At 38.1% G+C, this 72,089-nt stretch overlaps 3 protein-coding genes across 4 annotated transcripts; 1 reads left to right on the top strand and 2 right to left on the bottom strand.

The window, feature by feature from the left end:
* Positions 1 to 24,931: 24,931 nt before the first annotated feature.
* Positions 24,932 to 64,104, top strand: LOC122645768 (cyclin-dependent kinase F-4). 2 transcript variants are annotated; one of them, XM_043839126.1, is made up of 17 exons: positions 24,932 to 25,067; positions 25,152 to 25,230; positions 25,329 to 25,397; positions 25,479 to 25,568; positions 25,702 to 25,840; positions 29,759 to 29,861; positions 29,942 to 29,994; positions 30,103 to 30,169; positions 30,678 to 30,786; positions 33,860 to 33,925; positions 34,102 to 34,170; positions 34,323 to 34,386; positions 34,523 to 34,636; positions 35,991 to 36,022; positions 36,121 to 36,199; positions 37,153 to 37,382; positions 64,084 to 64,104. In XM_043839126.1, exons 1-16 carry the CDS (start codon positions 25,060 to 25,062, stop codon positions 37,362 to 37,364), a joined length of 1,353 nt encoding a protein of 450 aa, XP_043695061.1. In that variant the 5' UTR covers positions 24,932 to 25,059; the 3' UTR covers positions 37,365 to 37,382; positions 64,084 to 64,104. The 2 variants fall into 2 exon arrangements, with proteins under 2 accessions (XP_043695061.1, XP_043695060.1); XM_043839125.1 differs by having other exon boundaries at positions 35,988 to 36,022.
* Positions 42,604 to 43,259, bottom strand: LOC122644711. The gene has a single exon (XM_043838104.1). It carries the CDS (start codon positions 43,219 to 43,221, stop codon positions 42,604 to 42,606), a length of 618 nt encoding a protein of 205 aa, XP_043694039.1. The 5' UTR covers positions 43,222 to 43,259.
* LOC122644710 lies at positions 53,062 to 53,726 on the bottom strand. Its single transcript, XM_043838103.1, has one exon. The coding sequence runs from the start codon at positions 53,689 to 53,691 to the stop codon at positions 53,062 to 53,064; it is 630 nt and encodes a 209-aa protein (XP_043694038.1). The 5' UTR covers positions 53,692 to 53,726.
* Positions 64,105 to 72,089: the final 7,985 nt, after the last annotated feature.

The following is a 72,089-nucleotide window of genomic DNA, read 5'->3' as shown; positions in this document are numbered from 1 at the left end:
CCTATGCCGGTCGAAACCACCAAGACCACCCAGTTGTAGACCCCGATAATCATTACTACTCCTGACCTGGCCTGGCCTCCTTCCCCCACAGGCAACAGGTGCTCTGACTACCCAACACATAAATCCCTGTTGGTAAGGGTCATAGCATAGGGGAACAAAAATCCTAACCACAAATATACTATATGCAAGTCCTATCGCCCCGAGAGGTATTGCGGGTGCATCAACGTTACATTCCATTTAGTACCCAGGTACGAGCACGGCACGACGGATACAAAGTAGGATGACAATCAATGAATTTCATAAATATTTTAGGGGTTCCGGTACCGATACTCCCGGCACCGTAACCCAATACAATAAAGAAGCAATTCACATATCCACGTTCAAATCAGTTCATACTCAAGATAAATAATGCAAGGATGCAATATGCTTATTTATCATATAGTGCCATGATAATGAATAGCAATCCCAAATAATCACCCAAAACCCACTCACATAATTCGGGTATCGTCTGATGTGGTTGACATGGATCTCCTCGATACACGTTCTTTTCAATGAGTTGGGTGGCCTAAAGATGCGAGAGTAAGTGTTAAAAGATGTGTAGAGGGGTCCTATGCTATGTCCCCAAAGTTAAAGTTGGGTTTCAAACAAGACAGCACAGACGGACTCACGGACGAAAGCAACAGAGTGAGTCCGTCCCTGGCTCCGTTCAGGCCAAAGGGTCAAGATAAGAGGAACGGATTTACGGACGGAACCTCCTTATGAATCCGTTCGATTCCTGAGACATTCTCAAGAAGGAATGGAACTACGGACGGAACCAATGCTGTGAATTCGTTCCTGGCTCCGCTCGGCTAGTCACCAAAAATGTATTAGACGGATTTACGGATGGAACCACAATGCTGGATCCGTTCGTGCATCCGTTGAGGTTCTTTCTAAGATTTTTAAGGATTTATCACACCATCTTGGAACCTGGGGTTCACATGGCCCTCATGGTTATGGAGGGGAGCCATAGGCCTTCCTAGGGTCACTAGAACCTAGTCCCACTGCATGGGTCTAAGGTCCAACAAGGATCTAACTCCTTTGGTCCAATATAGGGTTCAGGGTTTGGAAAACCATAGAACAACAACAATGACTGTAATTAGGTGAGTGGAATTAACATTGAGGCTAGGACTTCACTAATGGTACCCAATTAAGGGCTAAGCTCCACCTTGAGTCTAAAATGGAACCCTAGGTCAACTCTCCCTCAGTAAAACTCATCTAAACCTAAGAATAAAGAAGAGAAGGGGGAGATGAAATAAGATGGACACATGTCTAGGTGAGTGGAGCTCAAACCCCAGCTTCAACCAGCCTTGAAGATCCACCTTCCACTCTCTCCTCCTTCTCTTTTTCTTCTTTTCTTCTATCCTTGTCCGGACAACAAGAGGAGAGGAGGTAGGACAGTAAGACCCCTCTTGCATCCCCTTCCTTTTTCTTCTTTCCCCTCCCATTCCTCTTCCTTTCTTCTTCTCCTCCACGGTTTGGCTTAGAGGGGGAGAAATGGGAAACTTAGAGCTGAGCCCTCCCTTTATAAGAGAAATGGGCCTTAGGACTTGTTTGCCTAGGTCCCCCAAGACTAAGAATCCCTTTAATTTAAGTTGGGCCTTAGGGCCTATTTGGCTAAAGTTCTAAGCCCCCATTAGGTCCAATTAGTTAGGACATGTTTGGCTTAACTTAAGGTCCTAAAAGTGTATTTTAGTCTAGGGCTTGTTTGGCTCAATCCATTAAAAGAGAACCCTTAGTTATTTTAGTTAAGTCTTGTGGACCCACTTTCATGGCCCATAAACCAAGAGAAGGTAAGGGTGGGGGGTCCATCGTATCCGAGGACTTAGTCATTGTGTTCGAAACACAGGGACGTGGGTCCTACATGAAAATACAACAAAAAGGCAAGAAACAGCACAGACGAATCCACAAATGGAACCAGTCTTGTGAGTCCATTCGTGACTCCGTTGCTGTTGTAAGGGCCCAAAATCATAAGGGAAGTTGCAGGGCCTTGACCCACACTTCCAGGACTCCGAAGGGGATACATCTACCAAAATTTAGGGTTTAAGGTTTACCCATTGTGTGGTCTAATAGCCCATCAAGGCGTGAATACAATTCCTTGTGTTCGAGCCTTCCCCCTTGATTGTTACAGTCCAAGATCACAGGTGTTGACCATTGGCATCATGGCATCACCCATCAGTAAAAGTTTAATTTGACCCGAGATATTAAGGTGTATTTTGAGTACAGGTATAACAATCATCATCACCAGAAACGTAAACAGAGCAAAGGTCATGGAACAATTTGGAACAAAGAATTTGCCTCTATCATTAAGGACTAAACATAATAGATAAAATTATAGGCAAGTCATATAGCAAAGATTACAATATCAATAATCATATTCCAGATTTGAGCATCAAACATCTAGAAATTAATACAGGACGACATGCATCTTAGTTCTAGGAATAGATCACAGAAACAAGATATCAGGAAGGAGATCATAAAAGCATTCAAGGAGACAGATCATACATATTAGCTTCAAGAACATAATAGATCAATCATGATAGAACTCGACATCATAGTAAAACAAACAATTTCAGGAGACAAAGCCTAATCAAAGATCGATCACAGAAGCTAGTTATTAAACTGGACTAAATTCACTAAATCGGCAGAGATATTTTCATAGCTTCGTGAAGGAAAGAAAGAGAGATCCAAGGTAGAAGACCTTACCTGAGGCTGATCAAAATTGTAGAGGCCCAAGCGATTCCAGCGACTGTTGCTCTCGGCTTTCAACGTAAGAACACAAGACTCGACCACAGGGGATGGGGGATTTTATTATTACAAACCCAAGAACACAAAAAAAATTACAGATGATTCCAAAAGGAAAAGCAAAGAACGAATCAGACACACAAAAAATACAAAATTCGAGTGAAGTAGAGGCGACTGATGTTGGCGATTCAGATCCTCCGATCATCCAATGTAGCCACGTCGAGTTGCTCTAGCGATTAAACTTCCATCACCTTCCTTCTCTGGTTCTTGAAATCTCTCCCTAATCTTCGATCTTCTCTCACTCTCTCTCTGTCTCTCTGATTCCTGAAATCTCAAGATCCCAAAAACCTAATCGATTCTCTCTTTTCTCTCCTTCGTTTTTCTCACTCCAAAACAAAAACCTTGATCGATTTCCTTTTTCTTCCCCCCAAAATAGAAGACGAACAACCTTTTTATAAGGCTTAAACTGCGCCTTGTGCACCGCTAACCGCCCTTCTAGATCTTCTTCTTCGTTTTTCTCTCCTCCTCTTCTCCTCTTCTTCATTTTTGTCCTTTTCTCCTAATACGATCTGGATTATATCTTCTTTTTTCTAAACTACCCTCCATCTTTCCTCTTTATCCCTCTTTTACCCTTAGACCCTTTAACTTCTAATTTCTAAACCAAACCGAATAGGTTTGATTTAGGATTTTGGGTTTGGATTGATGAAGCCCTTTCCTTGGTTCAAATTGGCTCTTCGTTTTATTGCCTTGAGCTGGTTTGATGGACTAACCAAGTTGATTTGAGGTTTTGATCAGGTTTTTGTCTGTGGGTCTGAAGTTTTTTGGTCTGGGGCTTGATCAAGGATTCATGACGAGGTTTAAAAGACGACTTGATAAATGATCGAAATGCCCTGCTACTTTGGAAATCCCTATGACCAAAATGGGGGTGTCTACACATTCAACATCTGAAAATTTAAGTTAAATTATACATGAAATTTGTATTTGTGTCATCCTTTGACATATAGCCATTTCATTTGCAATCTTTCTCCTAATGATGCCCATCTCTTTTGCACTGTCTCGTTAACTCATATTTGCATACCTCATATTGTATTCTTCATGAGATGGATTTAGATGGTCCACAACTTCTGCATCATCTCCCCAAAGTTTTACAAAATCTTCATCTCTATTTGCTCATCCTTAATGGAATTATATAGTCCATAGCAAGCAATAATAATGTGACTTTGGACTTCGATAGAAAAATTAGGCGTTTGTCGTAAAATCTATTTTTCAACACTCCAAACCTACGCTCTATGACATTCCTAAGTGATGAATGTCTGTAATTGAACAACTCTTTTACTATTTTTACATTTCTTTCAGATCCTCTATAATCAGTTAGATGATATCTTTCACCTCTGAATGGTGTCATATGGTCAAATTGATTTACGTATCCTGAGTCCACCACATAGTACTTACATACATACACATCAATGTAGCCCTTTAAGATTTGAAAAACTATTTATCATGTAATTTTTATCATTTTAAAACTTCAAGATAAGTAAAGTTTTACCTTGTGGTGGATGCGAGAATTGTAAACTCTCATCTCTTCTTGCGTTCAAAGATGCGACAGTCATTGGCACTATCTTCCCACCCAACATACACAAATGTGAATTTCATATTGAAAGACCAAGTACACATCATATTCTGTGTGGTAGTACCTTTTCTTTATCTGTATCCAGATTGATCTTCTTTAAGGACTATAGCACTAATGTGACTTCCATTAATTGCATCGATACAATCCTATAAAAATAGGAAGATATTTGATATTGGATGACAAAGGATATTAAATTTATCAAATAAAAAATTATGATATCCTAAAAATTATCTTAAAGAATGGTACCACTTTGGGTTGGACATGTTTTATCGGGGATTGTAGGGAAAGAAAGTGGCTTGATTCTTTCTTTCACTAATTTACGAATAGCCACCAATACTATCTTGAAGAATTGGCTAATCGTCTCTCCAAAATGCTGAAATTTTTCCTGAATGTCATTACTCATCTCCTTTGCAACTGCTAACATAAACATTGCAATTTTGTCATAAACTCTAACATAACGACTATGCTCTCAACCACCCTTGATGTACCATTAATGCGCAGAGGTTCAAGAAAATATGTCGTTCTACCCTGAATTCCTAAAAACATCTGTCTGCATGTCCGTAGAGTACTTCATTAACAAGTAATGGTCCTAGGTGACAATAATCTCTACATGATTCCCTAGTGTAGAGTAATGACTGTAAAATTGGTATCTTTACAATAACAAATAATTCAACTTCGTCGTTGGATGAATTAGTTGACATGACACTGCAACAATATAAAATGAAACAATCATTACATAACCATAGTTTGCAATTGTTCAACATACATTAATCCACACCATTTTGCATTCAAATTAAAAATAAATTGTTTCCAAACCATGCACGAAAGTAAAATTGTTCAACATCCCAAATTAACAATTAAACATAACCAAAGTAAGGACAAGACCATAATCATCCAAACCAAAGCTTTTCAAGACTAAATAACTAATTTAGAATCTCAAGTAGCCAACTCCTTCTTTCCGGAACAATGATAACAAAAGATTTTCTCCATGTTGGATCATCTCAAATGCATTTCAGAGCATTTATATACACCTCCTTTGAAATGCCATCAATAGTATCCAACAAACATTGACATGTTTCTATAATAGAGTCAAAAGTCACTGGAGGATTGTGATCTGCAGTGCAGGCAGATGTACTTGAAGCCTTTTGTATCTTTCAGTTGCAAATTGTAGATATTGACTTTGAGACATCTTAAAGCCGTCTCAGGCTCAAGCCTCAGGATCGGACTTCTCTTTATGTACTCCACATGGTCTATAATGGTCATCTCTGTTCTTGTCATTTATCAGTTCTCTTAATCAATTCTCTCGTATGTTCTCGTACTATTCTCTTATTAATACTAGGGTTTTTAACAAATGCCCCCTGAAAGTGCCCATTTGTCCAAATGCCCCCTTACAACTTTTCTAATTGCAAATGCTCTCCTAATTTCAAAATATTGTAGCATTTTGGTCCAGTCCGTTAATTTGGGATGTTAAATGTTAATTTTAGGGAATCTAATAACCAAAATGCCCCTTTGATTAAAACCCATCAAAATTAAAGAATATAATGACCAAATTGTCCTCATCTTCCCCAAATGGTTTAGGGTTTGAAACTGAAAATTTTTCCCCAAATTGTTTAGGGTTTGAATCCATCTGGAAATTTCAGCAAAATAAGGACAGCTCCAGGCTCAGATACACTTCCACTTGACTGCCGAGGAATTACAGATGGGCTTTTAGAATTTGAATGTCTAACTGAAAGCATTTTCTCACCATTCACTTACGTGTCTCTCTGTTTATAGCAATCTTATAACCACCCAAACACTTCTATCGTTCGTTATAAGAGAAAATATATATAAGTAAAGGAGAGAATAAACAAACCCTTAAACCCTTCAATTCGTTGTTGTGTGCTGGTTTTAATTATCTTCTTAATTAGAAAGTACTTAATTGCTTAATTTTCTTGTTGGGAAGCCATGGAATCTTATAAGTTCTTGTTTTTCTTGATTCTCTTCTCTTCATGGGTTTTATTGGGCTTCTCTCAAGCCATTGGTGGTGATGCTTCGTCTTGCATTATTAAGCTCATCCCATGCCAGGCTTCTTTGAAGGATCCATTGTCTCGTTGCGGCCATGTTGTATTCCATTGAAGGCAATTGTCACTGATGATCCAATATGCCTCTGTGGTCTCTATAACAACCCAATGATTCTAAATTTTCTAAACATTACATAGGCGGATCTTTTGAAGCTTCCAAATGGATGTGGCATCAAAGTTGACATGATTGTGTGCAACAAAGGTAATTAATTAGATCTTCCCTTTTAATTTTGGGTTCAGTTTTCTAAGATTTTAGTACTGGGCTTAATCTTCTCTTTATGTTGGAACTATGGAGTGTGATTTATTTAAATATGTTTGGTGGAAATTGTAGATTTTAAGGTTAAGGAATATGAAAATTCTTGTTTCTTTTGCTACAGTACCAGCCAGTTCACCTGTTGCTTCACCAATTAGTGCAGCAAATTCTACTGGTGAGGTTCTAAAGCTTTCTTTTGCTCCATAATTTTTATCAAGAAGAGAGAGAGAGAGGGAGAGAAAGAACTATATGTCACACCCCCATTCCCGATGTAAGATATTTTGCCACATAGGGGTATGACTGGGACAATTACACATCATCCCAACACCTACCAGGATCGCAGATACAGTGTCCCGAGCCACAGTCTACCCTGTCATCACATTAAAATGACAGAAAGGAACGTACAAAAGGAATAAATCGTTCTAATTACAGAGTTAACGGAAGCAAAATTAAATTAAATCATGTGAAATTATAGAGCATTGGTTCTCTAATGATAACACATAATACAATATCAATGTTCGTAACCATTCGAACTCTCCTTACAAATAACATACAGTTTATACATGGATGTGGAATAAATACAGGAATTAAATAAATAAACAATTACCTCAAAGGCACAAAATCTTGGGTGTACGTCTCCATCCAAGTCACGGTCATCAGCTCCACTTGATTCGCATCCAACGGTGGTCGTCAAGAGGCTATCTGCATATGAACTAAAAATGGTTATACTACGGGGTTAGCTACACTAGCTAGTGAGGGAGCAAAGGGGAATGCGCACACATCACACAATCATTATCAAACAGAATGATGCATGCTAATGTTAGATTCAATTTTCCACCTAGGACACAATTCTATTGGTCAAGTATATGCTACTGTGATAGCTAGGGAGACATTGAGGGTTACTTATCCTATCGCCCCAATGAATCCTCAACTATCACCTGGGGACCTGCGCCGATAGAAGCCATCATGACCACCCAGTGGCAAACCTCGATAGCCATCACTACCCCTGCTCTGGCCTCTCCCACTTCCACATACCGCAGGTGCTCAGACTATCCAACACATAAACCCCTGTTGGCAAGGGTCGTAGCATAAGGGAACAAGCATGCTAGCCGTAGATATACTATATGCAAGGTCCTATCGTCCTGAGAGGTATTCCGGGTGCATCAACGTCCCATTCTATCTAGTACCCGGGTACCAACACGGCACGACACATACAAATCAGGATGCAATACAGTAGTTTTCATAGTTCAAGTAAATTAAATAAATTGGGTGTCCAGTACCAGCACACCCGACACCGTAGCCCGATACAATGGTGAACATTATACTACCACATTCTCAACAGTTCACATTTGAATAATATGCAATGCGCACAATGCTTATATTTATATAATAACATGCTTAAGATTAACAATTAAATAATATTCAAACCCAACAAAGTCACTCAGAACCCACTCACCTAACACAGGCGTCGCCATGTGTGGTTGACATGAATCTCACCTGGGCTTCCCGCTTCCCATCGAGTTGGGTAGCCTAGGAATACAAAAATAATCATTAAAGCATGCATAGAAGGATCCCACACTGAGCCCATAAGGTTAAAATCAGATTTCAACCAAGACAGCACGAGCGGACTCACGGGCGGTCTCAACAGAGGTGAATCCGCCCCTGACTCCTTTCAGGCAAAAAGGTGAAAATGGAGCGAGTGGACCCATGAGCGGATCTTCTTAGTTGAATCCGGTAGTTGATCCGTTTGACACCAGGGACAACCATAAAAGGGAGCGGATCCACGGGCGGATGTGCATCTTGGGTCCACCCCTGTATCCATTCGTTTTCCTGAGACAAGACCCGAGAGCATCAGGTCCTAGGCAGAGGCAAACAGAGTGAATTCATGCCTTCGTCCGCTCAGGCCAAATACACAGGGTTTATACTGGACGGACTGACGGGCAGTACCACAATAGATGGGTACGGTCGTTCATCCGTCGATAATCTCTTTTGCGATTTGCAGGAGTTTCAGCTCCAGCTTGGAGCTTGGAGCTCCATAGCATCTCAGGAACAAGGGAGGGGTGTCTAAGCATCCCTAGGGTCACTAGATCCTAGGCTTAAGCTCATGGATCCAAGATCCACAAGATTGGATCTCAATTTGGTCCACAGAGATGGGTTTTAAGGTTCAAAACCCAAGTTCTCTAACAATGACTGCAACAGTAGCACCAAGGGGGTTAAACCAAACCTAGGTCAGCTCCATTAGATCTCCATCTAAGGACCGAGCTCTACCTTGAGTCCCAATGGAACTCTAGGTCACCCAAGCTCAAGGAGAAACATCAAAATAAGAGAAATGGAGAGAGAGATATCAAATTTGGAGTCTTACCTTGGTAAGGAGCTCCATTGGGGAGGCAAGATCAAAGGCTAGGTGAGCCCCCTTTCTCTTCTCCCTTCCTTTCCATCTCTTCTCCCTCACCTTCTTCTTCCATCTTGGTCCGGTCAGCAAGAGGAGGAGATGTGGGGCAACCAGCCATTTTGACATAGCTCCCATCTTCTTCCCTTCCCCTCTCATTTCTCTTCCACTCCTACTTCTTCCCTCTTTCTTCCTCCTTCTCCTTCTCTTGTCTCTTCTCCTCCACGGTTTTGGGGAGGGAAAGAAATTAGAGAAATAAAAGGGTCCTTTTAGTTTTAAGGGGGGTAGAAGGGACTTTAGGGAGTGTTTGGTTAGGGTCTTTAGGTTTTAAAATGGGTTTTGGGCTAGGCATTAGGTCATGTTTGGCTCAAGCCATAGACCATTAGTCCACCTAATAGGTTAGGGTCTGTTTAGGGTTCACCCTAAGTCCATTGGACTCAATTGTCCACTAGGGCCTGTTTGGTTTTAGATTAAGTCATTAAAACCCATTATTCACCTAAGTTAAGCTTTGTAGGCCCTACCTAACCAATATCTGGTAGGGGTAGGGGTCCACCTGGTCCAATAGTTCAATTAAGGTGTCCGGGACATGGGGATGTGGGTCCCATAGGAAAATAATCCAAAAAGGCTGATGACAGCATGAGCGGATTATCGATGGGATTCACCAGCAGTGGTTCCGATCGTAATTTCAGTGCTGCTGTCATGGTCCAAACTTCAAGGAAATTGGCGGGGCTTTGGCCCACACTTCCAAAACTTCGAGGGGGTTCTTTCTATGGTATTTTTAGCTCAAGGTCATCAATGTTGACTATAGCCCTAAGGCAATTCCCATTGGGTAAGGTCTGGATCCCCAGGGTACAAGGGGATATTTGGGGTGCGGGTGTAACATCCCCCTAACCTTATTAAAATTTTATCTTCAAGATTTGAGGCAACTCGGGTCTCAAGGGCAAAGGTTTGTTGAACAATAATACCTCCAATTACCCCTTACTGGAGTTAAGTCAAGGTCGGGTCAAAATAAGGTAGTGTTTAGTTGACACAACAGGTCAGGTCCTTTAATTCTCTTCCCCACATGGTCACATTTCCATAGGGGTGTGATCCACAATAACCCGAGCTCGCTTTGAACCTTTAGAGCCGGTAGTCACAATACACCAGTAGGTCAAAGGGGTATCTCCTGGTCTGGAAAAGTCTAGGGAACTTTCTGTCCCAGGCGGTTTAGTCTAGGGTATAGGGCACCATTCCGACTCTCACGACTTTGGTCACTCCTGGGTTACAGAACTCAACCTGTCCAGTCCTCATTATAGGATTCACACTCTGAATGCTCCCACTTCTGGTTATCTCATTACCTCACCCAACTTTAGAATGATTTGGAATATTGATGGAATCTCCTATTGTTCACTCCCAGTACGGAGGGAACGCATTTGGTGACCTATTACTCCATTCATACCTGTCGTTGGAGAAGGTCTTGTTATGTCCTTCAGTTTCAGCTTTCAAAATCTTTAAACCCATATCACGGTGACTATACAGGGAAAAGTCCTTTATGGTTCTCTTTCGAGAGCCAAACAACCACCTATAGTAGGTATAAGTCAACTCATGCTAATTAATCTACCCAGTCATTAATGAATTCATTAACCATTTCCCTGTGGTCAATATGACCAAGGGTCAGGGCCCAGCTAGGCGATCACAATAAAACCTAGGTAAGGCCATACCTGTAGCACCAGAGAATCACTCTAGTTTATACAAGTCCAAGGTTCTAAGGGACATACCTATATATATATATATATATATATATCAAACCAATTCATAGGCAAAATTTTAAGAATTACATTCATATCCCTACGGATATATCTGTCACCTAAGTTAATCACAAGAACAAGAAGTCCTTGAGTATGGTTTGCTAAGTCTTTTGGAGATTCAATTCACGGTGTAGGACTTCCTTTATGAGTCTAAACATGGTTTGGAAGAACCAGGTAAAGTACAAATAGAGTCGTTACTAACTCATGTGTCATGAATGGCCTTCAATAAACATAGTCTCTGTGGCTTATTTCCATGAACCATTCCAGGCCAGCCCATTACTTTCCTTACTTAATGTCTACCCATAGGGTTAGGCTTCCTATTCATAAGGTCTGAGTCCATAAGTTCATAGGGTATAGAGGTCTTTCTTTCCAAAAGTAACTCTCCTCCCTTTTAGGTAAGAGGGGAGTCACAACAGTCATCAATGCATGCCATTCCTCATTGGTTGGCATGGCCGGGTATAAGTCCTAATATCTTTCAGTTCAAGGTATTGATTAGACTTAGGTGGTTCCCACCATTGGGTCACACAACAAGGGTGTCCAAACTAGGTTAACTGCATCAATTCATCACACAATGGGTTGGCCAAAAGGTCTCAACAGTCTAGGGTCATAATCCTAAAAGAACAGCGAGCAGACTCATGAGCGGAATTAGTGTTGTAGGTTTATTCATGTTTCCCTCGTAAAACAGGGAGAGCGGACTAACGGGCGGATGCGAAAGGTGAATCCGTTCGTTCGTCCTTTCTCAGAAGACCAAAAATCCAAGAGAATATGAATCGATCGGATCTACGGGCGGACTCATGGCGATGGATTCGTTCATTGATCTGTTCAGTTATAAGGACGCGACTTTTCAAATTTTAGGTGGGACGGATTGGCGAGCGGAGTCATGATAACTGATTCCGTTTGTTCGTCTGTTCGAGAAATCTCAGCAAAAACAGAACCGTGAGTTTCAAAACTCACTTTGGCTCCAAAGAAAACACAACCGGAGGGAGAGGGTGAAAGGCTCTACAACATCCTAGAGGAGATTCTTTGCAACTTCAAGCCTCCAAGATCACTTCCTACTTATTTAAGGTAAAATTCCTCTTCTCCATCTTCCTTTCAATTCTCTATTCTTTTCATTGAGAGATTTTGCTTGTGTCTCTTCATCTTCTCCTTTATTTCTCCTTCGATTTGAGATAACTCACTCCATGTATGATCATATCTTGACTTTGCTTGCACTCTCATGGCCACATATACCATATTCATGCCAAAACTGATTTAGACTTGAGTCCTTTGGTTGGGAATCATGCTCTAACTACTAATGCCACTATAGGAACGGCTTTCTACTTGGTTAATGTAATCCTTTGAGCATTTTAGAGATTGTTTAACTTGTTTAGTTGGTTATCTTGGATTGGTTCTACGCTTGGATGAATAAACTCTTCAATTCCTTCATGCTTGAGAAATCCTTCTCAAGTTCATACTTAATCCATTACATGTACCTATGCTTCACCAAATCATTGCCTTGTTAAGCCATCAAGCACATTCCTTTACACATTGCATAGTAGTAGATAAAGTTCTTGGATAGTCCATTCTTTTAATGTATCCCCAAATGCGTTTTATGTCCTTGAGATTACTTGCATAATTCTTAGTATTCATTTTCTTTTCTCAACAATTGATTCTTGCCTCAATTGGTGTATTCCACTCCAAAACTTATGTTCATTGCTCGCTTCAGTCTCATCCTTCACATAATAGTGACTACATGTGGAACTTTATTTACATCACATTCTTGTCTCTTCTCCTTTTTCTCCAAACTCATCCCCATTAATTCTCATGTTCCCATTATACATCATTATTTTTATATCACATTTATATGCACTCTTCCTTTGATTTTCCCATCATGCATAGTCCCCCAGTCAAATCATTTGCACTTCAAATGGAGCATTTCACCTTTGTAAGTTCATTTGCCAATCATATGCACCGTTATTCCAATTTAACTTACAATCTTGCAATTCTGCTTGGTGTTGTCTCGTATGTGCAGGTGACGACATGGCTCCAAAAAGAAAGAGAGACACTGCCATCGTGCCTGTCATTCCTATCACGCACCGAGCCCCTCAATTGACCAATGAAGGGGCCAAGGGACGCTCCTGGGAATGTCTTTTCAGCAGAAGACTACTTGTGGAAAGGGATATAATCATGGAGGAAGTGATGGCGTATCAGGTGGAGACTAGATTCGAGAAGTTGGAGTGGTCCAACATGCTAGTTCTGCCTGAGTTCTACTATCCCGCCCTGATTAGATAATTCTACTCAAAATTACTGCTATCAGAGGGAGATGATGGTGATCTCAGATTGTTTACAGTAGTAAAGGGGGTCTCTATCAGTTTTACCATTGAAGAATTAGGAATCATTCTGGATGTTTCGGCAGAAGGGAGAAAGGTGTACTACTCTTCTGACGGCCGCCCAGACTAAAGCGTGCCACCAGAAGAGAGTAAGAAGTTGTTCCAAGTGCTTACCAACAACAGGTACAAGAAGAATAAGGGTCTCTCCAAGTTTCCTCTTTGCCAGCGAGTCCTTACTTTCATTGCCAAAACAAATCTGGTTCCCTCTAAGGCAAGTAGCACACACCCTTCTCTGATGTCTGCGGTAGTGGCTCACTCCCTATATACTGGCCAACCTGTTTGTCTTCCTTACATAATCATTAAGCACATGGCTCACACTGTTATGGATTCCATTCGAAGGCACGCATGGTCCTATAGTCAACTACTCACTTGGGTTTTCCTCTGCTTAGAGGTCGACCTTGATCAGGAACCCAGGAAGTCAAGCACTAGGGAGCTTATCGGATTTGACACCCTGCGAGAAATGAACCTGCACCCTATTTATGATAGCGCAGGATGATCGATTCAGCAGGGTAAAAGAAAAGGAATCAATGGTGATGAGGAAGACGATAGTGAAGCAGATTCCGAGCTCAAGAGTCCTAACCCAACTGCAGCAGGTACCTCAAAAGTCACGGGAAAAGGTGATGACTTATCAATGGCCATCAAGCGACTGGGTGTGCGAGTGGCAAATAGCTTCAATAGGATCGAAAAGCAACTAAATGCCTAGGCTTGGCGTATGTCGGATTTGGGGCGAGGAATAGACGACATCAATTTATTCCTTGGTCGTGGTAAAGCCAGTGCCAGTGGCTAGTTCCGATCTTCTTCAAAATTCTCAGAGTTATCTTATCGGCTCTTTAATCTCTTGTCCTCAATGGATACTTTGTGGAACTATTTCATTTACTCTTTTCCTTCAGCTTCTTGCATCTCTTTTTCCTTTCTTTTGATCAGACCTTGTGAACAATCTGAAAATCTTCAAAATGAATATAGATGAAAGTAGATCTTGCGTAACTGCCATCAGGTATCTTAGGTTGAACAGGTGAAATCTGGTGTTTTAGGTTGGGAGAGGGCCTAGTCATGCCCAAACAGGGAATGATAAAATCATGGTTGGATTCGAAAATCTAAGTTGAGCAGAATAGAATCATAGGTGTCAAATGGTGAAGAACACTAGTTGCCTTTAGGAAAATTAAATTCTTTAGAATAGTTGCATTTAGCATTTATATATTTACATATACAAGTTATTCCCTATTTTAGATCATTGTAGATTATTATGGTTGGTTAAATTAATATAACACTGAGCATAAATTATAATATATATATATAATCGTCCAGTATCTATTTAAGACTCAGCCAAGTAAATACACCATAGTAGCTTGACAGCCTATGTTTTCAAATTCTAAGTCCCATGTTATCTATTATCATCTAGATTCTTGTTTCCACACCAATCATTCTTCTTCCTATGTCTGCACACAACCATTTATATTCTTAAGATTTTTAATTAGAACCTATTTGTGGAGAGTAAATCAAGAGGTTACACTGGACTGTGGTTGGTGCAGAGCATTACGCTCTGATACCACTCTGTCACGCCCCCATTCCCGATGTAAGATATTTTGCCATATAGGGGTATGACTGGGACAATTACATATCGTCCCAACACCTACCAGGATCGCAGATACAGTGTCCCGAGCCACGGTTCACCCTGTCATCACATTAAAATGACAAAAAGGAACGTACAAAAGGAATAAACCGTTCCAATTACAGAGTTAGCGAAAGCGAAATTAAATTAAATCATGTGAAATTATAGACAATCGGTTCTCTAATGATAACACATAATACAATATCAATGTTCGTAACCATTCGAATTTTCCCTATAAATAACATACAGTTTATACATGGATGTGGAATAAATACAGGAATTAAATAAAAAAATAATTGCCTCAAAGGCACAAATTCTTGGGTGAACGTCTACATCCAAGTCACGGTCATCAGCTCCACTTGATTTGCATCCAACGATGGTCGTCAAGAGGCTATCTGCATATGAACTAAAAGTGGTTGTACAATGGGGTTAGCTACACTAGCAAGTGAGGGAGCAAAGGAGAATGCGCACACATCACACAATCATTATCAAACAAAATGATGCATGCTAATGTTAGATTCAATTTTTCCCCTAGGACACAATTCTATTGGTCAAGTATATGCTACTATGATAGCTAGGGAGACATTGATGGTCACTTATCCTATCGCCCCAATGAATCCTCAACTATCACCTAGGGACCTGCGCAGGTAGAAGCCATCATGACCACCCAGTGGCAAACCCCGATAGCCATCACTACCCCTGCCCTGGCCTCTCCCACCTCCACAAACCGCAGGTGCTCAGACTATCCAACACATAAACCCCTGTTGGCAAGGGTCGTAGCATAAGAGAACAAGCATCCTAGCCGTAGATATACTATATGCAGGGTCCTATTGTCCCGAGAGGTATTCCAGGTGCATCAACGTCCCATTCCATCTAGTACCCGAATACCAGCACGACACGGCACATACAGATTAGGATGCAATACAATAGTTTTCATAGTTCAAATAAATTAAATAAATTGGGTGTCCAGTACTGGCACACCCGGCACCGTAGTCCGATATAATGATGAACATTATACTATTACATTCTCAACAGTTCACATTTGAATAATATGCAATGCGCACAATGCTTATATTTATATAATAGCATGCTTAAGATTAACAGTTATATAATATTCAAACCCAACAAAGTCACCCAGAACCCACTCACCTAACACAGGCGTCGCCATGTGTGGGTGACATGAATCTCACCTGGGCTTCCCGCTTCCCATCGAGTTGGGTAGCCTAAGAATACAAAAACAATCATTAAAGCATGCATAAAAGGGTCCCACACTGGGCCCATAAGGTTAAAATCAGATTTCAACTAAGAAAGCACGAGCGGACTCACGGGCGATCTCAACAGAGGTGAATTCGCCCCTGACTCCGTTCAGGCCAAAAGGTGAAAACGGAGCGAGCGGACCCACGAGCAGATCTTCTTAGTTGAATATGATCGTTGATCTGTTCGACACTAGGGACAACCATAAAAGGGAGCGGATCCACAGGCGGATGTGCATCTTGGGTCCACCCCTGTATCCGTTCGATTTCCTGAGACCAGACCTGAGAGCAATAAGTCCCGAGCAAAGGCAAACAAAGTGAATCCGTACCTTCGTCCGCTCAGGCCAAATACACAGGGTTTATACTGGGCAGACTGACGGGCAGTACCACGATAGATGGGTCCGATAGTTCATCTGTCGATAATCTCTTTCGAGATTTGTAGGAGTTTCAGCTCCAGCTTGGAGCTTGCAGCTCCATAGCATCTCAGGAACAGAGGAGGGGTGTCTAAGCATCCATAAGGTCACTATATCGGGGCTTAAGCTCATGGATCTAAGATGCACAAGATTGGGTCTCAATTTGGTCCACAGAGATGGGTTTCAAGGTTCAAAACCCAAGTTCTCCAACAATGGCTGCAATAGCAGCACCAAGGGGGTTAAACCAAACCTAGGTCAGCTCCATTAGAGCTCCATCTAAGGTCCGAGCTCTACCTTGAGTCCCAATGGAACTATAGGTCACCCAAGCTCAAGGAGAAACATCAAAACAAGATAAATGGGGAGAGAGATATCAACTTTGGAGTCTTACCTTGGTGAGGCGCTCCATTGGGGAGGCAAGATCAAAGGCTAGGTGAGCCCCCTTTCTCTTCTCCCTTCCTTTCCATCTCTTCTCCTTCACCTTCTTCTTCCATCTTGGTTCGGTCAGCAAGAGGAGGAGATGTGGGGCAGCCAACCATTTTGGCATAGCTCTCTCATTCCTCTTCCACTCCTTCTTCTTCTCTCTTTCTTCCTCCTTCTTCTCCTTCTCTGGTCTCTTCTCCTCCACGGTTTTGGGGAGGGGAAGAAATTAGAGAAATAAAAGGGTCCTTTTAGTTTTAAGGGGGGTAGAAGGGACTTTAGGGAGTGTTTGGTTAGGGTCTTTAGGATGTAGTTGGGTCTTTAGATTTTAAAATGGGTTTTGGGCTAGGCATTAGGTCATGTTTGGCTCAAGCCATAAACCATTAGGTCCACCTAATAAGTTAGGGTCTGTTTGGGGTTAGCCCTAAGTCCATTGGACTCAATTATCCACTAGGGCCTGTTTGATTTTAGGTTAAGTCATTAAAACCCATTATTCACCTAAGTTAGGCTTTGTGGGCCCCACCTAACCAATATCTGGTAGGGTTAGGGGTCCACCTGGTCCAATAGTTCAATTAAGGTGTCCGGGACACGGGGATGTGGGTCTCACAGGAAAATAATCCAAAAAGGCTAATGACAGCACGAGCGGATTATCGATCGGATTCACCAGTAGTGATTTCGATCGTAACTCATGTGTTGCTGTCATGGCCCAAACTTCAAGGAAATTGGCGGGGCTTTAGCCCACACTTCCAAAACTTCGAGGGGGTTCTTTCTATGGTATTTCCAACTCAAGGTCATCAGTGTTGATCATAGCCCTAAGGCAATTCCCATTAGGTAAAGTCTGGATTGCCCTGGGGTACAAGGGGATATTTGGGGTGCGGGTGTAACACTATAACTATAAATTTTTAAGTTTTTATTGAATCTTATTAACTATATGTTATATTTTTCAGTTCAACAACAAAAGCTCAGCAGATGGGATCTCACCTTTCGGTGGACTTGGTTTCATTATTGTATTTGTAGTTTTAATCTTGTCAGCATTCCATCTCTCTCTGTGTGTCTCCCTCTGCCTCTGCTTCTTTCTCTGTTTTTCTCCCTACAAACTCTTTCTTTCCAGATGGGTTCAAACCCTAACTGATTTGGGGGAAAAAAATTTAGTTCCAAACCCTAAACCATTTGGGGAAGATGAAGACAATTTAGTTATTTTTTCTTTAATTTTGATGGGTTTTAATCAGCGGGGCATTTTGGTCATTAGATTCTTTAAAACTAACATTTAACATCCCAAATTAATGGACTGGACCAAAATGCTACAATGTTTTGAAATTAGGGGGCATTTGCAATTAGAAAAGTTGTAAGGGGGCATTTGGACAAATGGACATTTTCAGGGGGCATTTATTAGAAACCCTTAATACTAATATACAATTCAATACAATCATGCTCTATTAAACATTCATAACATTCTCTATAGCTTTCAAACAATTAATAAGTAAACCAATACATTCATGATTCATATTAATAAACATAGATTTAAGCATTTCTCTATCATAAAATCTATCATATAGTACTATAATATTATTATTTCATAGCACACATCATACATACATTGCATTTAATATTTAACCATCAATTGAGTTAGATTACTCACAATAGTAACATTCTTAAATCGTTTGATCAAAGTCCAACTTCCAAAGTTCCTACATGAGAAACAAGACCATATTTTAAACCCATTATTTTTGTGCAAAGACTGACCAAAGGGGGCAACAATACCATACTTTATTTTTCCTTAAAATCCCAAAATCTCAAAAACCACAAATTTTGGTCTCTGGATGATTACATCAGTCGATCGCCTCATCGAAGCAGTCGACCGGTATCTGGAAATTTTCTGCTGACAAGAGCAGAACAATTAAGGGAGGTTGGTCCAAACATGGGGTTTTCGTTCCCAATCCTCCAAACACAAAATGCATCATGTACAACCATCATAAAATTTTACCAAAAAAAAAACCCATCATAAAATACATCCTAATTATTTTAGAATACTTAATCAACTCATGCATTCAAATATTAAGAAACCAAATCACATTTACCTTGTTCTTCCAACAAAACCTCAAAATCTTAGTGTTCAATTTTTCAATCTCAACCAAATCGTTGAATCTTTTCAATCCAAGTTAGGTTCTAATAGAGAACAACACAAAGAACACAAACCAAACATCTATTACAAGAATTAAGGCATTGATGCAAAATCAATCAATTCCATCAATTATTACATTGTTTTTCACCAAAAAATGGTAATTCTCTTCCAATATCTTACATTCCATGAATTTCCTTCTTAAAGCCCTTAAAATCTAGGATAGATAATACAATCCATGCTTCAACAAACCATTATTTCATCAAATTACATAACCAGTCCAAAACCAAACGAATTTCATGACTTTTACCTCAAACTCAAACTCGTCCTTGAGTGAATTGGTCTTGTCTATATCTATTAAACTCTAATCATCTTCTTGAGTTATAAAACATCAAACCCCTCTCAAGATTAAGGATTTTCTACCAGTTGAATGCTCTTTAAGTTCTACTTCTACTCTAAACTCTTTCTCTTCTTCTTCTTTTGGTGCAAATAATATTTACTCTTCAAAACAATGCCCTTATAAGCCCTAATGACAAAATTAATATTACCTTAAATCTTCAACGATCTTCCTAATTTAACTTCACTAAAATCCTTCTCCATGATTCCATTTTGAGAGATAGAATCACTTGCATGATTACTAAGCTTTTATATTTTCAATCTTACCCTTGGTCAAACATTTAATTGCAAAATAACATTGTTCACTTAAAATGAACTAAAACAACCAGAGGTGAATCAACCATTGGTTAAACCATCTCTTCTACGTGAACCAAAAGACTTATATGACTAGATCAAATTAAACCTCTTAATTATAAAAGGGGTATAAAATACTTAAATTATACAATACTCTTAAAATATGCTTATTAATCAATAAAATAATATTAAACATAAATAACATACCATGACCAACAAATCTCAAAATCAAATAATACATCATTTAAACCTAATAAAATAATAATAAAAGCTATCGATTAAATAATGCCTTAAGCTTACAAAATACACTCGATCAACTCAGGTTCCGCAAAACACAAGATACCTGCCAGTACCACATAAATACTAATAAATTAATAGGGATGAAGTGCAGGGCATCACAAAAGTACATAAATATTCTCATTTTTTGCTGTTTTGCTTCAGTAAACCATTTAATTGAAATGACATTTTAATCCTAATGGTAGTAAAAACAATAGGTTTTTTATGTTGTAAATAAAGAGAGGTTTTTTTTGGTAAAACAAACTTTATTGAGAGCATGAAGGGCTCATGACACCACCATTACAAAGAGTGGAAAGCCATGGAGAGGATACAGACCAGAATGTCACACACTTTAATGACAAAGCCTTTCAGGCCAAGGTATCCGAAACTAAGTTGGATGACCTTGGAATATAAGAAAATTTGGCAATTCTCAAAGTAGGTTGAAAGTTGCTTGATATCTTAGATAATTGAGAAAACTAACAATGGAATCCTTTGAGACTTTGAGGAGAGCAGATTGATGAGGTCGTTGCTGTCGGATTCGATCAAGATCCTATCCATACATTCACCCATTGCTGATAGCATCTCAGATCGCTTTACTAAGACTTCTCCCTGCAAAACTATATCAAACTTTGCGGGTTGGGAGGAGGCTACTTTTATCCTTTTTGAAGCATTCTTGATAATGAATCCGATCCCGCCCACTCCTTCGGTAGATAAATCTACATCACAATTGAGTTTGACGAACTGTTGGGGGGGGGGGGGGACTCCATTTATGCTCTTGCTGCACCTTATTGGAGTTTCTTTTTTGTTGGGCCTTTGGATGGTTGATGGTGCTCTAAAATCCTCAAAAGCTGAGACAACTAAGTTACAAGTTTCCAACGGTGATTGAGTGCCTTTGTCAAATGTGAGATCATTCCTTGCCCACCAGATACACCAACAAATGAAAGAAAATAGGCTCACCACGGCCCGACCGTTAGCTCTATCCTTCCTTTAAACATAGACCATTGCTCTATCCATTGAACCAGATTGTGAGGAACTAAAGTCAAAGATCTTACTGACAAATGAGGAGCGAACCACATTGCCTTGGCAAATTGGCATTCAAAAGGGCATGGTTTACAATTTCCATGGCAGTTCCACATCGCTGGCACTGAGGGTCAATGGGAATGTTCCTTTTGCTTAGGCCTTCTCCAGTAGCTATACCTGCCGCACGGGCTTTCCACAGGAATGCCCTAATTTTAGGAAATGTAGGGCAACTCCACATGGTTTTCCAGACCTTTTTGGTGATAGCTTCCATTGGGTAATGGTTTGACAATGATGAATGCTTCTAATATTCGGCTTGCTAGATATTGCAAAGTTATAACCATCTTTTTTACAAACATATTTACCTTTACTTTAAAGTGAATTTATAATAATTACACTTTCATTTAAATTTAGTAAAAAAAATTATGAAAATAAAAAATATAGTGAAATGAATTGGTTCATTGGGTATAGTGACGCTAAAAATTACCCATATTATATATATGATTTTCTAACAATTTTGATATCTACCAAATCTCATGTCGAAATCTTTCTTTCCCTTATCCTTCTAGAATCTAGATTCTACCTTGGGAAAGAAGATAATAAATAGAAAAAGGAAAAAATCAGATTATACAGTTCACTTCAAAACTCTAAAATCCAGCTCAGCAAAAATATTATATTCTTCAAAAATAAATTCCTGCAATTTTTACGTATACAACGCGTCTTGGCTAACGTCTAAGCTAACAATTTGGACATCGAACACAAGAATTTATTTCCAAGTCTAACAAAAACTGCCACGCAGAGTCACATGGAAAAGAAGCACAAGGCCACAGGGGTAAAGTTGTAAAAATACATTGTTTTTTTAAGCTTTTTATCAAATAAAGAAAATTATTTTTATTTATTGTTTGGTCAAATAAAGACCAAAAAGAAAATTAGTTCGCCAACTCTAAAAATTAAAAAACTAGGAAAACACATTGTGTTCGCTACCTACCATAATCGACTATATGACATCACAACCGCACATGGGCCCCACAATAGGTTGTACGCAGAATTGGTTTCGGTTTCCACTACGACTTGTTAGACTAGCCGTATCCACCATACGATATAGTTTGAATCCAAGATGGAGTCCCAAGATTTGTAATCCAACGGTCATTTAGGAAACCTAAAACCACTTATTGAAATACTCCGAGAAATACCGTATTTAGTCTCAAGTGATAAATATCGGTCTCAGACCGTCGCGGGTTATTCCTCGTTCATATCTGTTTCTCATTCCTTTATAGGTTTCTTCTCTGAAAGGGTTTGAAATCTTGTTACTTTTCTTCGGTTGCAGAGAGAGAGAAGCTCTGGATTCGACCTTTGCCCTTACGAGGCGAGGGAGGGTATGCCGTTAGGCGTGGAGGTATTCGATCTAGATTCTTTAGGTTTTCCTCTCAGTTTTCTTAACCGATCTGATCTGATTTGGTTTCTATTTATTCTTCTTTAATCGATTTGTTCTCTGTGATTCGATGTTTTATTCAATTTCTCTTGTGTCTCTCGAGATTGAGAAAGAGACAGGGAGAGGTTGAATCTCTAGGAGAGCTCGGATCCTGCTCAAGAGTCTATGTCATGTATATCAGAGGATCGAAATTATAAGTTCTTATTTTAGGGTTTTCTGCAATTTCAATGTCCATGGTTGGAAACGGGAGAAATATTTTGATCAAGGTACCCTAGTTCTTTGTTATAGGCTTTAAGTTTCCTGGCAATTGAGAATCGGGTGTACATGGGTTTCATCCAATAGGAATTAATCTGGGGTTTGCGATGATGATTTTGTTCCTCTCGATCTTTGAGTGAATATGGATCTAAGGGATTGGTTATTTTCCCCAGAAATAGGGAGGGTTTGGTGGATTTTTATGTCTATTTGGTCTTGTTTCAATTAGGTTGGTTGATTTTTTTTCTTTTTGAGGTTAGGGTTTCCTATGTGGGAGATTTGTGCTTTGCTGTGAGGTTTGCTTCTGTTGTACTTAACTTTCAATATTATTTTGGTGCATTTTTAGCGCTAGGCTATCATTAGAATGGTTTATTTGAATTGCTTTGACAGAATATTTGCTTGGTAAGAGGCTTGTCTCTGAAAATTTTCTTGTTTTCTGCAAGCATGCCATGTTGGCGTATGTATAAGAGTTGAACTCGGTTTGATGGCCATGTGAATATGGGGTCTTACACTTTGGGGGTTCATTAGCATGCTCAACTTCTGCTTATTATTATGTCATAAATCTGTCTCTGGTGGTTTTGCATGTCTTATTTTGTTTTTTTCTTTTCCCTTTTTTAATGCCACATTTTGCAGTACTTTTTCATGTGTTTATTCAAACTAGTGTTTTTTCGAATGACTTTTTGTCATATGTTCTTTGAAGTAGTTCCTTCTTGAATGACTTCCTATTAACTACAATGTTTTCGCTAGCTTTTCTGTTTTTTCCCGTGTTTTGTACAGTGTTTGCTTCTGGTGTCTATTTGCATTGCAAGTTTGTTATTTAGTGGTTTTTACTTCAGTAAAGAAGTTTTTTTTTTAATTATTTAAAAAAATAGTTGCATGTGTGTGAGCTCTCTATTGTATTTAGAATGAACATGTCGGTAAGAAAATTATGAGTTGTATCTTCAATGACACTTCTGTTTGTCTTATTCTTGGTTTGAACACTGTTTGCTACTTATCTTTGTACATTGAAAGTTTTTTACCTTTTTGCTGTTTTATCATAATAAATTAGGAGGGCAAGGATCCGTGTAACCGATCCCAGTTAGTTTGTTTTAGACTAATTCGTAGCTTTGGTTGTTATGTCCCCTTTCCTTTACTGTTATTGTGATTGTTTTTTTTTTTTTTTAAATTTTTTAGTTGGGATAAGGATGAGTTGTTGTTGTTGTTGTATCACAATAATCTGGGACTTAGTAATACCTACTTGTTCTGTCAGGTTTTTTCTGAGTGTGATCCGAAAGGCATAACGTTCTCTCTTGAGGTATGGAGCAAGTGTGCTACTGGTCAAACTGCTTCCAGTATTGCTTTTTGTCAATACAGACGGTTCCCAATCGGCGGTTTTTCATCCTTGGAGAATTCTTTCTTGTTTCCTTTGTCAACTGCACTTAGTGGCTGGCTGAAATTAAATGATCACTATAGGAGGCCTGATGCAAATTTTTTCTGAAATTTGTGTTGGACCTGTATTGCTGTTATACAAGTAAGTTTCTATGTTAAGATTTATTATTATTATTTTTAATGAAAGCTTGTTAGGACTTGTTTCTAACTTTATTTCTATTAATAGTGCATTACCAACACAGCTTCAGCGTGAAATCTTTTTGGAAACATCTTGTGGGGTATGATACAACTTGTTGGTATTCCGAAATTGATGTTTTTCGTAAATATGTTTCCCACGAGATACTAACTTCTTTGTATGTGTTTTCATCACAGGGCTGAAGTCTTCAAGTAAATGAATGGAAGTTTCATAAATAGTTCCTAGTAGATAATTTCTATTCCTTCCAATCCATGCAGGCTTTTCAATTTTAGTTATATGTTCCTGGTATATCCTGGACTGGCGTGGCGAGTTGTCTGGTAATTGAGAATCCTGGTTGCTACTTCTATAGAATAAAGGAGAATTTTAAAGTTCTGGTACACTTGGTCAAATGGGTTGCTTGAGATAGAAACCCTATTTGGATGATATTGGAATCAGAAGCAAGATGCTCTGCCGTATGCGATTTTCCTTGCCATCTATCTCCATCTACAGCTCTGGAGCTATGATTTTAGAGTTCTTTGTGAATAAGGCTTGGAAGACAGTCCATCAAAAGGACATTGTTGCAAGTCAATGTTGATGGTGGATTTGCTGAAGAGCTTGTTTATATTCAATTGCATACGTTGAGATCTCTCTTTGGTATCAGAGTCTATCAAGTGGAATGACACAATTTTCATTGATAGATCCTACATTCGTTTATTGAATAAGAGGAGGCACAAGCTTTTGGAACCTTCTTTATTGTCCCTTGACAAATATGGACCGGTAAGGTGTTTTTTTGGATTTGTAGTACTAGAGTACTAGATTTTGATTATGTTGACATTGGCTAATAAATTTTGGCTGTAACAGGTACAAGATAATAAAAGAAGTTGGTGATGGAACATTTGGGAGTGTCTGGCGGGCTATAAATAAGCAGTCTGGTGAAGTTGTACGTGTAATTTCATTGGTGTTAAAGTTTGTACTACAGTGTCCCTGTTTTCACTTGGCAGATTGTTCTAATATTTTATACTTTCCTCTCTCTCCAAGGTTGCAATCAAAAAGATGAAGAGAAAATACTATTCTTGGGATGAGTGCATAAATCTTAGGGAAGTAAAGGTAATACAACTTGTCCTTTACCTTGAAGTTTTTGTTGTGTTATTCAGTTTTTATCTAAGAATCGTGTCATCGTTTTTGCAGTCACTGCGGAAGATGAACCATCCCAATATTGTGAAGCTCAAGGAAGTCATTCGAGAAAACGACATCTTGTACTTCGTATTTGAATTCATGGTAAGTTAAGAACTCTTTACTGTAAGACACAAAATATGATTTTGTGAAGTTAAGTACTCCTGGTATGGTATAATTGTCTTCATATTGTGTTACCTACTATAAGATACATGAGATGATTTTGTGTTTGTTGCAGGAATGCAACCTATATCAACTAATGAAAGATAGGGGAAAGCTATTCTCAGAAGCTGAAGTCCGCAACTGGTGTTTTCAAGTGTTTCAAGCTCTTGCTTATATGCACCAGCGTGGATATTTTCATCGTGACCTGAAACCTGGTACACCTTCTATTTTTATTACCTGGTCTTTTTATCTCCTTCCTAAGGGGACAATGCAAATTAATCTCTTTTGCCTCCCCTTCTCTTAAAAAGTGAAAGAAAAAGGAAAAATCTGCTCTTATGGTCCTGATTGGTGCTTGCCCCCCATTCCCCCCCCCCCCCCCCCCCCAAAAAAAAAAAATCTTCTTTTGTTCAAATCTTTCCTTCAAGAACAATTTGAAGTTGCATTGGGAAATTGGTTGTGTTTCACTTGGTTTGTTGAATGGTTGTTCTTGAAGGACCTTGTTTCCCTCTTATTTCCTTATCTTTTTGGGTTGGTGGGAAAGGGATGGGGAATTTCTAAAGGATCCTTATCTGCAAGAATTCCATCAAATTAGAGCCATGATTAAATATAATCCTTTTTCCTTCATAAGTTGAACTGTTTGTTTTCTTATGGAAGATGATAAATTACCTGTATAATAAATCTAGTGCGAAAAACACCCTGTTTTTGTGGATATAGGAAGAATACCTTGGTCTAGTGCACCTATTTGTGCCACGTGGGAAGGTGATGTGGCCATTCCAACCATTGGGTAGAGTAAATGGTTTGGATTAGCCAAATGTTAAATTCTAGAGCCTAATTGAATCAAATACCTCTCATTTATTGGCATGCATCTTTGTAAAAAATGTGTATGTACACCTATTGGTACTCTGATCGCTACTGGATCTCTCCTGATTTTTCAGTGTTTTGTTTTGCCACTTGGCAAAGTTATGTTTGGGCTGAAACTTGACATGTGAACATGCGCCCTTGAGGTAGTACAATGCTAATCCCAAATCACTGGGAGAACAGCTTGTGACAGGATCACAAGAAAAAAAAGGACAAACCAGATTATGAGAAATTTAAATAATTGAAAGAGGAATTGTCTGATTATACTCAAATTCTGGTAGAAGGTCTATTATGGACTGAGGACCAGTCCTGCAAAATGTCACTGTAATCTTATGGTTAGATTGTTAGTTAAGGAGTAATCCTACTTGGGGGAAGGATTGCTCAACGACTGCAAATTAATCAAATGGGGTTTAAACCAGTGATCAATTAAGGCTCTAACAGTTGAATAACCGGTAATGGAAGATAGGAGCAGAACAGCCAAAACAAATTAAAAAATTAGAATATTCAAGAGATCCTAGTTAATGTTGGACACTAGAAATTTGTGGGTTTTTGAAACTGAAATTGAAACTGAAACTAAATTGAAAGAACAGATAGAAACTGAAACTAAATTGAAAGAACAGATAGAAACTGAAACTAAATTGAAAGAAAAGATAGAAACTGAAACTAAATTGAAAGAAAAGATAGAAACTGAAACTAAATTGAAAGAAAAGTTAGAAAGGTGATGTGGAATCACCACCTAATTCTCTGGGCTTAAATCACCACCAGTACCCCAACCTTTGAATGACCACCAAGGGTTCCCTGGAACCACCACCAGGGAGCTTACTGAATGACCACAGCAGGGAGGTCTGAATTACCATAAAACCTTAGGCTAAAAGCCAACTTCATTCATCAGATTGTAGTCCCTTATATATGACTCTAGAACAGACTTACACTCAAAAAGGGATATACCTAGACCAGTCAGGAGCTGATGAGGTAACTTAACTATCTAGAGAATTGAAATGGTAAAGGAAAGAAACTGGAATAAGGCTGGACTCTTAGAAACCTTTTCTAGCCTAGCTAAAACGTTTAATAACAAATAAAATAAAGAAATTGCTCTGGCTAGACAAGACTTTAATTGAAATAAACTTGAATTGAATTGAAATACTGGAAGAGCTATTTCAGTTTTTCTAATCAAGTTGATTTTAACCTGTTTCATGCTAAACTGTTGATGACCACTTGCTCTAAACATGGGCAAAATTGTAATTTTAATTAAAGAGTAATAACCATGATGGGTTCCTGATCACCAAACCATTAATGACCAGACAACCAAAATAACCAGGATCGCAGGGCAGGATAAGAACCCAGAAATAAGGAAATCTCTCTAGCTCACATCTGGTCAGTCTGATGAGGATTTAACTCTGGTCAAATGTACCTAATTGGGTGGTGAACACATCCTCAAAATTTGATCAAAACCTAACTGTTGGATGTGAAATGGGACTGTTACAGAATTAGCGTGTTTCTAAAACCAGTATTAGAAAGAAGATTATTGGTCTGTCACAACAGGTCAGTCTGATGAGCATATAAACTGAGAGTATTGGTCTCTGTCAATAACAGTTCCAGAATTCATAAAAGGAGTTTCGCAAAACCAGATTAGAAAGTAGTGAAATAAAAGTTATTAAATTGGGAGTGATGGCTGGAAAACAGCACTTAAGGTCCTCTAACCCTATAGCACCATGAGTAGGTCAATGGAATGCAAGTATGTGTGATTCAAATGACAGAACAGGAAAGTCGGATGTAATTTGGTAGAAACAAGGTGAGAACAGAGATTAGAAATAACAAAACTAATAGTAATAACAGTAGAACAGCTTATCAGTGGAAGAAGAAGAAAGGGATATGTTGGTCTCCCACCAACTAGGAGTCTAGGACTCTCATTAATCTGTACCTTGGAATATCACCACCATTTTTTTTCACACATGCACAAAGCACTTTTTTAATATCTGTCAAAATTTGGGATGCTAGGAACTTCCTCCTCTATTTAGAAATTGCCTTGTTACAGAAATAGAAACTAAACAAAGCTTACAAGGGAATAGAAACTTAATATTCTTAATGACTAGTAAACAGAAAGTAGAAACCAACTATTAATCCTGTATAGGACTAAAATCCCTAATTTGGGCTTATAGAAATGGCCCATTACAAAAGTAAACCCAAAAATATAAAGCTCGTTTGTACTAAATCTGGTCTGGCCATGAAATACTAGCTCATGAAATTCCCATTTCTCTTTTCTAACCAGCTTTCCTAGCTGGACTTCAGATACTTGCTCATATATATTTTTCTTCTATTCAATTTTATGCAAGTAAAACAGAACTTCTAAACTTTCTACTCCACTGAATTGGGAATGGGCTGGGAGTTTCCCATGCAAGATAGTCTGTTTGACCCCATGCCCTTATTAGAGAATCTCTTCCTCCGCAATCCTCACCCCACCCTCTTCTCCTTTGTCCCCTCTGCATAACAGCCACCCCACTCCATCTAGAACCCGGCCCACCACGGTTCTGTAGATTTCTTGATCTGCGGCTCCACGGCATGGTTTTGGCTTTGTCGAGCTGCTGCTCCATGCACTGTTCTGTTCTCTCTATAACGCCACTGTGAAGTAAGAAGTACCGAGAATCTATTCTCAAATTAGACTACCAAACTAATTTTTTGTTATTGAAATTATTTTTATGGATGCAACCAAATAATTTCAATTTCTTGACCAAAAAACTATTTGTTGATTTATTTTGTGAAATGAATGAAAAATTGTAAGATTTTATCTATTTCCCATCAACAAAATTTCAGTCCCTTCCAACCTGCCATGTGGCAGATATAGGTGTGCGTACCAGGAATTTGTCAAGGAATCCTGTGCCCTTTTCTAAATTGGGTTTTTAGAGATTCTCTATATTCATTTTCTTTAGAGTATGCAAGATGACAAGTTACCCCTTCTATGTTTTCTGAGATGAGTTATCAATGATCCTCTTTATTTTCATGCTCTAACAATTAGAAATCACTTTTTTACTGTTATTTCTAGCATTTCAGGTATGAACTTTTAAGGTCGTCTTCCTCCATCTCTCTGTTATACATTTTCTAGAAACCAGCGTGGTTTTGTCTTTTATGGCTGCTGGTGCTGTTATTGTCTGACTGGTTTCTGTCAAGTGCTGCCTAATCTACTATACCTTTACCCTTTTTTTGGTTAGGTGAAAATGATATATTAGCTTAAAAACTTCCTGCATTAGGACTGTAACTTACATTCGGATGCTTTGCAGAGAACTTGCTGGTTACAAAAGACATCATCAAGGTTGCCGATTTTGGTCTTGCTCGAGAAATCTGTTCTCAGCCACCATATACAGAATATGTCTCTACTCGTTGGTCAGTGTTCTGAAGGAATTACAGATCCATTAATTATTGCCAATCATACAGCATTAACTGTATCAATGTGGTTTCCTTAGGTACCGAGCCCCTGAAGTTCTGTTGCAGTCATCAATATATGATTCCGCAGTTGGTCAGTGAATTATAGCTGTCAATTGGAATTCAATGTTACAATACAATTATACTTGTGATGAAGTATGCACACTTTTTATGTTTGAATTAATTATGATGATGCTTTCAGATATGTGGGCGATGGGTGCTATTATGGCTGAATTATTTACTCTCCGTCCTCTTTTTCCTGGCTCAAGGTATTCATTCAATTGTTTTGGTCCCCCTTTTTTGTTGTGTTTTTTTTCTGGGTTGGGGGGATTTAGGGCATGATATTGGTCTTAGTATGAGTATTAAAGTAACTATTGATTAGTTGCTCTCTTTTGTACTGAGTATGAATATTCCCTTGAAAGTCATCCAGTTGCCTATGTATCATTATTGAAATTGGCAGGTCCGTTCATTCTGTCTTGTTTATTGGCAGACTGAATTGTTTGGACTTGGACACAACAATATATAGATAAAATAATTATAATGAAATCCATATTTTGACACTACAAAAAACATCTGGTGCGGTGGTTGATGGGGGGTTTCTGCACTACCGAGCCCCCTTGTGCAGTGTTTCATATGGAGCAATTTATATTTTGGTTATGTTCATGTTGTTTCTCTAAGGAGTTATGAGTCATCAAATCTATTTTTTTAATGCATTTCTTGTTACATATTGTGCTTATCAATGGAATTATGTGGTTGGATTTATTTCCTTAAATGCAGTGAAGCAGACGAGATTTACAAAATATGCAGTGTGATTGGCAGCCCTGATCAGAATTCATGGACACAGGGACTTCAACTTGCAAATGCTATTAAATATCAATTTCCCCAGGTCAGACTGATTTAGTTTTTTTTTTTTAATATATCCATCCTTAAACCAAACCATGATTGATGCTAGATAATCCTAGAAAGCTCTGCTGTTTTTTGGTAGAAATAAGCCATGGCTTGGGTTACATTTGTGTTGGGTCTTCGGGTTTTATTGTAATGGGCCACTTTAATTGGCCTAAACTAGGATAAGAACTAAGAACCAGGAATTTGAGATCAGGTAAGTTGGATTAGTTTAGTCCAAATGTGCGAGTCCTTTTTAATGTTAAGAATCAACTAGTCAAATCTTAGTATCATTAGGAATTTTGATATTTGTAGTATTCCAAGTCAGTTAAGAGTGTTAATCAGTTTATGTATTCTATATATAGATCTAGTAGCCTGTGGAATCAAGTTTGTCAAAGTGTATTCATCCAAATAAAAAATAAAAAGGTTGTCAAAGCGTCAGGCTTCCTGATGTAGATCCAAGCCGCCTCGAATTGAAGAAGCCACCCTAAACCTAGGGTTATAGTAGGAGCCTTGTATAGCCTATACTTAGTTTTATTTTCTGTTTTGTAATTGAACCGGCTCAAAATGGTTGCATCCAATTGGTTCAATTTGGTCCAATTTAAGTGAAGTGTTCCTGTTGGCTAGTAGGATCTTATATTCTATTGGTTATTTGGGAATCTCAGCTATTGAAAGTGTTTTAAGTTGTTAGGGTAAATAGGTCTTTTGTTTTAAGTTGTTTATTAGACTCGCACTCCTTACACGATTTTGGAAGAGAGAAGGAATTTAAATTGTATTAGAATTTGGCCCTTAGGCCATTAATATTAATAGAAACGTGGGAGGCTCCCCCACATAATTTTTTGAGTTTTAAAAATACAATTTTGTTGCTGCTTTGCTGCTTTTTGCTGCTGCTGCCATTGCTCCCTTGTGTGAGTGTTGCCTTGTGGATCTCAAGGTGAAGGGTGAGTGGACTCTCACGATTCCTTGCGTCTGTCTAGTACCAGGAGCTTCTTCTTCTTCTTCAATGGAGCTTCTTCAAGCTGCTGCTGCTGCTGCTGCTGCTGCCTTGAAGGAGATCAAACCAGTAAGTAATTTTAGTTTCCTGCATATATCCTTCCCCTCGTCATCCTCTAACCTAATCCTTCTTTTCCCATCGACCCAATCAGATCACTACAGCCAGCCTTCCATTCCCTCCATTAAACCTGCAACTATTCCTTCGAATTTTAGCTTGATTCCCAAGCATTCACCTTCCAACCATCAGATCTGTTTCAAACTTCTAGCAAACATCCCTCCCTTGCCCTTCTACACTCGATCCTAATTTGAGTCTCATCTGACCATCTAAACCCTAGTTTTCAGCCTAGATCCTTAAACCTAAAACCTGTAACCCTAACCCTAGTTCTGCAGATTTTTCAAACTTGATCAAATCCAATTAATTTTATCCCATAATAACCCCTTAGACCTGCATATTAAAGCCATATAAGACCCATTCCCAAATTTCCTTCTTAAACTCTAGAATTAATCTAAAACCTAGTGCTGTCCATTCGAACCAGTAACTATTTTTGCTATTGATCCTGTTATCTGGATCCTAGTAGGTCTCTTACCTATCTTGGATTACATTACTTCCTGGCCACCTTTTTTTTATGGGCGCCTTCTCTTGGGGGCCCCCTAGTTGGTGTCACCTTAATTTTTGACCGTGACCGCCTAGTTTCGCCTAGTGTATTGACAACTATGATTGCCCACGATCTTTTGAATAATAGCTTGCAGTTTCCTGAAGTTTCTATTATAGGTTCCGAGTAAAGGCTTAGGTGGATTCCTAGTGTCTGTATATTCTTCATTCTTTTACTAATTTTACTCATCAACGGGTCAGCAGACCCCATTAAGTTGGGATAAGGCTGAGTTTCTAGTTTGTTGTTGTACTCATCAACGAGTCAGTCCATTGTAGTTTTCACTCAATTTTTCTGGTTTTTTCTTCTTCAAATCTCTCTTGTTGCTACTCTATTTTGGTTTTAATTAAGAACATAAGATTCGGATATTCTGTTCTCTGAAATTCTGCGTTTTTGAAGATTTCTGATCATATAGCTTCAGTTTTTTTACCTGTAATCCTAGTATCACTAGGACTTCTGAAGCTACACATTCTGTTGGGAGTAGATTATACTCGTAGAGAAAGATCACTCAACCAGATTTTTGGGCTGTTCTGAATTTTCTGTTATTTGATACAAGTTTCCCCCTATTTCTGACCTATATGTCTCTGCTTGGTGATTCTGTCAAGTAATAGTGTCTTGCTGGATGATTCCGGTTCAATATCATTCTGTATTAATGATCCATTCATTGTTCACATTATCCTTGCAAACTCAACTGGTTACAGGTCAAGAAGGTCTTCACAACTTACATTTTCATGACTGGTTTTGGTTTTGGTTTTGGTTTTTTGGCTTTTCCTGAATTGCAGGATAGACCTTTTTATTTTTATTTTCTTCAAGCTTGGGGGGGGGGGGGGAGGTAGGTTGGATGGAGATGATAACTACAATTAAGTCTTGAGCTAATTCAACTACATCACACTAAGAACCAATAGACCCTTTCATGAAATCCCATTACTAAAAGATCTACTCTTTCATATTTTTTACCCTATTTTTGATAGCATTATTCTATGGTAGACAGAATCCCCAAAGAAGAGAATTTTTTTACCATGCAAGTGCAACACCTCGTACAAAGTAGTACAATTCTGTGTTGCCAGTTTAGATGCCTTTTCTGCTCTACAAATTTTACACAATTCAAAGCTCAAAAAAATTCCTCAACATGCATGTTAGCTAGAGGTGATCCACCAATGGGGTCTCAACTGTCAATATCATCTACCTGACTGAAACAAGGTTTAAACACTTGGTTTCAACAGGGATTGACTGAGACAGTCTGGACTTTTGACTTCTGGAATTGCACAGGACTGTTCTGATTCACATCAGGCAATCCTGACTGGATTGGCTTGTGAAACAATGACTTGGGCTCACTCCTGGGTTGTCTATAAGAATTTTCATTTTGGCTTTTATGATGGATTAGATGGTAACATGTTCCTTTTTGGAGTTTAATCCTGTAATTTGACATTGCAGTTTGCCAGTGTTCATCTCTCTGTTCTCATACCATCGGCTAGTGAGGATGCAATCGACCTCATAACAGTAAGTATAATTAATTAGAAATTGAAAAGGGGGGTCGATGGGAGCAAAATGGTTTGGTATTATCATTATTGTTGTTGTTGTTGTTACAAGTCAGCATTTCTCAGCTGAACATGTGGATTGTTTGATTTTGTCTACATGAATTGTGCTTATTCTTGCATGCCATTTTGAATTTGCAGTCGCTTTGTTCATGGGATCCCAGGAGGAGACCGACAGCAGCAGAGGCCCTTCAACATCCTTTTTTTCAGGTGAGAGTATGCTTCTTGGGAACTGATGTACTACAGAGAAATGCACTAAGGAGAATAAATGTTCTTGTTTTTCTAGGATTTGATGCAGTGAAAGTATTCGCTTTTTTTAATAGATTTAAGATTATTTATGTGACTATGATATGGATTGGCAGAGTTGCTTTTATGTTCCTCCATCCCTTCGCACAAGAGCTGGAGCCTCTAGGACGTCACCATCTGGTATAAAACATTCTCCCTTCTGTATCCTCTTCTATTACTCTTTCTTCCCCTTCCCTTCCCCCCCCCCTCCCTTTCTATTCTCGTTTTTCTCCTGCCATGTGGTAAGGGATATTTGCTCACGTTTCTTTTCCAATAGGAATAAGGGGTGCTCTCGAGCAAAAGAGTGCTAAGAGATATTCTGGAACATTATCGGGTACAAAGTCTGCAAGCAATTTCTCATCTGCTAAAGTACATCCTTCTTTAGCAACAGGTGATTTTTTAATTTCTTGGCTTGTTGCAGCTTTTAAACTTTGAGAATTTTAAATTAGTTTTGGGTTAGGATATCACTGAATTTCTGAGGGAGTTTGACCTCTTCGCTGGATGAGTATTTTTCTGTTGTAGCAGTGATAGTTCTGATATTCCTACTCCAGCAACTCAAAATAGAATTCACAGAATGGATAACCAAAAACTTAAATCTCAAGTTTGAACCAGCTCTAAAAAAAATTAACTTAGTAACTTTAAACTTGTAAAGAACTCAAGACTAAATGGTCCTACTTGACTAATCTCGTTGTCTTATCTCTCTACTATATGTCACGGTGCCTGGATGCTAAGGCTGTCACCTAAGCTACGCCTTGGCAACTATGCTTAGCTCCTACCCTTAGTTTAGGCTCATTAGAATAGTTTATTACAATGAAAACCCATGAACCCTGCTCGACATGGATAGAACCTAATTCAATTTATTTCCACTAAAACAAGTCCACTTCTGTGATTTATCGGCATCACTAAAGGGAATCATTATGGAAAGAATAGATGGAGGTTTAATGAGAAAAAAAAAAAAAAAATTTCTAGGGCGGAAGTGAAATAGGGAGAGGTAGATCTTTTCTCGTTGATTATTTAGTTGATCTCTTCGACCGATAGACTGGCCCCAGTTGTTGAATGAATTATAAATTGTTTAAAAAAGTGGGCGTTTAGCAATTTGGATTTCTGCTATGTTGATTGAACATGCCAATCTATTAGTGCAATTCAATACGAATAGTCTGATGTATGTGGGCTTGGGACTTGAACCTTGTGGAAGAAGAGAGCCACCTTGGTTTATCACAAACGATTTGGTAACAAATCAGCTGAAAATCTTCTATTAGCAACTTAAATCATTTGAGGGGGTTGAGTGGTGTACATAGTTACTGGAGGAAAAAAACTAATTCAATTACTATATTAAGGACTGTAGACTTTTTAATATTACTAACAAACTTACTCAACTTTTCACTTATCTGGGTGAACTTTCAAAATGGCACTTGATAGAAAATGCCCCCACTTACAGGATGGTGTTGGCAATTCTATCCATCAGATAGAGGTTAGGTCTGGATTGGCTGGAATTTTTTTTGCATAAAATTTATCTAAATTTTCATATTATGGTAACTAATTTAGCTTTTACTGGTCACAAAAAAGTTGGGTGATGTGCCATTTACTTGATGACAATGGTCTTTTTACACTTGTATTTTGTGAAGTAATTGTGCTCACAGGTCTAGCTTTGCATGTGGCTGCTCAATGCAAGGAAAATTTGCACTTGTTTCTTTGTTTGTCTTCCTGTGTAAATTCTTATCTAGTTGTGGTAATTGTTGATGCAGGTCCTCAAAGGAAGCTGGAAATGGATAACCTGGTATGAAGTTTGGACTTGATAGATCATCATTGCTTTTCCCTGATATTGGTTGGGAATAATTGTGTTCACTGTTCACCCTTGTCTTCTTTCAATATTAGGAATCCAATAAGAGCATCAAATCTATCAAAAGCTGTGCCAAACAACCAAGATATCGGCCACCAGCTTGGAACAGCCCATGTAAGTTCCTTAGAAACAAATTATTTTGTTCCTATTTTCTCATTTGATGATTTACACAATTGCATCATCTTAAGGTCTTTGAATTGGAAAAGAAGGCTGGAGATGATATACACAATTAAGTTTGTGAATTTATCCTGTTTGGGCTGTGGATTCAAATTTTCATTAGTGAGGGAATTTGTGCTTCCACATTATTGATATGCTAAAAGCCTAAAACAATGATTGGTTTGCACCCAAAAAAAGTAAATAATAAACATAATAATGATGGCAGTTGTTGATTGTACTTGGAGTAAAGACCTGCCTTCACCCCAACAGTAAAGTACTGACAAACTTTCCTATCCCAAATAGAATGATGGTAAATATTCTACAGGAGGGTGATTCCTGCCTGGTAGCTATGGCTATGCTTCGGGCAGGCGAGATCCAATGTGTGGGCCCTCTATTGGTTCAATCAATAAGAGGGGGCAGAGAGGTCATTTCAATTGGGAGGGGGGGGGGAAGATAGGGGTGCTGGCCTAGGCCACACCCCCAGACAAGAAACATTCTTCTATATTCTATACCTCCTGCAGAGTCTGGAACACTTTGTACCAAAAACCTCTCTAATTTTGAAGTATCCAGGATCAAGTATGTTACAGTTGTGCTTGCAAAAAAAAAAAAAAGTGGTGGTGGGCAAAAAAGATGCTTTTTAATATTTGTACTCTCTGTGAAGTGAAAAAGATTGCTACACTGTTACTTTGAAGATTCCTTAAACCTCCTCAGATAACCAGTGGGACCCCCACTAACATTTCTCCCTCCTATTCTGACCATGCGGGTCTGATATGGACGATTCCATTTTCCAACCCCTCATTGGTTGTAGTGCAGATTTCTTACACTTGCCTTTGTAGGAAACCCTCCCCCATATTTGAAATACCAAATATGTTTTGATACCACTGGACTGATTGGACTTAATTGATTGGCAGCATCCATTGATACAGGTCGGATAGCTCGTGGGGTGTCTGATACAACTGAGAAGCTGGCACAGATTACGTTGAGCTCTGGCAGGCTGCCTGCGAGGCAGCAACCACCACCTCCTATGAAGGCTGGAGGATGGTCTGGTCACTCTGGCCTGCTCGTTGGGCGATCAAATGAGATTCCATCTGGGAGAAGTTTCTCCAGGAAGGTTGTGGGATGAGGGAACTCACACTCATACGTTATGTGCTACTTAGGCTTGTCGTTGGTTTGTGTTGATATAGCTGTTTGGCTCGTCTTTGGTTTGTGTTGATGTAGCTGTTTTGCAATAACTTATCGTCCAGAGTAATGGACCTGACCTGTTTTACATTTTCATAGAACATATATACTATTGTTCAACTTTGGCGTGCTGAAACATGTTTGGTTTATAATGATGCAAGGTTTCCTGGCTCAATTCAGTTTTACTGTGTGTTTAAACTCTTTTGGCTATTTCAACTCTTTAAACTTGGTACTTGCATTGCATGTTCACGTTATACTCCCTTAAAAAGCAATTACCATTTATGCTAAGTTCTTGGTGTTTCCGTAGGTTGGTTAGTTATTTTTTCAGATTCTAATAGAAGCACATTGAGGTGTTTGTATCGTTACTACCGGGTCCCATGTTACTGTCTTCTGTTCCACAGTTTGAATTGGTGCAATGCATATCTGGGTAAAGGATGGACACGCTGGGGACTGTGCCCTGTTTGTGTGTGTGTGTGTGTGCGTCTGTCTGTCTGTCTCAGTCCCCCTGCACACTCTCTCTAGAGTAAACTCTATTTACAAACTATCATTTATATACTATAAGGGAGAGAGAACGCTACCTGTATGCATGTGGTGCGTTGTCCTGCCAGTGCCAGGCACAAGAGGGGAAAATAATCGTCTGCCCCCCTATGAAAAAGCTGAATATCCCCTGTGCCAGACAAAAAGGCGGGGAAAATAACCAGGAACGGCGATCATTTCACTGTACGCTGCTGCGTTCAGGTAGTTATCTTTCCCATATTGTAAAATGAAAATAAAAGATAGTTTCATTCCTTATTGTCTTATTAACCGTTGGTTCATTCCTTATTGTCTTATTAACAGTTGGTTCATGCTTTAATACGTTATCAAAAGTAGTGCTTATGATAATAGGAAATTTAACTGTCCACCCAACACTTGAGAGGAAAAAAAAAAATGCCATTGCCTATATTTTTATGATTGAATTCTTAAGTGTGATGCATTGCACTTGAGAAGATAATCCATGGTAGTAAGTTTGAGCACGGTTAATGAATTGGAGGAAGCAATGACTGTTTAGGACTTTCGTCAATGACACAATAATACCATGTAAGTTGGTGAGATTAGATTTGGTTTTCTCTCATCGAGGTAATTATATTTATAATAAGATAGGGCATAGTTACAATGATTTGTTACAGATAAGGCCCATAAGTTAGTTATCTAAGGTAGCAGCTATTGAACAAGAAATTTTAGAGAAGTGAGAAAACTCAGTCAAAACCTTATCAGGATTGTGAGTTGTATCCATGATAATTATATATGCAAGGGTAATTGTGTGGGGATTAGAATTTTGATGTCTTTTTTTATATATATTGTCTTTGAAGAAAAAGATTTAGACTTTAAGTAATGGTTATCAATTTATCTGGTGGAGAGTAGTGTATAGAATTTTTTTTGGTTTAGTGAAAAATTCTGTAGTTCTCCCAGGTGGATATAGTAATATAGTAGGGCTGCTAGGGTTGGGTTAGGCCGGGCTTTATAAAAACCTAGCCTAACCTTGAGTCCCCTTAGTTGGGCCCAAGCCCGATCCAGACCTGACTCAGGGCCTGAAAAATCCAATCCTGACCCGTCCTCAGGGTCGGGCTGCGCTGACCTGATTGGCCCTGATCATGGGGAGGGGCAAGGAAATGCATGGGTTGGAATGGGTAGGGGTGAAAATGATCAAGTTTACGTAAAATAACACTATAATAAAATGTATTATATCACTTATGATCTTCATATAATAATATATTATATAACAAAATGTGGGTGATGTTTAAAGTTTATAATATATATATATATTATATTAATATATATTTTATAGTATAACTTAAAACACGGTCGGGCTGAGTCGGGCCTGGATTAGCCCAAAGCCTCAACCTTGGCCCGACCCGACCTTGACTCAAGGCTAGAAATTTTCATCCCTGATAGCCCTTAGGGCCAAATATCTCAGCCCAAACCCTGTTCGGCTCAGGATGGGCCAGGGCGGGTTCGGCCCGATAAGACCAAACTTGCACCCCTAGGATATAGGCATTCGTGTCAAATTACGTTAAATCCTTGAATTCTTGTGTGATTTGTACTTGTTCCTTTTTTTTGGTATCTATGCATTGGTTTCAACAATACATTATGGACCTATTCCTGATGAATAATTATCACCTCCAATTCCTCTAATAGGGAGAGTGGACTCCACCTTAGGAGTGTTTTCGGGCCGGGGGTAGGGTGATCATTTCCACTCCCATGTGAGGAATTGGAGGGGACAACGAATTGGAGGGGATAACGATTCCTGGATTGGATTATCCCATTTGACATATCACATAGCAGAACTTAGGAAACCGAGTTAATCTTCAAAAACAACTTGACTAAACTGCTTTAGTTTTACCTAAAATAAATATAAATTAAGAATCTTTCTTGAGAAAATTAGTTTTTTTCTTCGGGAGCAATTTAGCTACAGAAATATAAATCAAGAATCTTTCTCCCTTTGTCTTCCATCTCCATTATTCCTTTTAATGGGAAAAGAATATTGCGAGTTGCACGGATACATGGGAGTGCATAAAATTTCACTTATCCTTGTGAAATAAAAAAATCCCATTCATGTTGATATTCCTACATACACACTCAGAGAGACCGCGATCTCGCATTTCTTTTTTAACTACTGAAACCTTTTCTTTTCTTACCAAACAATTGTCGTAAAACTACATCACATGACTCACATGGAAATTCCAATGAAACAGTGGTGGAATGTCACGCCACCCGGTTGCGTAGCGTACACTACCCCTGTGCCCTAACAAATGGGCGCACAAAATGACCACCGCACACCTTGGAATCCCAAAAATGACCAAAGGTGCGACGATCATTTTTTACACATAACTATGTCAAGGCGTAGAGGCAGCTTGTTTGGAACAACCGGGTCGCGTTCTTTCTCCCTTATAATAATTTCCTTCTAGAATATCTTCCATCTCTCAATCATTCCATTCTATTTTGGTGGATTTCATCGAATTCTATCGCGTAATTATGTGGTTGAGGGGTCTTATTGTAAGAGAGGTATCTGCCGCCCTCACTTTAATTCTTAGTCATAGTTTTGAACTTGACTGACGTAATCAATGGACTTCTTGTTCTAAAACAGAGAGTTTATATGGTTTACCTTCAATTGAGACCCTTAATGCAAAATCAATGGATAGAAGTCAATAAGTAAAAAATGGTAGGCATGGCCATTATTAATCCAGTAGAAAATTAATAGGCTTTGGATTCTATCAAGTCAAAGTGTCCAACTGTGGTCTTAAAACAAGAATTAAAATTTTTCTTGCAAACCAAGCAACAAGAATTTTCTTGCCATCCATAATTACAGGCGTCGAAATAGAATAATCCCCATTGCATATGGATTCGCAAATACTCCTTTAGGTTTTAATATTCCAAATACCACTTGTAATCAGAGCATGATTTCAATTCAGTGCGAAACAGAAAAATTCCTACTGCTTGGTTTGCAGGAATTGTCCCTCAGTCAAGAAGAAAAACTTAGTCCTAAAAATAATTAAGTTTTGAAAAACACAAAAAAAAAAAGAAATCTTTGTAGAGCTGGAGCTGGAGGTGTTTTAAGAGATCCATGATAATTTTATCAATTTAGGATTTTCTTGACATAAAAACCAACTTTGAGATGAAAATACCTCGAGATAGAGCTTGTGGGGTTTATTTATGGGGTTTACAAGGCTAAGGACTTAGGAATCAACAAACTTTGGATCGAGTGTGATTCAGTAGCACTTGTTTTATTGATTCAAATTAACTCTGCGAGTTCCCTGGTTTGTGGTACAAGACTGAGTTTGACCTGTGTGTGTGTGTGCTCGCCTTGACAACTATGCCTAGCTCCTACCCGTAGTTTAGGCTCATTAGAATTCCTCTAAGCATAGTTGTCTTTTCATTCACCCTTGATGACTATTAGGATTTACAAGTAATCATCAGCTGTAGGTTATCCTATCCTTATTTGTGAGATGACAGTTTTGATCCTTCAACTGGTGAAGCAGAATGGGCTTTTACTTTATTATTTAATTCTCAATTTGTGGTGGCCTATATGGATAATGGTCTTGTAAAGAGTCCTCTAAATCTAGAAATTCGGCGACATGACCAGTAAGTAGGAGGCGAAAGAGCAAGGATAAGAATGTTTAGAGGTTTGGACTGAATGTCAAGAAATGATAACATGGTTAACTCTAGGGTCTCGAGCAATGTGCCTTTGAGAAATATTTTCTTTGCTTCATGATGTTTCTTGTTACTGAAGGCTGATGGCAAAGATTGTATTCTGAAAAAGGATAGAAGAATTATTTCGGTAACTCATAGATTGGCTACTAAGACCAAAATCAACAAACTTTCATATAAGGAAAAACATCTTAGGGCCTAAGGTGTACACTCTCCTTGCTCAGAGAACCCCCTCCCTAACTATAAATAGCCACTCTCGTGTTAATAAAATAATGGGTAAGAGATCTCGATCTACTTGATCGCTCCGGGCCAATGGGAGAGCACGCTGGGAGATCTCATTTACTGTCTAAGATCTCACCAAGTGTTCTTTTCTAAAATAATATAAGCTAACTTCTCATATGTTATTGGACCAAGATTTCTCATACTTATGGTCACACAAGGTACGGCGGAACAATGGAGGACATTATATATCAATCATCCGTAAATAGGATGGGTAGACATTTATGGCTATTGATGGCTGTACTTTTTCTACACCCACGGGCATGAAAACTTTCTCCTATATTATGTACTGCAAATACATCATCATTCAATATGGGGAGAATGTTCTTTGTGTTGCAGCGCAGCCCGCATCCAAATACATGGGCAGCCTGTGCAGGGGGCAGGGTGATCATTGCGCCCACCCCATGTGCCTGGGTGCAGGCTGCACTGCGGTGCAGAGAACAACGCCCCTTGAATATGATACCAAAATAATTTTCTCAACCACCTCGCCAAAAAATATTCATTTATCTCATCCACCTCATTACAATAACCATTAAAAATCCTAATAGAAAAGAATCGAATGTTCTAATCTATATGGACAAAACAAAAAGATGAAAGAACCCTATACTTGTATCCTCGTATTACAATCATTATCTTACAAAATCATCAGCAGATAACTGCAAACAAACACACAATTCGTATAAACCATTTCATCGATCAAGAAGATTAACTCATGAATTTCATAAGTTGATCTTCGTTCTGCACTCCGAATCTGCTACAGTTGAGTTCTGGAGATTCAATGACACATTACAAGACGTATAAGTTACTATATGTTTCTTAATAATACTTAGAACAGTTACCTTCCCTGCAACTGTTGTGTAAACAGCAAAGGGCAGAGTACCAGACATCATATCTTTATAGAAATTGGGATCTGACAGCAACCGATCAGCCATTACTGTAAGTAATGTTTTCATTTCAATTGTTCCTCCAGCAGATATATCTCCAGCTGAGATCGGAGCATTGCCTACTTCTTCACCATTGTAATACAATTTTGCAGAACTATCACTGTAATCGAAGCTTGCCTTGTTTGGATTATAAACTGATATATCCAATTTAAGGGTTAGATTCAAATAAACTTGTCTTGATGGTGGAGGATCTACTGAGGATTTGAGATAATCCACAGTTACAGAGTTAATTGTTACGGTTGGGTTTTTGGTTTTGAAGACGGTAAGGGCAAGAATCAGAAGGATAAGACCCACAAAAACAAGAACTCCAAAGAAAATCGATAGACAAAGGCAAGCTTTGTTTTTTCTTTTTGGGTGAGGAGCAAGTGGTGCTGAAGGAGCATAGTAATCCATTGAGACAAATTAACAAACAGATGGTGAGCAGAAAGAATATAAGGAGAGCGGAGAGGATAGGAGAGGTGAGGAGGGCGGCTTCCTTTCCCCAACGTCTAAGGCATCGTCAGCGTCTTTTCTGGTGTTTATTTATAAGAAAACCCATGGAAGTTCAAGAAAAGACTATTGAAATCTGAACGTGAGGGTCGTGTTCCATAAAGAACATAAAGCTTGACGCGAGGGTTGACTTAGACAAACCGGTTAGGTAATGTGAGCTTGAATGAGTTTCTAGAAAGGCAAAAGTTTTCTAGGAGACTTGGACGTGGGGCGGGGCCGCAGGGGTGTCATAATGGAATCGAAGATTTGCATTACAAAAAAATTATCCAATTTTGATGTCATAGGTTTTCTTTTAAGTCCAGTTTTGATTTGAAAACCGAATAGAAATCGATATTTCTCACTTGAATATTAGTCAGCGCATTAATTAAGTTAATTAATAAAATAATATTTAAGTTAATAAGTAATTATTGTTGCATCATACTTGATGTAATATGTTTTTGGACTAACTATATAATATATATGTTCAACGACGGAATGAAAATGATGGATCACGTTGAAATGAATTAACAAAGCCCTACTCAATAATAGAAAAAATATTTTATATACCATGTGAGAGTGGGAAAGGAAAAAAAATGGAAAACCAAAGAACATGAAATGAAAAGAAAGATATGTGAAGATGGAATGTTTTTGAAGACATGATGAGTGGGGGAGATCAGGGAAACACAAGAAGATATATGTTTGAAAAATTGAGATTGTCTTTATTACCGTTTCCCAAAACGGTACTATAAGCCGCATATAAATCGATTGTGAATCGAATGACGTAAAATTGAATAGAAACCAATAAAACTGTATCGAATGCAAAACGATTCTAATTTTGATTGATTCTTATCTGGTTCGATTTAGATTTCACCTTGTCAAAATGTAAATAATACTGAAATCAGACCGAATAACCGAAACTAGACCGTTTGACATCCTTAGGATGTGCCTATCCATTAAGGAATCTAGAGACACTCCATTAAGTTATGTCTCACGGGAGGATGATGTGGTAATTCTAACCGTTGGATATGATCGATATTAAGAAAATGATCTGGATCGACAACATATCAATTTTTCAAATTAAATTCAATGATATTAATTCCCAGGTATTAATATTTTACTGGTCGATGATCTGGAATCTCGGTGGCCTGTTGGTAAAGCTGAGAATTGCAAATCAAAACTGTTTACAAATTTTGAACCCAATTATTAAAATTGGAATTGATAAATCGTTTACTAATCTGTTTGGTTCTAATTTTAAATAGGGAAACTATTTATTAACAATGCGATTAGGTTTTGAACCAATAAATCGTAGTTTTAAATAAATTGAAATCGATTAGAACTAGTACACTAGTGACCCTACCACCATTCCTCTGCATCCCACTCCCTACCCTTTGGTAACCTCGACACCATCTCTCTACCTCTCATCACCTTGATGTTAAAATGGTTTACATTAAGTGCAACGAAGACTTAGCACTGATGTAGTGAAAAAATGAAAAGAGTTGAGGCCGAAGGCTAGAAAACGATAACAATGTTAAGACTCGTGGCATTTTGTGTAAGGGTATTTATTAAATATCCCTTCATATGTTCTAATATAATCTTACTTGTATTAATACTCAGGCTGTGAAGGGCAATCTAGTAATTAGTCCATTTGACCTAAACCCTAGTTTTCCTATAAATACTAGCTGGAGGTAGTAGCTTGGGTATTCCAAACTAGATACTCAGAGTGTAATGCTTTAAGCAACCTTGTGCTTAAACCCTAAACCCTAACATTTTGGCAGTGTACACAGTGTATAATGTGTGGATGTATGTTGTCAATTAGGGAGCTTCACTACAATTGTGGCTATGAGTGGTCATTGTCTTTGTATAATCAAGGACAAAAGAGGGAGAAGTTCTAATTTGTAGTTGTAGTCAAAACTGAGGAGAGTATTGAGCAAGTATGAGACCCAAGGGTTACTGCTCCATGGATGTAGGCAAATTGTCAAACCATGTAAACTTTGTGCTATGGACTGTGTGATTTATTTAAAAGTGAATTGGTGTGTGCAGAGTGGGTGTGTCTCTCCTGGTAGGCCTGACCAATTTGGCTGCAATGTAGTACGGCATATGAACTGTAGTTGGTAAAAGTTCTGGGCTAGTTTGGTTAAGTCTGCAAAAGTGCTGTACAAAAACAGAAACAGCTACATTGCATAAGAAGATCTACTGGTTGCAACATAATTGATGAGAACCTCCTTACTAGTAGCAAAGAGAAGGATTCGTTCCACTCAGATAATTTGGCCTAAACATTAGAGGTGTAAATGAATAGTAGAAATCCGTTTCCGTATTCGTGTCCATATCTATTTAGCACTATCCGAATCCGTCCGAAAGCTAAATGGATGTGGATACGGATAGGCTATAGCTATCCGAAAAGCTATATTTACATGTAAACGGATTAAATTTTTGATCCATATCCGTGTTCGTATCCGTTTAACACTATCTGAATCCGTCCGAAAGCTAATCGGATGTAGATGCGGATATAGCACTATTCGAGCCGAATTCGATCCGTTTACATCCCTACTAAACATGCTATATGAGGCTGGCAAAGAGAGTTCATTTAGTTCTCCCAAATTCAGTGGGAAGCCCAAGATATTTCCCATTGTTTGAGACCTTTAGAAAGCATGCCGTAATACTCAAAAAGGGGGTAGTGGATTTAAATAAAATGGTATATTTCCTAAAGTTAATTTCCTGCGCAGAGACTAAACAATAATCATCTAGTAGTTGAATAAAAACTTGGCTTTCATACCTACCCTCCTTGAGAAAAGAGCATACATACAATCATAACCAAATAATAAGTTGGGGGACACACAACTTGATTTAGTACTAGAGATGTGCCAAGTTAGTTCAATATGCAAGCATGGTAATGCCTCTTGATAGAGTATAAAAAGATAGAGACTAAGTGGGCATCCCTGCCTGAGGCTCCTATGATAAAACATTGATTTTAATATAATAAGACATAGTAGAAACACATTGCATGATCCATCCCACCCACATAGTCAAAAACTCAAGTCTAAGAAGCCTTTGCTTTAAGAATGACCATTCAACATTGTCGTACACTTTACACAAATCAAGCTTAAGGGCCATAAGTCCCGATTTGCCTTCATACGAACACATTTGGTAAAAGAGACTATTTTTTGTTTTTGAAGTAGGCCGCAAGAGACTATTTTTTGTTTTTGTTTTTGTTTGGGTCTACCTATTGAACTTGCCCATGGAAATTTTTTTTTTTTTTTTGATGAGAAAAAAAATTGATAAACTAAAAGGAGGAATATATAAGAGAGTTAGAGTCCAGGGCCTTTATGGCCAAATTAGAAGCTATTGCAGAACACCAGGGATCCCCTATCATGCTAAACTTTAAGTCCAAGTCATGGGCTACAGAGTTGATATCCAAAAGGTACTGAAGGAGATGCCACGGCCAAGAATTAGTGGATGGAGATGGAAGAAGACCGAAGATCTGCTGATTTGAACACCACACTTCTTTTATCTTCAACCGTAACCTGGAGGCATGATCTAGCCCTATACGAATACAAAATAGTTCTGATTCCAACTTGTGAGAAGATTTGATTGAGCCTGTGGCAAATAATTTAAACTTGTCATCTATCATAAAAAAGATAAGCCCATCCTGCTGTACCTAATCCTGTGATTTGAGATCCTGCACAGATTAAAACAGAATATTTAAAAGTAGGTAAGTGAGAAAAAGTAGATAACTGAAGAACCTCATCAGGCTAGTAAAATACGTCAAAGGGATGAACAATAGGGGGGGAATTTCAAATCAGCTAACCATCGATCAATATTTTTCATCACCCAAATTGGATCTGGTTTCTCATGGCCATAGACCACCTTATTTTGAATGGACCAAATAAAATACCATGAAATAATAAAAACCCCAAAGAACCAAGATAAAGATTGTTTATCCATCTTCAACTTCACCAACATAGAAAGATAGAACTTTTCCAGAGAGGAATGAGATAAGAATTCAATTCTCAATCCTAACGAACTAGCAGCCCAGATATGTTTCATCCAATTGTATGAAAGGAATAAGTGCCAATAAGATTCGACACCATTTCCACAAAGAGCACAATAAGGTTCACTTGCCCATGGAACTTTGACTAGGCTAACTTATATTCTTTTGCTGCTTTTGCTTTTCCATAGAAATTAGGTTTTCGTTGGGATGAGTCTTTCCCACACTTAATTTAGATTATGGATGTAGTTGAGTCATTTAAAGAGGAAAATCTACTACCTAGCTTATGGATTTTTCTCATGAGAAGTAGTTATTACGATTTGTAAGGTTCACATGGACAACTTGTCTACAGGAATTTGACCACAGACCAAGCTACCTAAGAAATCACGCTCAATATATATATAATGGCTAAAAATTATTTAATGGGTATATATATAATATACACTTATGTATCTATAGCATGACGTAATGGCGGATATATCAAAGAAACTATTAACTTTATGGGAACATTGCACTTCCTCACATTTTATTTTGAATAAATATTCTCTATCCATCCAGAGTGTGTTTTCTATGTGTAGTGAGAGGGTCAATGGGAGAGTGTGTGGGAACATCAAGCGAGGCGTCATTTACGCATTTCATGAGAGGGGAGGGGGTTCATTACGCCCTCATATGTCTGGGTGTAGGGTGCAAGAGTTCTTTTTCCCTTTTATTTTTTTAATAAATAAATAAATAATGTTTATGTGAAAAGAAGGAGAATACCTACTTGTTTGCTCAGGAAACCCTCTCCCTAACTTTATATCAGTATACTAGGTAGTTTGGATATCGGAAAAAAAAAGGTTGTTTAGATATTTACTTGTACTTAATGGTATCATTAACGTAATAAACTATGTGAATGGTTCTTTAATACAATATTTGTGTATTATTTTAATGCACGAATCATAAGATATTCAAAAGGGGGAGGGGTGGAGTTTTGTCATCCCTCATGCTCATGGTTATCCTCGCGTATTAGTTTTTGGTGAACATGTTATCCACTCCATCATTTATTTCTAGTCAAACTCTTAATCAATCTAAAACAATAATTTGTTATTATTAGAATTTAAATTAAATAGCTTCAGAAAGTCTGAGTACAAAACATGAACTCAAGAAAAAAACCTTGAAAAATCAAGAGCAAAAATATGAGTTGAGATCAGGTTCCGATATGGGGTGCCACTCCACGTAAATGGATCTCATAGGCCATGGGATGGGTCCTACACCCCATGGATGGTGAGATGGATAGAGAATCCAGATTCGAAAATATTAGTAGGTCATGAGATCGCAACTTGGTTGCATGGTTATACACCAACATCTGGGCCAATGGGGGGAGTGCCTTTGGGTATCCACATAGGGGGCAAGGGATTCATTTCTTGGTGCCCTATGAAACGGCATAGGGGACACCACCAAGTAGGGATCTTTTTCCCATATAAGTATAAGCTGGACCACTCATGGTTGAGAAACGGGATTTAGATCCTCTCCAGCGTGGGGGGTGCTGGATCGCCCAATGAGACCTCTCCAACTGACACCTGTGTTGGAGAGTATCCAAGGGCTACTCTCTCATGTGCTCTTTCAATTACTCTCTCTTTCCAATCTTGTACCATTTTATATTCAAAAGTTTTCAATTTTGTTGTCTTTTTTTTTTAATTCTTTATATATATATATATATTTATTCAATCTTCCATTCTTTTCTTCATCTTCGTACAACCAAAACCACTTTTAATACCTTCTTTATAAAAAAAACCACTTTTAATACCTATCTGATATCGACTCATTATCAACCCGATATGAGACCGACCCATATTGTAACAATATCGATGTGATACCATACACCATATATCGCTATGATAATCACGTCATATTGCAATTGGCTCGCACCGTATTGGGGGATTGCGATATGTCATGATCCACGATATGACATGACCGGCCATCATAGCGATACTTCTGTCGATATCGATTTTTTGGTGACCATTATTTTCTTCCTCTTCATGCATATGCATCCACTGTCAATACCAACTCATTATTGATTCAATACGGGAATGACCCATATCAAATCGATATTGATACGATATCATGCGCAATATATTTATATATCAGTATGGTGATCGTGCCATATCACTATCCCACAATATGACATGATCATCATAACAACATGGCGCGATCTTTCTGCTGATATCGATTTTTTGTCAATACCAATAAATAATAAGAGTTAATAAAAATAAAAAATAACAAAATTGATAGCTTTTGAATAAAAAATAGAGAGAGGCCCTTGGATCCATGGTTTTAGTGCACGGTATCGGAATAGGTATTGGCAACCCGTAAAACTGATACGGTATCGTCTTGGATCGACTGTATTAGATAAAATTACCTCTCAATTTTCTTAAAAATAAGTTTTTTGATCATTTTACCCCTTGTCCGTATCGTGCTACTTATATAATATTGGCACGATATTGATATTAGTGACTAGCAAAATCGATATATATCACCCAGTATAGGCGATACGATACTGATACTTAGTACCATGCTTGGATGAGGATCCTCTCCGGCTGATAAAAACTCTTGAGAAAAGGACACTAAAAACTTTAACAGGTGGCCATCATGGGGTTCCATATCTATCATAACTGTAAATTTATGGAATCACCAAATCCACGTGGCTGAAAAAGACAAGGCATGATAGAAAGAAAATAAAGAGTGCACATAATAGAAAGTATCTTACCTGAACAAACAATGCCATCCAAATCAGCCGGAATATATAAGTATATATAACTTGCCTTAAAAGAAATGGTAAAAGGTTTCTTGAACGGACCATCATAGGAAGGCCTTTTAAGCGGGTCCACCTAATTGTGCTCCATGGAAGAGTGATCTGACAAGTGGCAACTCAAACCATAGGATAGATAATTAAAGTGTTGGCATTAATAGTTATCTACCTATTAAAGAGGTTCATGGAACGATATAGAGTTAGTTAGCAGGAAGAATCTCCATATGGTTTTTATAGACTTGGAAAAAACTTATGACAGAGTATCTAGAGATTTAATCTGGTATGTTCTTGCGAAAAGAGGGGTGTCGAGTATACATATAGATGTAATTAGAGATATGTATGAAATTACGGTGACTAGTGTGAGATCTGTTGACCAGGGCAAGAAATTCCCAATTACGGTTGGATTGCATCAAGGATCAGTCCTAAGCCTTTATTTGTTTGCGTTTATCATGGATAAATTAACAAAAAACATCCAGGATGAGGTACCGTGGTGTATGCTCTTCGTCGATGATATCGTTTTGGTGAATGAGACAAAAACAGGGATTAACACTAAACTAGAGTTGTGGAGATCGACCTTGGAATCAAGAGGCTTTAAAATTAGTAGATCAAAGATGGAGTATGTGATGTGCAACTTTAGTCACACTGTGATGGATGATGACATGGTGAAAATTGGGGAGCGAGAGATAACGTCAAGTGACTATTTCAGATATCTGGGGTCTATCATAGACAAATGTGACATAGATGATGTTTCACAAAGAATTAAAGTAGGATGGATGAAGTGGAGAGGGGCGTCCGGAGCCCTATGTGATCGAAACATTCATTTAAAGCTTAAAAGAAACTTCTATAGGGCTGTTGTCTGTCCGGCTATGATGTATGGGGTGGAATGTAGGACAATTAAGAAGTGCCATATAGCGAAGCTATGTGTTGTAGAAATGAGAATGTTAAGTCGGATATGCAGCAAAACTAGGAGGGACAAAGTGAGGAACAAACGTATTAGAGCGGATATGAGAGTTGCCCCGATCAATGACAAGCTCCGAGAATGTCACTTGAGGTGGTTTGGTCATGTACAACAGAGGCCTGTGGATGCCCCAATAAGGAGAAGTGATCAGATGCCAATTGAGAGAGCTAAAAGAGCTAGGGGCAGGCCTAACCATAGGTGAGGTTGTGAAGAATGACATGCATAGTCTGGGCCTTGTACCGAGTATGACCTCAGATAGAGCCTATTGGAGGACAAGGATTCACGTTATCGACACCATGTAGCTGAGATTTTTCTGAATTACTGGGCTATCTTCTTTCCTCTTACTAACATCTTGCACTTTCCATTATTTACTTAGCTTATCCAATTTCTTTTAAGTTTATCTTACTTTTCCTTTATGAGAACCTCAGTTTTTCCTACTTTGGTTTTGAAAGGATTCATGTAGTCGACCTCATTTAGTTGGGATAAGACTGGGTTGTTGTTGTTGGGTTGAATTGCCCATCTATTAATTTTCAAAGCCAAATTCGACCATATGGCTGTGGCCCGGTATTTTGATCCATCAATTTGTTCTAAAATATTATTTTTCAAAAGACAGAGTTTTCTTTCACCCATGGTGAATGAGATCTCATTCGCTGCAAAATGGGAGAAGATGGGAGCTGAGAGGGCATCCGAATGGTTATTTGAAAACATTATAACTTTGTTGGGTTTTGTGAACTTTAGAATGGTGGGTGAACCATCCTCTACGGGTAGAAGAAAACTTTCTCTTTTTTCAAAAGATTTATTTTTATCTCTTAATAGATTTTAAAATTTTATTTTCACTGAAACTTTGATATGTGAGCAATGGAATTGGCTAGATCGGTCCCATTAACCCGATCCATCTGACTATTTTAGATCAGTCAGAATCGTGATTAGCCTGTATCCGATTCTTGAAACGTTGATATGTTCATTCAAAAAACCCTTCGCATGGTTCGTACTTTTGGGATCGGTCTTGGTATCACCTTGAATTGGGCTGAATCTGACAGATTTGCCATTATTATTGGTCTTGATTGATACCAGTCCGATCTAGGTGAATCTACCGATCCGAGACCGATATGTGACCAATCATGAAAACGGATAAGGAAAGAAAAATGTCAACCTTATTCATCCATTCCTATTATGTTATGTACTACAATACATCATCCTTCAATAGGGCATAAAATATTAAAATATCAACCTTATCTATAAGCTTGTATCTTCTTTTAATTCTGTTTTGTTTAGGTGGCCGCCTCAATTGTGAGGCTCATAATTTAATTCGTCTAGTTTTTTCTAATTCTTTGGCTTTTGGTTAGAGGCCCACGTCTCCACCATTTATTTCTTCTAGAGTTCCCTCTAGTCAAGGTTTGATAGTTAATATATAAATTTTTTATTTTCATTTCAATAAGAAGACAAATAAGGAGGAAAATAGTTTTACTAACATTGTGATGCGAGTTTGGGAGAATTCAAAATTATGAACTAGTTCACAAGATGAGAGAACTCAAAAATTTATCAAACTATATTATATTTTTCATAAAATTGATATGAGATAAATGTGATCGTAACATATTATCAATAATGTATACGGAAGTATGATCTAAGGAATTATGTACTATTTCACCTGTGTGTACCACATTTAAGGCTGTGTTTGATATACATTCTAGGTCAATTTCGCATTCTCGAACAAACTATTTTTATCATTTGAGAATATGAAATCAACTTAGAATGCATATCAAACACTACCTTAATCTCAATAAAATGGTATTGTTTCTATCCCACCCCAAAAAGCATAATAAACATTGCCACAATAATTACAAAATATAAAAACACTTTATTACAAAGATCTCAACAATATTTTTCCTAATACAAAAACCATGTACAGAATAGAATCACCAAAAGGTAATATAACAACTGGAAATAAAACTATAAATCAAATGACAAAATAAATAAAAACCCACTTCTTAAAATCAATTAATCCTTCAAAAAAGGACACAACAAGAAGTTTCATAAACTGATCTTGGATGTGCACTCTTGATTAACCACACTTGCATTACTAATCTTCAGTGTTATATTGCAAGCTGTGTTAGAGATTATACTTTTCTTAATCATTAAAACCTTTACCTTACCAGAAATTTTTGTAGAAACAAAAAGAGGCAGAGCATCAGAAACCATATCAGAATAAAATTTGGAATCAGAAAGCAATCGATCAGCCAACAAAGTAACTGTTGTGTTCATCCCTGCTGTACCATCAGAAGGAATTGTTCCTGCAGGAATTGCAGCTTCACCAACAAGTCCACCATTATAATCAATAAGAGCAATACTGTCACTGTACTTGAAGCTTGCCTTGTTTGGATTATAAACTGACATATCTAGTTTAAGGGTTACATTTAAATAGGCTTTTGTTGATGGTGGAGGATCAATTTTGGATTGAAGACTTTTCACAGAAACTGAATCAACTGTAGTTGTTGGATCTTTGGCTTTGAAAACAGTAAGTCCAAGAATTAGAAGGAGAAGAAATACAAAAAGAAGAGAACCCAAGAACACAAATAGGCAAATTAGTAAAGGGCTTTTTTTCTTTGAACTTGGAGCTAGTGGAGTTGCTGCACCTTCTTCCTTTGGAACTCTGGAATCCATTAGAACAAATAGATCAAGAAATTAAGGAGTGGAAGAAGAAGAGGAAAGAGAGAGGGAGAGAGAGAGAGAGAGAGAGAGAGAGAGAGAGAAGGAGACTTACGGAGAAATAACAAAAGGCGTATAGATTATATATATATGAAGAATTGAATCTTCCGTGTATTTCCCGTGTAGTTTTATAATAGAGAAGGGAGAAAAGAAAAAAAAAAAGAAAAAAACAGTTAGATTTTTAATGAGAACGTGAGGAACGATATAAAGAGGGGGGAAAAAAATTGCTGCAACCGAGATAGTTGACTGAGACTACTGACCAGCTTAATTGATGGAGTTTAGGCTTTGTTCGAATTTTTATCACCTTCACTTTGTCGCTTCATTTTCAATCCTCAAAGGAAAGAAATGACCACCCTACCCCATCTTGAGCCATGTGTTTGGGCAGTGGGTAAGGTGGTCATTTTGCTCACTGTGAGGGATTAGAGGAATTGAAGTGACAGGTGGAGGTGTTGCAGAAGTTGGATTTTTGTTCTATTGTTTTACTCTTTGTTTGTCTAGGACCTAGTCCTTCTTGATGGCATCATTGTCTTGTATTTTTCCCCCCTTCCTTTGTGATTTAATATATTTATTTATTTATAAAAAAAATATAAAGGAAAAAAGAACTCTGAAAACAATCACCAAGACTAATGGTGTCAAATCGAACTGCTAACTTGTCAGTTTGGCTTCGTTTACGAGTTAGACCATCATTCAGTTTCGGCTCAGTGGTTAAACCAACGGGCCATCGATTGGCCTGATCGATATCACCGAATTCGTATCGAACCGAACTGAACCCTAAAAGTCCTACCTAATTCCTACCCAAAACCAGTCTATACCCAGTTTTCAAACCTAATAGAACCAAATTGAAAACAATAGCACAAAACAAACTGAACCCGAGTACAACCTGAACCGAAACGAGCTAAAACCAAAAAGTTCTTATTGGTTCGGTTTCGATTTCCCAGAAACTCACACCAAAACAGAAAAACCAAACAGCACTCGAATCGAACCGCCCAATTGACACCCCCTAGCCCAGATATAGAGGGGCACAAAATAACCGCCCCCACCTCCATGAAAGGCAAAAATCTCACCCCTATTGAAGTTTTCTCGCACGCTCCCATTGGCCACGCAGTAATACAAGGAACATGTTGCCTTTCAGGAAACCCTCTCCTAAATATAAATTAGGAGATATATTTCTACATGGCTCGTTTAGGAAAGTCTTTTAAACGGTCTAAAAATTGTCATGTGTGTCAAAATCTGTGGTCATATTATTCACCTTATCCATGGTTCGTGGTAAGTTTCAACTTAAAGGCATTACACCATGTGCCATAATATATAATGATTCAATCTAGAATAAGATTTTGTTAGTTAAATCGGAAAAAAAAAATTCAATACATAATGAACCATTTGATTGATTTTAATCTTTAAACTTGACAGATAGTTAGTCTACATTGTCCTCTACATATCCAATCAACAATTATCACATAGCTATATAGTACTTTCATTCTCTTTAAGCACGATTTAGAGTTGAGATCTTTAAGGGTGAGATGCTTGAGATTCACAAAAATGTTGAGGTTACTCTATTTTGGTGGGTGAAGCTTATGCTATTCGATCTGATTTATTGAAAGCGGTAAAGAAAGGTTTTTCTAGGATTTTGGTGAAATCAGATTGTACTATTTTGATCAACCAAATCAACTCCTTTTGCCTGGATATTGAGGTTGCGGCTATCGTTCATGATATTTTACATCTTCAAAAATCCTTTATTTTCTGTTGTTTTTCCTTTGCTCCTAGGTTTGCTAATTCTGTAGCAGATTCTTTGGCCAGGAAAGCCCTTTCGGATGAGTCACCGACTATTTGGCCTTTATCCTCTCTGTGGCTTCTGCAGTTATATAACCCAGATGTCACTGCTTCTTTTGACTCTTCTTTTCAATGAAATTCCTTTCTATAAAAACCAAAAGAGAAAATAAGATGGAAAATATATGTTAAATTGTAGGGCCAGATATTAAGATCATGGGTGAAAAAAGAATAAGACTGCATTTGGTATGATTTTTTAGAATGCAATATAAACCTAGAATGTATACTACGAATGCACACTAAACGCCGCTTTAAAGTTAATACCACTAACATGGCAGATATGGTCATTTTCAAGGGATGACTTTCTAGGCATGCTCGTCTAAGAATTCACGCCCAATGTATATTTTATGTATAGTATAAATATTTATTCATTTAATAAAATAATAAATTTTTTTTTATAGAATCTATAGAATGATTTATTTATTTTTTTAGGTAAACCTACAGAATGATTTTGGATATCATATTTATATGCCTTTGGAATATTGGATTAGCAAGGAAATAACTAATATTTCATTTAAGAAATCACTCCTAATATTTGATATTCTGACATTTCTCATCTTTTAAAAAATAGGGGAAGAATTTTTTATTGGAAAGCGTGGTCCTACGTCAGTGTGGGGTCAATGGGTCACATGCTAGAGCATCAATATGGACGAGATTTTGGATTTTCATGGGGACAATGTGGTCAATTCACCCCACCATATGTCAAGGTGCATGCGCTCTACTCTCGATCATAGTTCTTTTTCCCTAAAATTTATCGGGAAGAAAGTTTTTTGTGGGGGAGTGTGCACCCTGCTTGCGCCCAGACATAAAAGTGGGGTGAAATGATCGATCGACCCCCATGAAAAGGTGGTAATGACAGCCTGGTTGATGCCTTCGCGCGTGCTCTCATTGGCCCTCGTACATGCTTTCATACAAAGAACTCTTTCTAAAACTATTATTATAATATGTGTGAGAAGACATAGCGTACACCTTAGGCTCAAAGAGACTTTTTCCATTCATTTAATACAAATGTATCTAAAAAAATGATGGTTATTATTATATGGAAGAAAGAACGCCATTCAGTCGCACATCGCACATCACTTCTGTGCCTAAAAACAGACCAGGACCGCACGAAATGACCGTTTCACTCCTTGAAAAAATGGAAATAATTAATATATTTCCCTGGACAAGGTCCCCCAATTGTATGGTAGAGGGTCTGGCCTTTTCTTCTGCATGAAGTTTCTACTTAAATAAGTAGAAGAGGAAACAAACGACAATTTTATATTAGTTATACCAAGTCGTCTTGACACGTGAATCGCACGTAAAGCACATAGAAGTGTAACTTAATATATTAATACACATGTGAGCCACCATGAGAAGGAACAAGGAAAAACCATATGCATCAACGCAACACGACCGCAACCACAGCCCACTTGGCTAACCAAAAACTCAGATTTTTATATAAACCCAACCAATTGGTGATTTCATTTAAAAAAAAAAGGTATTCGTACTCCGGAGATTTTCCTATCAACTTCATCAAATAAGAGGTATAAGGGTTTTTATGTCATTTTGAATTGATATTTATGTTAATCTAACTGCATTTAATGCAGATCGTGCACATACATGACCATACGTGGTGTTCCATGTTGTTTTACTATATGTATAAAAGGATGATTTGACAATTCTGATTGTTAAAAATGAGCAATTCTAGACTTGTATGTGTTAGCAAGTGTATAGTTTGGTTGCACATCCATTTCCGGTGGTGTAAAAGTTCTTCATCTTGTTGAGGCTTTCTAATAACTTCAGGTTCCATCTAAATTGCAAGTAAAAGGATAGAAAAAAAAACAAAAGATGAAATTTTGGTTTTAGAAAAAGAAGATGAAAGAGCATGGTTTCCATGTTTGCACCTTTGTGTCTGTCTTTCTTCTATTTTCCGTAAAATGATTAACTTGTTCCTCATAGATTGAACCAAAAGAGAGGCATTGATTTGGTCTCGCGTACGTGTAGGAGTCATGCTCCCTAACAAAGGGCATCTCCCCTATAAAAAATAGGACACTTGTAATCATGAATATGTAAATTACTTATTTGACGTAAGGGAAAGAGATTGCTACCTGGGCCTCTAGAGCCTGCACAATGAGAGGGCGAGCGCAAGCATCCTGGATTTCTACCTTTCCATTGGGTAGCACGACACTTTCATGCACTTCTATGTCTAGGCATAGGAGTCACGCAACCCACACGACCAGGTAGTGTTCTTTTCCCCTTGACGTAAATATACTTTTCAAATCTAGTCTTTATTTCCTTTTTAATTCTAAGAGATTTGGATACAAGATAAAATAAGTTTGGGTAAATTACACTTGAGGTATCCAATATTTAAGGAAAAGATATTTGAGTTACCTTAAGTTTCAAAAATGATACTTGGGATACCTAGTGAATTAATTTTGTTCACAAATTAAACATCTTTTTAATTTTGCCCCTCGACGTCATCCTCCAGAAATGTTTTCCCCTTGTTAATGGAATGGAAATTTGAACAGGGTCAGTATGGTAACCTTCTGAAAAATCGTTTTTGGGGGGCAGAAATGAAACAGATCCTGTATGTGCTGCCCGGTCTGTTTTTGTGTTTTTGTTTTTTTAAATGAACCATGTAATAGAAATGGTTTTGGCACGGTATAGACTCGATATTCACGAATCACCACCACCACTGTTGCTGCCACCACCTCCACCTCCACCTTCACTGCCATCACCACCACCACAAAATAGAAGAAATTCTCTTCTTAATATGCAATCCATACATGTTTCTTGTTTTTTTAGTGGCAAAAACAAATATTTCCCAGTTTTACCACACAACATTTGTTGATACATAACTACCCCAAAATCACAAAAACACAAAAAAGTTGTTTCTAAGTCAGAAACACTATTTTGGATTAGAAACGTTGCCATACAGACCCTTATTTTCCAATTCTCAATTTTGAAATGGTTTTGTTCAATTTAGTAACTTTTAGCATAAGTTGATCTAATTGATTGGACTTGGAGTCATTTTCAAGTTGAACGTGACATTAGATCTGTAGAATATGAATAAGGGAAAACTTGTTTAAGAGCACTTATCCGTACGTTGTTAGTAATTCTGTATTGGAGAAGTGATATATCCAAGATGATAACAGTGGTTGAGACGTATCTGTAGACACCATCCTAAGGATATTTGCTCTCTTTAGTGCTTGCGGATAGTAATGCAAATACTAGCTCCAAGATATAACAACCGATGGCTTCCTGAATCCAACTTGCACAAGTCTGATGTGCCCTTTGAGCACTTTGGGGTTGCGTTTCAGATCAACACTATGCAATGCAAACGGTAAAAACCTTTTGAAAATAGGGGAAGGAAAGAGTGTGTGTGTGTGTGTGTGTGTGCATGTGTGAGAGAGAGAGAGAGAGAGAGAGAGAGAGAAACCATGAATGTCATTCTTTGGTTGTCCATATCACCTCTATTTATAGAGTTGCACCCCTACAAGGTGCCCCATAGTCTAAGATGGTAGGTGTGTGTCCCTTTGGTCCGTGTGTGTGTGTGTGTGTGTGCGTGAGAGAGAGAGAGAGAGAGAGAGAGAGAGAGAATACCACGAATGTCATTCTTTGGTTGTCCATATCACCTCTATTTATAGAGTTGCACCCCTACAAGGTGCCCCATGGCCTAAGATGGTAGGTGTGTGTCCCTTTGGTCCAACGGTTATGACATAACCTTACCTAGGCTACTTTGAACAACCAGATCGGGAGACTGAGTTGCACAAGTTAAAACACAAACATAAGATGTGCAGAAAATTTCAATTTTGTGCGACCTTATTAAAATAAGTATAACTTTTTGCTCACAACTCTTTCTGAGGCGATTCAAACTGGAGATTCGAGATAAGATAATGATCTACAACTTTTATGAAGAAATCACCTTCAAAAAATAAATATAAGATGCTTGAAATTTCTCATGTATTTAGTGAACGAATTCTGGAAAATAAAATTAAAACAAAAACAAAAGAGAAATGAATATAGATAGATGTGGGGCTGTAATGCAACTCTTCTAGGATGATTGCAAGTCCAACAAGGTCTTGCAACTCTTCTAGGATGCAAGTGAAGTAGAAAATTCCAACTCTTTTAGAATGGAGTGAAACTCTTCAAGGTTTTAAAGAATGAACTCTTCTAGGTTCAAGGGGAAGAAGACATCTTGGTTCAAGATAGGTGCTTGTAGCAACATTCAATAAAATATCACTTCATAACTGCCATTACAATAGGTTGTCCTTTTATAGGAAAACAAAGAAAATCCTAAAAACTACTACGACATCTCAGCCATTGATTTTCAAGGGTTAAGATTATATGCTTAATTCCAAGAAAAAGAGAACTCTAGAAAATAAATAAATAAAAGTAAGTTCCAAGACATAAGGCTGCTCCAATGTGCCTTGATGCAAGCTCCAAGGTTGAAGTGGGTGTCCCAATAAAGAAGACCTTAGAAGATGTTTATTGCTTTGTAGTCTTTTAGGAAGACTATCTTGGACTAATGAAACTTTGTAATCTTCAAAGAAGAATCTTGGGAGAAGTAGTTGAAGGAGCTTGAACCAAAAGAATATTTGAGAGAATGGCTGCCACATCATCTTCCATTATGGGAGTTCAAACAATCACCAAGGAGGATTCTATATCATCTTCCACTATAAAGCTTTCCACATATCAAACCCTAAATCTCCTACGATATCTCAGTTGTTGATTCCAATTGAGCTTCAATGGTTGAGAAAACTTTTACATTGCATAATAAAGACTAAGAAATATTGGTCATGAGCTTGTTTTGTATTATGAGTCTAGCATTGGGCTGGAATTGAGATTTTAAGATTGAATACGAGCCGATCTTTTTACAATTATTCGATGGTCCAAGTGACCTTGGTCCGAGCCTGCATTAGGTTAGGATTGGAATATTCCAATCTAAGCACTTGGAACACACTTGTTTAAATGGATATGTCTCTTAAAGGAGACATGTCCATTTACATACAGACACATAGCACATGGGCTCAAGTCCAAGCCCACCATAAATAAAGCCCAAACATAAATAACCCGGCCTAAAACCAAAAAAATAAAATCTTTTGGTCTTGACCACCTCACCACACCATGCCACTCGACCCAACCAATTGGCTTGGAGCTCGCGCATGTGTGAAAAACACCCCGGACCCAACCCGATCAAATGGGAGAATGGAGAGTTTCCTTTAAGAAGCTCAACCTCTCTATTCCCCACAACTACATATAATCAAGCAAAAGTTTCCTCCCACTTTCTATGTGGGACTAAAGCTTAAAGCTATCCTTTCAGTACTTGTTCAATAGGTCTTGTGCGAGTTGGATTCAAGAAGCCATCAGCTGTTATATCTTGGAACTAGTGTTTGCATTACTACCCGGACGCACTAAAGGGGGCAAATATTGTCTTTAGATTGTAGAATATAAATAAGGGAGAATTCGTCTAAGAGCACTTATCTATTGTTAGTATTTCTACAATGGAGAAGTGATGTATCCAAGACGATAACAGTGGTTGAGATGTATCTATAGACACTGTCCTAAAGATAATATTTGCCCCCTTTAGTGCGTCCGGGTAGTAATGCAAACACTAGTTCCAAGATATAACTGCTGATGGCTTCTTGAATCCAATTCGCACAAGTCTGATGCGCCCCTTCGAGTACTTCAGGGTTGTATTTTAGACCAACACTATGCAATGCAAATGGTAAAAACCTTTTGAAAATAAGGGAAGAAAAGAGTATGAGAGAGAGAGAGAGAGAGAGAGAGAGACCACCACGAAAGGCATATTTTGGCTGTCCATATTACCTCTATTTATAGAGGAGAATGCACACCTACAAGGTGCCCCATGGTTTAAGGTGGTAAGGGTGCGTCCCTTTGGTTCAACGGTTAGGATTGGAAGATTCTAAATCAAGCACTTAGAACACACCTATTTAAATGGACACGTCTCTTAAAAGGAGACATGTCCATTTATGTACAAACACATAGCACATGGGCTCGAGTCCAAGCCACCATAAATAAAGCCCAAGCATAAATAGCCCGGTCTAGAACAAAAGAAAAATCTTTTGGTCTTGACCACATCACCTTACCACACCACGTCACGCCACGCCACAATATGACCAACCGGTTCGGCTCAGCATGCATGTGTGTGAAAAGCACCCCAGACCCAACCTAGGCACATGGGAGAATGACGAGTTTCCTTCAAGAAGCTCATCCCTTCTATTCCCCATATAAGCAAGCAAAAGTTCCTCCCACTTTCCACATGAGACTAAAGCTCAAAGCTATCTTTGCAATACTTGTTCAATTAGGTCTTGGGTTCAAGTCATTTAAACCACATAACCAACAAAACCAAAACAAAATCGGATTTATTTTGAAATTTTTATTTTAAAACATTTAAAATACATCAAGATCAACGCAGGCTATCATACATGAGCGATCTTCAATAAACTTCTATGTTTTCTGTCTATTTTTTGGATGACAAGATATCTAGTTGGTTTAAACAACCTAGTTTTACAAGGATGAAACTTTATACTTGCCTTATTTGCCCAAGATATTGGCACTAACAGTTCACAACATACTCTAAATGTCACTTTTAAAATTTGCGGTATTTCAAGTATTCTTTTTCAAAAACATTGGGTTCTTCAGGTGTAATCTGCCCAATAAATTTTAAGAACCAAATTTAGAATGATTTGGAGTTAATTATTAAATCAAAGGAATTCAAAAGTTTCCATTTTAGCTTGCAATTAGATGAAGCCCTAAGGATTTATACACTATAATGCAAATGTGAAACATGAATTTCAATTATGATCCACTAGAGCAGGTGGCTCATTGTTTGCTATTACTGAAATTTAATGTGGCCAATTACTACCACGTTGGCATATAGGTAATGGTAAATGGGTATATAACTCAAGGTTAACTACCTTGATAAGAGGTAGTTATCCAAGAGCTATTAAAGGGTATAAGCCCCTAGTTTTACTCTAATGAATTACTCCACCTTACCATCGGAGTTGAGACTTGAGAGACTGAGTAAAAACTAGATGGAGCTAAACATTGAATAGAGATGGCAAAAATTGGTCCCAACAATGGAGGTAAGTTCTGCATTCTCCACCTTTTCAGTTTTGCTTTCAAATGGTAAAGAACAAGGAGGTTTTCGCCTCTTGACCATCTTTGAATACTTGGTTATCCTATATTTTTCGGCTTTTACTGGCTATTTAATCGAAACACCAGTAATGGCGGTCGCAACCTATACATAGTTTATTTTTTATTTCCTACTATTGAAACAACTCAATTGAACCAGGGCTCTGGGGTTTTCAAAATAGATCACCAAAATCGTTAGATGCTAGCTTAGGACCACCAGCCTCACGACAACGACGGTATTTGCTGCTACAACCTTTTACCCTTTTGGGCATTTTTCTGATCAATAGAGAAATGGTAGCGGGTTCTTCCCGCATTAAGTTAAAATATATATATAAAAAAACTTTGTTGAGGTCACTGGCCACTATCGACAACCGGTCGAAAAGTAGTTAGCAGATAAGTCGTGAGGGGCCGCTGCCTCGGAAATAAGCGAACACAGGGGCGAAATATTTTTTTCTCCTTGAGTTTTTGTTAGATAGAATAAAATAATTATATACTGGTCACCGATGTTGGACGACAACCAGATTCTGATTATCGACCGGAGCCATAGGACTGCTGCCATGGCCGTCGCCTACATGGGCAGTGGCCATGGCCGAGGCCTTTGAGGTTCGGTCATGAGCCCGTTATGTCCAAATTTGTTAAGGATCATATAGTCTTTTGGTAGGTTGTTATAAAAACCACCATTGATAGGTGGCATGTTTTCACTCGTCATGGGTAAAAACGTTACACAAAAAAAAAATCACATTACTTAAAAATGCCATAGTGGGATATCTTTTGTGACTTTGTTTAAGGGCATTTTTGTCCTTTCGCAGGGTCATTATAACCTCCTACCACGTGTTGAGCTCTAATTGGAGGGTTAAACATTAATTTCAAATGATAAAAGGAGGGTCATTACAGTCCCTATGTGTGCGGAGGAAAATTCCTCATTTCACATTTACAAAATAACGAAACATCATATAAAAGGTTCGTTACATTTTGTAATACACCATAAAGGGGGCAAATCTATAATTTCCCATGCCTAGATTCAAATTTTGGATTTTGCTAACATGCGACGTAGCCTGCCGACAAAGAGTTTGCTAACGTGTGCCAACCGGAAATTTGAGCTGAAATATTGACTCAAAAAATCTGACCCAGAGTTGACTGATTTTGTTGATCTTTGACTGAGTTGACCCCGGTTCAATTTGTGCTTGGTTGGGTTTGTTTTGGTTTAATTTAGGTTATAAATAATTTATAGAAATAAATTTGGTTGCTTCTGTTTATGAAAATTGTTTCTAACATAAACTGTTTCTATAAATTACTTTTGTTTAATTATTTTTGGGAATTGTTTCTGATAGAAGTAGTTAAGACAAAAAAAAAAATTCTGAATTTATTTAAACCTATTAGGTTATTTTAGAACCATTTTACCCTGATTTTGGAGGGTACTTCGAAACAATGGGAGTACACATTTTGGTCCTATTAGAGGACAATTTGATGCTCCATTAAGAGAGAGGAAAACATTAAATTATACTAGGGGTGAAACCGGGTTAGGGTTTTAAAACCCTAGCCCAACTCTGAGTCCTCTTAGCTCAACCCAAGCCCAACCCAGCTAGGTCGGACTAAGGCCCAACCCTATCAGGCTAGCCCAGTCCAACTCGGCCCTGTTTGACCCTAGTCGAACTGGGCTGGCCCTGATTGACCCTAATTTTTGTTAGGGCTTGGTTGGTAACTTGCCCTGTTTTTTTGCCATTTACGTCGTCCTATGCATTAAAAAAATGAGATACTTGTGATTGAGTATTGGTTTGTTTCATACTCAATTGACTATTAGACTTTTCTTTCGGTTAAAAAACTTAGCCCAATCTTAAAATTGTAAATATTTTCGTTCAATAGATAAATTTTTTTTTTTTTTTTTTTGGGTAAACCAATAGATAATTAGATACTAATTTTTTTTTTCAAAATGTAAATAATAAATTATAAAGCATAACCTAACACAGGGCCGGATCGGGCTAGGCTTAGCCCAAGGCCTCAACCCTGGCTCAACCCGACATCCTTCTCTAATATTTATATTGAAATCACTACCATTCGTGCTAGTGCTAGTTCATGTACTATAACTCTACCCTGACCCAGGGCTTGAAAATTTCAACCCTAACTCACCCTCATGGTTGAAAAATCCAGCCCAAACCCTATTCGGACTCAGGGTGGGCCAAGGCAAACTCGGGTTGACAGGGCCAAATTTACACTCCTAAATTATACTCATAATTAGGGACATTAGGGTGTGTTTGGTTGCATTAAGACTTATACATTCAATTTTTGGTGTTTTAATTTGTATAATGTGATGAACATACTATTGTGTTTTATTTATATTATGATGAGAATAAAATCTAATTAAACTCATAACATTATTATTTTTATTGTATTTATAAAATTGCCATTAAGGGGATTAGTATGCTACATTCCATCATTTAAATCACATAAAGATATTTTAGGCAATCTTATAAATAAGAAAAGATATTTGAATGTGCAACTTCTGTATATAATGGACATGATGTCCATAGGTATTGATCATTTTACTGTAAGTACGTTGAGATAGGATAGTAATGCTTAACCATTAAGATAGTTGATGCCCACAGGTAGGCTTGTTTGATGAGATGTATTTTAGTCTTATCATTTGACTTTAGACTATAATTGGTTGCAGTTGATGCTCACAGGTAGGCTGAAATTGACATAATAACATTGAAAATAAATATTATTATTTTTCAATATAAATAGGACATATCATTGCAACTTACAACCCTAGCCCACAGGTAAGCTGTAGTGACCTTGAATATGTCACTAAAAATTAACCCATAGTATTATTATAATTGTAATTAAGTATGCTTTATTTGTAATAGATCTTGTGACATTATTGCAAACGGCCAGTCTAATCTCCCTATGTTAACAAGAGATAGCTCTTTTGGATGGAAAGAGAATAATCCCTTTGCATTAAGGTACACAGATTCTGAAATAACAAACCATACTAAGATCCTGATGGGAAGGCTTAGCTCCATAAAATATGATAGAAAAATGTGTGAAGTCTCAAATGATAGAAATGAGAGTCATTCAGACTCAACTGAAGTCTTTTGGGGTTGACAAATGTGATTTTCTTCTTACAAGCTCTTTTTTTCCTATCTTCCTAAGGAGTTTTCTCTCTTCAAGTCATCCCATATTTCACATTATCAAAAATTATCAATTGATGAATTTATTTCCATTTGTGAATTAAAGGAGGAAAAGTTGAAGATAGAAAATATGAAAATGATCTAGCTACCACTTAAGGGGAAGGGCAGTCGAACCAGGCTTCACAACAGAAGGACAGAGATATAGTGCCTAAAAAGAAACTAGATATAAAGACTAGATCCAATTGTCTTTTCTATAAAGTGAAGATACACATGATACTTGATTGCATAAAATTTGATAATAGTTTGGAGAAATGAGTGATTCAAACTTTAGTTAATTTGAACCAAATCCTTTTTATTTCTCATTATAGTAACTAATGGATTTATTCTGGTCTAATAATCCATGTTTTCAATTCTCTGCAGAATTTTTTAGAGATATACACAATTACATGCACAAATACTGATAGAATAAACATCCAACCAATATGTATTATACAATGTCACTTGTCTCTAATGGACACCTGGTTTGACCAACTTTGATTTAATGCAATCCAATCGGACATTAACACCTATAAACATGGCCATCATATAGTAATCTTGTCACTTGGTCAACTTGTCCCAAAAATATTAAAATAGAATACTTATCCCATAATTAAGCTGGTTGGACTAATATTATTCATTAAGTACAAGTCTAAATTAAATGATTAACACCCCAATGGTGTTCAATCACAACGAATACGTACTATTCAAATGACACACTTAATTGAGATTATCAAGAGACACATGGTGTCGATAAACATAACAATCTCACAAAAACATGATATGCCCCAAAATAATATGTCTCAAAGATAAAATACATTGATAGCACTTGCATATTTTTTCTATAAATAAAATAAGAACTGAAAATCACTGATTCTAATCCATATTGGGTTATAAACCGATTATTAAGTCAATTAATGGCTATTAATGGGACTGCAAAGTGTTCCCTATACCATAAAGTTAAAACACACCAAGTAACCAACTCCAGCCCGCTAAATTCAACTTGTGAATAAAATCAGAAGTGCTAGGTTACATATGATATTGATAGTCCTAATCTAGCCAAAAACCTAACATCTTTTCGTCAACAACCATCAATGGTCAATAGACATAACTAAAAAAAAAAATAAAAAATTTTTATTTCAAAAGCTACCAAAACATTTTGGCCGGGAAAAAGTTCTCTGTCCGGGAGTGTGGCCTACGCCAGTATTCCCATGAGTCTATATCTCTTCTCCCCATGTGAAAAGACACTTCTGCCCCCTTGTTTTAAAGAGGAGAGAGATAGACACATGGGAGTGCTGGCATAGGCCACAGTCCCGTACAAAAAACTGCTTCCCAATGTTTTAACAAATAGGTACTTTTAAAAACCAAACCATCACATTCCAATGGTGCATTTAAAAGGCATATCTTAGTCTTACTAATCAGATTCTTTAAAAGAACTTAAAAATCCTTAAAAGAAAAGGAAAATGACGGGGTTAACCCCGTCTTCTCCAAAACATTCAAACTAACAAAACCAGAACTCGCGAGGGTTCTTGACCCACTTTCAACCAATGTGGACAGCCACTACAAGCGACCACCTTACGCCATGATTCCGATGAATGATTGTCACTAATATAACGACCTCAATGTTGCCTTAAAATATGATTTTATTCCTTTTCTTTAATCCCTAAAATTGCCACAAATTAGTAGTTGAAAGGCTTAAAAGAAGACCGGTGAAATTCTAAATATGCCCGACAACCTTCCAACAAAAATCCAACTGCCAAAACATTTTGGAAAAATCTCCGTTAATAACAGATTCAAAATAGGGGGAAATCCCATTGTCTAGTTTACAGATGTTCATGGTTCCCAGAAAATATCTCATTCTCAAATTATAGAATGAAAAAGAACTAAACTAAAAACCATTCAAAACATACATAAATATGGTTCTCAGTTTTACCGATTCATAGATTCACAGTGCCATTACCAGAGAATAAAGAAAATCTCAGACCATAAAAGAGTGATGGAATCTCATTTAATCAAAAACCATGCATTCTCAACATTCATAGTCGATCATTAAAAATAAATCAGCAAACAAAACCGATATAGCTTTGTTTGAACACGGTTACAACAAGGATTCCATTTACCAGATATAAAATAAAACGAAAAAGCATTAAACAACCAAGCACAATAATTCAATTATCATATAAATGATCAAATAATCTTCTCTGGTAAAGACAGAACCATCGAAAAACGACAGTGATCAAGAAGGCAACGTACCCGCTCTGATGCCATATATGGAATACCATCGATTCTCACAGAGAATAACAGTGTATGAACACTAGTTCAAATATCTTAAGATTGTTAGAAAAATAATAAGATGGGCAGAACTATAAGACTTTTCTGTTTTGTATGGCAGTTTGTATGCCACTGAAATATCCTTGTAGAAGTTGGAGAAGAAATTGATAGCCCCAATATCATCCTTTTGTATCACTTGAATCAACAAATACGTACTTGAGTTGAGTCGTACTGATGTACTATCCTTAAGGTATTTGAATGCCCCAAATATGTGCAGACCAGGTTGACCATGTGTTCTCACCTCTAAGATAAAATAACTCCAATCACTAATGGCAATACTCCAATTAAGTGTGATTACAATTAGGCAGTATCCGAAGGTTATATTCACTAATTCATTGATACTTACATACTACGATAGAGAGGGAAAAAAAATTTAAGTTTGTTTCAAACAATGTTAGAGAAATAGGCAAAACCTTCTCTCTTTATATAGGAGAGGAAGAGACACTACTAAAGGATGTCTCCAAAAGAAATGCCCGAAAACATGTCTTTTCCCACAAGGCTTGTTTGTTATCCATTCAAACAAGTCTTCCAATAGACACACCCATTGGCTATTTAGGTGTCTATTAGGAAAGGACTCAACTCTCTAACACACCTTTATAAAACAAAATAATATTTTAAATCTTAATAATTAAAAATTCCAACAATTGATCAAAAAAGAGAAATAGAGACAACGGGAGGTAACAGAGGGAAATCGAGAGTGAACCAATGACACCACCAACTTTTGACTGATTTTCTTGGATGTATTATGGCCACCAGCGATACTATCTCGATGGTCCATGATGCTAGTCTCGCTCCCTTTGCTAATAGAAGGAGTGAGTCATCTCGTTCATGGGCTAGCCTCATTCCAGGAGGCCAAATCAGAGATGGGGCGGTGACATCCTCTACTTTGAACTAGTGATGATTGAAGGGAAGAAAATGGCTCGCTGCAACGTGGAAGACCTATCGGAGGAGAAGGATAGACGGGAGTCAGCTTTGGTCGGGTATGTTTTTTGCACTAAACCTTCTTTTTGCTCCATGAAACAATTTGTAAAAGGAGAAATAGGCACATGTGGGAGAAGTAGAGGTGTTTGGACTTGAGAGCAGAATATTTATCTTTGACTTCCAAGTGACAGAGTTGAGTTGACAAATTCTGGATGAAGGGCCTTGGACCTTGGGCTCTCGGCCACTGATTATGCAACCATGGTCTCCTAACATATCTCTAACCCAAAAGGAGGAGACTCAACTACCTTTGTGGGTTAGGTTATATGGTCTCAATCTACACTTCTAGGGTAACGAAACTTTTGGCAAGATTGCAAGTGTGCTAGGTAAGCCCATATGTGTCGATCGCATAACCTCCCAACGAGAGAGATTATCGTTCGCAAGGTTTTGTATTTTAATCAGGGTTGCTGATGGTTTATTATTAATCATTCCAATTATTTTCAACGATGGGTCTATAGTGGAGCAAAATGTGGAGTACGATTGGGCGCCACCCATTTGCAACTCATGCAAGGTTTTTGGTCATGGTGAGCGGTCTTGTCCCAATGTGTGGATAACTCTCAAAGAGGTGCATGCCAGAATGCCGATTCGGCCACGATCAAGGCTCAATGACAAACATCGACACAACTTTGTGGTAAGGGCGAGCACTCATTGTCGATGGAGTTTGACGTTGCTACCAAAGCAGTTGGATGCTCCATGTTATTTGTCATTGCAGGCGTGGCACAGAAGGAATCGGGAGGTGGTAACGGTTCCTCTGGAAATGTGAGTCATGGTTAGGGACGTGGGAAGGAAGTTGTCGAATAGATGCATGGGCCACTCGACCATAACTCAACAACAACTTCCACGGCTGAGCAACACACCACGTCTTTAGCAATTGTTGACGGAGCCATGGAAGTCGCAGGGGGTACCAACGGTGAAGCTGAGAATGTGGATCATGTCGGTCATGCTAGTGAACTTAGGGGTGATGCTGCTCATCTCACACCTGTGATCTCTGTTTGGGCCATGGCGTAGTCATTCGATGATAATGATAACAGACCCGATCTCCCAAACATTGCTATTATCAATGGGAATCGATTTGCCATATTGCAAAAACCTGTCTCTTTGGAGACTAAAAGAGTATATGAAACAGAGGTGAGAACACGATAAAAAGTCCAAGAATGAGTAACCCCGTGCTGAACTCCAAACCCTCCAAATATCAATGATAAAAATAGGAGCTTGGAATACCAGGGGATCAATGAGCCTGGTAAACGTAGAGCAGTTTTGGGCTATTTCAAACCATCTTGTTCTCTTTGGTCTTGTAGAAACTCGTGTTCGACAAAGCAATTTTGATAATGCCTTTCATTTGTTCAGTGGTAGATGGAAATGATGCACAAACTACAACATGTCTGAGGCGAGTCGTATTTGGGTCCAATGGGATTAGGAGCATGTCATGGTACAACACATTTTATCGATGACACAATTGATGCACTTTTAGGTGTCCATGAAACAATCCCAGTAAGTTATTAATGCTTCCTTTGTGTACAGTGCTAACTTTGCTCCAGAACGAGAAACATTGTGGGCTGATATCAGACATCTTAGCAACTCAAGCTCACTCCCTTGGGTCGTCCTTGGGGATTTTAATTCTATTAAATCCCCAAGTGAAAAGGAAGGTGGCAGGGCTGTCACTGCTCGGATGATACAGCTTTTGGCTGATTGTATTACTGATTCGGATCTAACTGACTTGAAATGGTTTTGTTGTCATTTTACTTGGTGTAATCAAGGGGTTGGAAGGGATTACATTGCAACAAAGATTGATCAAATTCTGGTTGATACAGTCTGGTTGGATACCTTCCCTTCCTCCCACACACATTTTCAGAACTTGGGTGTTTCTAACTACAACCCTATAGTCATTTCCCTAGGGTCCAAAGCTCCAAAGCAGGGGAGGCATTTCTGCTTTTTCAAGCACTAGGTAGAGCACGAGGATTTCCCTCCTATCGTTTGTGAGGTCTGGGAACAACAGGTTTCAGGCTCCCCCATTTTCGCCTTTCTCAGCAAATTAAAAACTCTAATGTCCAGATTGAAGGGATGGAGTAGAAGGGTCTTTCATAATATGGATACCTACATTTATGGATTTGGGGCTAAAGTGGATTGTCTATAATTAGCCATTCAACTTTCTAGGTCAGACACATAATTGATACAACGCGAAAGGGATACGATGCATCAACTCCACCGCCTTATGAATGCAAGGGAGTCTGAACTGCAACAGAAGGCCCACATTTGATGGTTGAAATAGGGCAACAACAACTCAAAGTTCTTTTATTGGTCAATGAAAACTTGGAGAGTTCAAAACCGTATCACCTCCATTCAAAATAATATGTGTGCTTGGCTAGAGGATGAAGAGGAAATTTGAGTGAAGGCTACAAAATTCTTCGGAGGCTAAATCATGGGTAAACCACAAACTGTTTGTGCCCCTTTCTCCCTCCCCATTGATTAGGGGTGTCAATTCCTAGACCGAACCGACTAAACCGGCCTGACCCGACCCGAATGAGACCGAACCACACCGGATCGACCTCTTATTGGATCGGCTTAGGATTATGGGTTATTCAGTTTCGGCTCGGTTCGATCTAAACCGACAGTGCATTGTTGAATCTGATCGATAGACCTCATCCGGACTAAACCAACCCGACCCGGTATAAACCCTAACCCTAATTGACTAAACCCTTTCACTCTATCAGGCTTTCATTTGCATCTTTTCGACTCTCAACTCTTAGCAACACTCAAGGTTACTCAAGACCTCAACTCTCGACTCTCGACTCTTGACTCTCTCCGGCACTCAGGCAACCAGCAGCGGCAGCGACAGGTTCTGATTTACCTTTTCTGATTCTATCGAAGATTATATATGAGTCTTCGTTCTTTAATTCTGACCTTTCATCTTCC

This window comes from Telopea speciosissima, chromosome 11 (assembly GCF_018873765.1).
Source record: "Telopea speciosissima isolate NSW1024214 ecotype Mountain lineage chromosome 11, Tspe_v1, whole genome shotgun sequence".
NCBI lineage: Eukaryota > Viridiplantae > Streptophyta > Magnoliopsida > Proteales > Proteaceae > Telopea > Telopea speciosissima.
The sequence above is the reverse complement of the archived record's forward strand: the minus strand, read 5'-3'. Positions and strand labels throughout refer to the sequence as shown.

Bases quoted from the DNA above. Each gene is read 5' to 3' on its own strand.
- LOC122645768 (XM_043839125.1), top strand. The intron at 25,231-25,328 runs GTACGTGTAATT...TCTCTCTCCAAG, and splicing joins ATAAGCAGTCTGGTGAAGTT to GTTGCAATCAAAAAGATGAA. The intron at 34,637-35,987 runs GTGATTTTTTAA...TAATTGTTGATG, and splicing joins ACATCCTTCTTTAGCAACAG to CAGGTCCTCAAAGGAAGCTG.
- LOC122644710 (XM_043838103.1), bottom strand. From the start codon at position 53,691: ATGGATTCCAGAGTTCCAAAGGAAGAAGGTGCAGCAACTCCACTAGCT.
- LOC122644711 (XM_043838104.1), bottom strand. From the start codon at position 43,221: ATGGATTACTATGCTCCTTCAGCACCACTTGCTCCTCACCCAAAAAGA.